This window comes from Chionomys nivalis, chromosome 24, assembly GCF_950005125.1.
Source record: "Chionomys nivalis chromosome 24, mChiNiv1.1, whole genome shotgun sequence".
In the NCBI taxonomy this organism is placed as follows: Eukaryota; Metazoa; Chordata; class Mammalia; order Rodentia; family Cricetidae; genus Chionomys; species Chionomys nivalis.
In genome coordinates, this window is record NC_080109.1 from 19,407,303 (window position 1) to 19,479,391 (window position 72,089).

The 72,089-nt window shown below is 44.4% G+C and overlaps 1 long non-coding RNA gene across 1 annotated transcript; it reads right to left on the reverse strand.

Moving 5' to 3' along the window:
* Positions 1 to 7,682: 7,682 nt before the first annotated feature.
* LOC130866054 (uncharacterized) lies at positions 7,683 to 44,955 on the reverse strand. Its single transcript, XR_009056295.1, has 3 exons — positions 44,765 to 44,955; positions 10,999 to 11,095; positions 7,683 to 7,943 (listed from the first exon to the last, which is right to left on the reverse strand). It is a non-coding gene; the product is annotated as an uncharacterized LOC130866054 (long non-coding RNA).
* Positions 44,956 to 72,089: the final 27,134 nt, after the last annotated feature.

A 72,089-nucleotide genomic window follows, 5' to 3' on the forward strand; every position in this document is an offset into this window, starting at 1 on the left:
TGATGAAGAAATCAAAATATTAATCAAACCTGGAAAGTGCTGGAGATGTACTGGGTCCTGTTGTACCAAATACATGTTCAGCTCAGATTAAATTCTTTGTGTAAAAATAAACAAGCATATTCATCTCATTAGTATGTAAATTTGCTTTCGTCTCTAATAAATGGCAAAGATATATATATATATATGAATTGTTTTAAAATAAAGCTATTGTTTATCATCATTGTGTGTTTGATTTGTATACCTATTTTAGATACGTGGTCTGTTCAGGGTCCCTTAAAATTTTTCCCAGGTAGGAAAGAGTTGTGAATGAAAGCTGTCTAAGAAGCCCCGATTTGAGGCTGTCTGCTCCCCTCCCCACCAAATGGAATGTGGGAATTAATAAAGTAAAGCATTCAGAGCTCTCTGAGTTCCCAAGGGACAAGAGCTGGGAATGGCAGATTCGGTGGTATAATTGGGGGCATTTAATAAAGCCACTAACTGCTAGGCCTTCCCCCGTAGCAGAATTTCACGGCACGAATCTCCCAAAGGTCTCCTCTAAAATAGAATTTTTTAAAAAGTCAACAGAAGCAGAAAACATGGAAGGCTTCGGTAATGACGGACCCCGGGCTAGGTTCCTCTGACCTTGGGGGAGGGGATGCTTTTCTTAGGAAAAGTGAAGGCTTCTTCCTCTCACAGAGAGGCTGGAGAGGTAATGAGAAACACGGAAGCAAGCTGGAATACTGAAATGTAGTAAGACCGGGCATCTCCCTGCCTGATCCTCATGTATATTCCATTATGATGATTTTTAAGCAGACCACCATGAGGCTGTCTAAAGCTCGCAGATGCTGCACAAGGCCAAGGCAGCAGGGGGATGACAATCACAGCACAGAGAATTCCAGCACAGCTTTCTGAAAACAGGCTTGATTTGTATTCCTCAAAACAAAAACCAACAAAACAATAAAACAAAACAAAAACCCTAAACTCTCTTTTTAAATTGTCTTCTGGTCTTCAGTGAAATCCCAAACTTCTTTATATACTTAAAACCTGAAATTCAATACAAAACTCAATATTTAAAAAAAAAAAAGAATTTATAAATTCTTTTTTTTTTTTTTTTTTTTTTGGTTTTTCGAGATAGGGTTTCTCTGTGGCTTTGGAGCCTGTCCTGGAACTAGCTCTTGTAGACCAGGCTGGTCTCGAACTCACAGAGATCCGCCTACCTCTGCCTCCCAAGTGCTGGGATTAAAGGCGTGCGCCACCACCGCCCGGCCAGAATTTATAAATTCTTAACATGACATCGAGGAAAGCTGGGAGGAAGAAGGCTTAGGAAGCCAGCTCTCTCTGTACTATTACAGGCAGCGTGAAAAAGACAAGGGAGGGAAGCAGAACTCAGCTACAGGGCTTCTCTCTGGACAGTCAGACATTCTTTAGTGGCCCTGGTGGTTAAAACAAAACAAAAGACACCCACAGAAACCGAACGACTGGGTGTGCCCACAAAGGCCTGTAATTCCAGCACTGGGGAGGCAGAGGCAGAAGGATGAGAAGTAGGTCATCCTTGGCTACTTATTGAGTGCAAGGCCAGCCTGGACTATCTATTTCAAAACAAAAACAAAACTTACAGTTTGCTTGGAAAAACCAAGCAGCTTCCATTGGCAGCTGCCAGAATTCAGAAGGCCAGACTCGGGCTCAGCCTGGCCCACTCAGTGGAAGATTACATGTCTTATATAAGGCTGCAATACCCTCCAACGGAGTGAGTAATTTTGTGCTATTTTGGGGATGGTGCAGTTCTTTAAAACAAAGTGATAAATTAAAGCGGCCTTGGTAATGCAGCAAAAATGTCGAGCCGTTTCAAGGCAAAGGAGCGGGGACTCGGCGTTGCAAGGCAGAGGCAGATGAGAAGCTTGGAGTCCTCGCTCAGCTCAGTGGAAAAAAAAAAAAACCATCCAAGTCTGGTACAGAATTCTAGAAACTGTGCTGTACTGAGTCTTCTGTCTGGGCTTGGGGAATCACTAACGAGAACCAGTGCTCGTAACTGAACCCCAGCTGGCAGGGGATTCCTGGAAGACTGGCACCTCTCCTGTTTCCTTACTGAGCCAGGTTAACGTTCCTCCTCTTGCGGTCCAGCGGCCTGCACGCTGGCGCCTGTCACTTCTCCCCAAGTCCAGCCCTCCTTCTCCACATGGCATTTTGCTGAGACCTGAATCCCACACATTGATTCAAACTCCGAAAAGGAGTTCTGTGTTTTCATGCGGTACCTTCTGGTCCTTATTCAAAGGGACCTTCTTTGCCTCAGGTTCTTCTGAAACCAGAGGTAATGATTACAGAGGGAGCAATCAATTGCTCCGCTGTTGCTTAACTGCATTAAATACCTCTTTTTTTTTAATTTTTGGAATTTTTAGTGTTTTCCATTTGCCCTACTTTATAATTTGCTTTCCTGAAGGCAAGCAAAATAAAGTAAAATGAATGCGTAAAAAAAAGTAAAAAATTTTTTAAAGTGAAATCTATTACTTATCAAAGAAAATATTTTATATCATGTTCTCCTTATATCGAGGAAGTAAAACACAACGCTGAATGTTCAAGCTGCAACCAGATATGGTGGCACACGCCTTGTAATCCCAACACCGAGGAGGCTGAGGGAGAAGCGTCGCTGTGAGTTCAAGGCCAGCATGGGTTATATAGCCGTCCTAGTCAGAGTTCTGCTGCTATGAAGCCGTGACCGCAGCAGCTGGAATAAAGGAAAACACTTGTTCGGGGCTGGCTTAGTTTGGTTTAAACTCAGAGGTCTAGTTCATTGTTAGCCTGGCTGGAAGCATGGCTCGTGCACGCAGGCACGGTGCTGGAGAAGGAGCTGGGAGTTCTACATCTGGATTGGCAGGCAGCAGGAAGAGAGAGACACTGGGCCAGGCTTGAGCATCTGAGACCTCAAAGCCCACCCCCAGTAACACACTTCCTCCAACAAAGCTACACCTATTCCAACAAGACCATAATAGTGGCCTAGCATGTCATTCTCTGATGATCAAGCATTCAATCTATGAATCTGGGAAGACCATTCTTATCCAAACTACCACAACAGCGACACCCTGACTCAACAACAAACAAACAAACAAACAAGACAAAAAGTTGAATTGGAGTGATATCAGTAGAGTCGGATTTTTTAAAAATAATTTTTTTCTGCCTTTAAACTGATTGCAGAGGGAAAATATCTAGTTCACTACATATTTTAGAAATTCTGTAAGCTTTACCTGCTCTTATTTGTTAATAACCCAAATTTGCCAATATCCTGAATTTTTTTCCAAAGCAATTTCAACAAGTGCATGTTCTTATTTTGCATTTAATTCATGAGTCATGGCCATAAGACGCTAAGCAAAATAACTGGGTGCCCAGGGAGGAAAAACTTGGTGTGCCACATTCTCTCTCCCTCCCTCCCTAGGGTGGCAGGAGTCATTCAGGGATCAGAATGCTCTTGTCCCCATCTCAACTTTAGCCCTCTGTGCCACCACCAGCAGAAGCCCATGGTCAATCTTGTTTTCCTTGATGGAATAGCCACCAGCTCCTTCTTGGTGTCTGACTTCTGGCCTCTTGAACCTTGCTCTTCTTTCTGGCTCTGCCTGTGGGAGGAAAATCTGAAGAAAAAAAAAAGCTACTCAAACTGAAAACTACTTTTACCCCCAAATGGTTTCTCCCAACATAAGAGCTGGGAAATTGCAATTATTAAGTTGGCATTTGCAAAAGCTTTTGGTGACGAGGCCAAGCCCACAACCGCTAGAGCTGGGATGGAACTTAAGACCTGTGTTTTTCCCTGATGCTTCTCGGACTCTGGGCTTTATCAGACAGGATGAAGACAATGTTCCTAGGGTTTGACACTTGTAAAAACACTCCTCCATCACCCTGGCCGTGTGTGGCAGCCTGCCAAGACAGGAATAAGGCCAAATTTAGCAGGGTCCTTCAGCACTATGACCATGGTTGAAATGATTGCCTGACATAGAACAAGAAAGGCTCAAGGGGGAAAAATGTGTTGTCCCACAAAGTCCAAAGCCTGGTAACTCATATTCTTGACCCTGATTGTGGTTGCCAGTCATTCGTTCCTGGCTGCCCAGCAGCTTTGCAGGAGATCTGACCTTGATTGCTTTCCTGGCCTTACTCTTCTGCCTGTTTTGGTTCAAATCTCAATGTAATTCCTAGTCTCATGGTTTAAGTTCTTGATTCCCTAGTTTTTGGAGTCCTTTCGAAGGTTGTACAGTCCTGAGGAGAGGCTGGCAAAAGGGGCCCACTAGAGGCCGACCTTGGAGATGCTGGCGTAAGTGGGCCACTAGGGGCAGACCTTTGAAGTTAGTACCTGCTCCTGGCTCCAGCCCTGAGTTCTGCTTCCTGGTTAATGGTCACGTGAAAAGCTGCCCGTACCTCCCCTGTTGCAATGGGTTGAAATCTCTTCAACTATTAATCAAAATAAACTTTTTTCTCTTGAGTCATATTTATCTATTTTTTTTTTTTTTACAAAACTGAGACCAAACACAACACCTACACACCTACTCTGTGATATGCTTTTCTGCTGAGTGGCAGGCATTCTGGGGCGTCGCTACATTGGCCACAAATCTTTCCTCTTAGCTGTTGAGAGGAGCCTGCGTGGACCCCCATATTTTGTTTACTTCTTTTTCTTAGCTCCTCCTCCACTGGTGGATGTTCACTTTGCTTCTAGTGTGTTACTTTTATAAAAATTGCTTGAAAAAACACAAATTTTAGCTGGCATATTTGATAATTTCTCCAAGACACATATCAGGAATCAAAACAATTGGGTTTATGGTAATGCTTGCTCTACATCTTGAGAAACTTTTCCGGATTATTAACGCGATAGTACCAGTGCCAGCATCCACGTTTCCAGGGACAGTCTGGTTTTTACTGGATGCCTTCTCGTGTTTTGGTGGCATGTACACTTTCTTTACTAATTGTTTCTTTTTCTTCTGTGTTTATTTTTCAGTTAGGTTTCCCGATTTCTTATCAGTTTGTAGATTTTTTTTAAATGAAGCTAAGAATGGTGGTACATGCCTATATGCTTCCAGTATTCAGAAGGTTGAGGTAGATTGGGCCACATGAGTTTCAAGTCAGCCTGGGTTATAAAGTGAAACTTTACCTAAAATAAAAAGAAAAGTTGTCTTAATGAACACATGTATTCACCCCTTAGCTTCAAGGTTAGTTAGTCCTGGACGATACATTCCCCATCCGCTTCTACCCGGTACAATTGTTATTTTGAAGAAAATTCCCATGGACCACTATTATTATCACACATAAACATAAAGAGAATTCTCATAATGTCAACAAATATCTAGCACTCATATTTCCCTTATCAGCTCTTATATTTTTAAAAAGTAATTAATATTAACACAAATACCCAGACAGTTAAATTTCATTTGTTTCAAATATTTTTAACATTTGTTGGTATCAGTGTTCAAATAAAGTCCTCAATTCTAATTGGATAGCAAGCCATTAACAGATAGATAGATACATAGATAGATAGATAGATAGATAGATAGATAGATAGATAGATGGATGGATGGATGGATGGATGGATGGATAGATGGATAGATAGATAGATAGATAGATAGATAGATAGATAGATAGATAGATAGATAGATTCTTTCCCTCTTTCACTAGAGAATTCCGGTGGGTTTTCTGTGGCGTTCCCTCAGGCCTTGATCTTGTGACTACATCTATTTAACATGTTCCCCTCCATGCATGGGTTTGGTTGGCCAGAAACAGGCTTGACCTTTTGTCATGAATACTTGTGTGTACTTCCAGCAAGGCCATATGATCGTCTGTCTCTCCATGAGGTTACCAGCCGCCCATACCTGTGTCACTGGGCCTACTTTGGGAAACAGAAGACATGCAGAAATTTAGTATACAGAATTATTAAAATAATAGCCGTGAAAAATGTAATGATGCCTCCACAGGGCACCTTATATCTGAGGGAGACTATCAAAGGAAAACAACCCTGGAATAGGGGCTCCTCTAAGGCTGGGGTTTTGCCATTGTTGAAGAAAGCTTGAGGAGTTGTTGGGGACACTGGGCTATCAGGCAGGAGTGTGTTTATAGGTGCCATGCAAGAAGGGAAGAGTCCAGCAGGTGCAGGCAGGCTGAGGCTAAGGCTTCTTACCTGCCGCGCACAGTAGGAGGTTTAAGACCACACTGAAAAGGCTGAGCGTCAGCACCCTGATGGTGGAAGTGGTCAGGAGGTAGAGCCCATCGGAGCTGTGAAACCTGCACATCACGAGGGTCAAGGCAAGGGGTCCCCAAAGCCAATCAGGGGCTCTGGGGTTGCAGATGACCTTGACGACACCGTGAAGATCTTGAGGGCACAGAGCGCTGCTGACGCGGTTATATGGCACTGCTGGAAGCCAGGCACCAGGAGAGAAACCCAGGGAAAGGTCCCCTGCTTCCTGCAGTGTCTCTTCAGTGCCCCCTACTGATGAAGCTTCAGATTGCACTCATTGTGAAGGAGAAAGGCTAGGGTTGAGAGGCAATATTTAATAACTAACACAATGGTCACCATTTACCTTCCTTGTTTCTTTGAAGGGGCAAGATGGGGCAAGATGGCTCTGTCTGCCTTCCTATATTTGCTGGATGCGTCTACAGGGAGGAAGTTCTCCCATCTCCTTGAGTACCCAAGGCACAAGGTATACAAGCACCTGGCTCCTTCCCCACAGCCAATTTCTCCTCTTCTTACTTAGCCTAGCTCCCTAGAATCCCAGTGTATTTTTCATCCTTTAGGTAAATGAGATACTATCTTCCCAGCCCTTATCTTCACGTCTAACAACCCAGCCTGTCTTCTTCACACAGGCCTGGTTTCTTGTGAAAGCTATTGTCTACTAACTACTGACTGAGTCCCGGCTCTCCCCACAAAGCCTGAACAGAAGGATGGAAATAGAGCTTTTCATTCCCACCTCATGTAACCCCACCAACAAAGCACCCCAAGACATGCTTGCTAACCCAGGGAAGACAAGCAAGCCACCTGGCTGGGGATGGGCAGAACCGGGGTTGAAACACTGGGCTGTTTAACTCTGGGAGCCTGCAGGCCTGGGAAGACCTCACATCGGTTAGAGTAGCCTCAAGTTGGACTCTCCTGGGCCTTCATCTCTCTATTTGATTTCATTTTCCAGGTTACACCTTTTAGCATCACTGTTGGAAACCTCCGAATTTCTGGCCCCACCGCAAGGGTGAATTAGCTGGGGCAATGCTGGAGCGCTCACCCTGGTGGTGAGGACAGGGGAGAACTGGCGGGTGGACCAGCCGGACAGGTGCCCAGGCCCAGAAGCAGTGTTAAGACTTGGTCCATCCCGACATCCACCCCATCTGTGATCTGCTCCCGCACACGAAGGGTCCTGACTCACAGACCCAAAACTGCAGCATCCCTGCAACACAGGGCAACAGCAGGGCATCCCAGAAGAGTCCCAGTGAGGGCCCAGCTTCGATGGTATAATAGAAACCAGAGGCCCCGAACTAGACCAATGACTCTTTGCCATGAACGCTGGCAAGTAAAGACACACAGACAAAGGCGTTTACTGTGTGACTCACTGTATCACACTGTAGTTTCCATGACAAGATTTTTAATTTTTCCATTTTTTTCTCTTTTCTTTTCTTTTTTTCCCTTAAATTTTGCTTTATTGGATGGGAGGAGGTGCAGGGGCAGAGGGTGGATTCGAAGGGAGGGGGAAATGAATGGGATTGAGATGCCCGATGTGGAAGACACATTGAATAGACGAAAAGAAAGGAAAGAAAAGGGGAAAAAAAGGAAAGAAAATTCCCAGTTTTTCTCTCAGGATCATGCACTCCAGTGGAGTTCTCGGGAGGACAGCAGATGCCATTTAATCGCAGCTTGAATTCTTCATCTCAGAGGGGTGAGCAGACTCGTGGGTCTCTTCCTCGCTCTCCTCCTTCCCCTCCACACGGGAAGAAAACCGGAGCTTCTCAGGGGACTGTGAGAGAAAAAAGTAACTGCTTGGACCTGGCAGTGACATTAAAACTGCGTCTCCTTCCTTCTCCATTTCAGAAGGCCATCTGCCAGCCGTGAAATCCCAGACATTCCGGCTTCGGGGACCACTGGAAATCCCGTTTCTCCTCTTCTCCTCCCCTTTCTTCTCCACTTCAGCCCCCTCCTCCAAAAATTCACCTAATTCCTCCGGAGCCATCTAGTCTACCCCAGGGCCACCAATTCTGCTTGCTAATCATCTGCACCCCTCTGCACCCCTCAGTTACTTTGCTTTCCTTCCTCCTAGCCAGGTTTTCCTGGCAAAAGCCAACGAAATAACAAAGAACTAACAAAGAACGGGGACTCAGTAAACAGCTGCCTCCCCTCACTTGGGAGGCCCTGGAAGCGCTTCCTTCATTTCCACTGATGAGTCTCTGGGTTTCAAAGTGCCTGGCGCTGCTTCAAGGCTAGCTGCAGTGGCCGTGGAGTCATTGTGTTGAGATGAAGGTGAATCCAGGCACTTTCTATTTTTAGGTTCGATTGTTTCTGGAAAAGGTTGCGCATCACATAATAGGAAATCCCAAGAGTGTGAAGACCGTTTCCTGCCGCTTGGAACATTGTTGTGGTTGGCTGTTCTGACCACAGAGACCCCGGGGTACATGGCCAGGGGTGAAAGGAAAGGTCCGGCTGTGTTGGGGACCCATGGGAAGGTGGAGAACGGAGTCAGGGGGATGGGGGCTGCAGGGAAGGTGGAGAACGGAGTCAGGGGGATGGGGGCTTCAAAGACGGAAATTTAGACCTGTAAGTGAAAGTCCAGCGGTCGCTAGAGGCTGAAACCACGAAGCCTTCTTCAAGTCTGGTTATCTTGCAAAGATAGTTGCCAAGGCGGGCTCAGCAAGCACAAGCCATTGTTGGCTCAAGATGGTGCTATTTGGGCCGGGCAGTGGTGGCCCACGCCTTTAATCCCAGCACTCGGGAGGCAGAGGCAGGCGGATCTCTGTGAGTTCGAGACCAGCCTGGTCTACAAGAGCTAGTTCCAGGACAGGCTCCAAAACCACAGAGAAACCCTGCCTCGAAAAACAAAACAAACAAACAAACAAAAAAAAAACAAACAAAAAAGATGGTGCTATTTGTCCTAAAAGATGCTAAGTGAATATGTAATGGATTCTGCCGGAAACTGATAACGACAACAACCCACAGCTGTCAAGATGTAGGTAATATCCTTTCCTCAGGACAAACTTCCTGGAGTGAGATTGGGAACATGGGCCTTGGTGTTGGCGTGGCATAGCACAAGTGAAGTCTTGGGTCCCGACTTCAGGAGTCACATAAGCCAGGTGTGTGGCCTCTTTGCGATCGTTGTTCGTTCAGAGGTAACCACAGGTGAAAAGCATTAGTTGCTTTCCTGCCTTGCTCTGTTTTGAAGTAATCACTCCCGGCTTGCCTTTGGTACAGAGCCACCTCTTAGTCTTCGGAATACAGGAAATCACCGTCCATTGACAACAAGCCAAATTCCAGTGTCCCATTCCCTGCCGTTAGTAATGCCTTAAAAACACGACCGGACCGGGGCTCGGTTTCCTGGAAAATCTCCGTCCTCCCCAGTACTGCTTCTGTACCCAAGCACTACTGAGATGCTAGGTTGTGAGATAATCATGAGACCTGGCTGTAATTACTGGCGGGCTGAGAACAATTCCCTGCATAGCCAACATTCCCTACGATGTAGGTATTTGTTTCAGGAGACATCTTTTCTAATCTAATCTAATAAAGAGAAAATGCTGCCCTCTAACAGGTAGGACAAGACATTTCTGCCACTAGAGGATCACGGGAATCTATAGGACAACATACCTTCAGCATGACCGTAGGTTCTTATCCTATGCACCTGGTCCCACTCTATCAGAGCCCTCTCCCCTTCCCTCAGCGGGACTATCAGGGTGTAAATTCAGCTTCCGTAATTATTCTATGGCCCTAGGCACCAGAATGCGGACTGAATCTTCTTCATAACCCTCCTCCAACTGTAGAGAATAGTGGCTAAATGCTGTCACAGAAACCTGCGTTTCCCATCACGCTCTTAGTCTCTGTGGTTTGGGAGTTTCTGCTCTAGTTAGCGCCAGTGAACCTGGTCTTGGTTTTCAATCTCAGAGTACCAGAGCTCTTGTGTAAGCCAGTGCATCTCCTTCTAGGGGATTCTGCCTCAATCCACGCTCCACTCCTGCCCAGTTAGGAAGGAATTCAATTCTGGGATCTTCTCTCTAGTTGTGTCTGTCTCCTTGAAACACTTCTAGTGCTAACGATCTTCGGCTGGGCTCTTCTGGGATTGGTGTCCTTCACATGAATTGAGGGCAAACAGGTTGCTTGTGAAGGGATCCTGGGAAGCAAAGGTAGAGACTGGAGGAAGCTAATGAAGAACACTGGGCGTCAAACATGAGGCCTTGAGGGACACTGGGGAGTGATCGTGCCAGGGAAGTGGGCAGTAATGGGCTATTCCCAGAGTTCCCGCTGTGTGGATGAGGAGACAGGAAACTACCACAGCTCTTCTCTGACTGCAGAAGGCTGGTCTGGGGACTTTCACTCAATGGCTGCCCATAAGAGGCCTCACAGAGAAAAGGGCGTTCACAACAGCCACTGACCCTGATGTACAGCTTAGGCATTGTCAGACTCTGTCACAGCCTTAGACAGTGACAACCATCATGCTGACAGAAACATCAAATCAACCCAACCACCAGACAAACCAGATCTGGCACATTCTCAGCCTAAATGGGGAAATTGGGGGGGTCTCTGGAGAGACATGGTGGAGGGCCAGTGCCCGCGGAACAGGAAGCATGGTTGAGCAGAGTTTAGGAACAATGGTTTTGACTGGAGCTAGCCATTCCCCTGCGGCTTCAGTGAGCCACCAGCTGGGTTTGGTTTGAAACTTAGCTCTATCCAGAAGCCAATGCCACAAACTGTCCCTTGCACCATAGTGGGTATGCAATGACCTTCTATAGCCACAAGAGGGAGCCAGTAATGCGAAGAGCTAGGTTGGTGACAAGAAGGACACCCCCCCCCCCACACACACACACACTCACCAAGAGCTTCAACTGAACCCAGACAGGGAATATGGAATATGGCAGAAGAGCTCAAGGTAGGAGGGAGGAAGTCTCCAGAGAGCTGGGCAGGGCGGCCCTAAGAAAATCGGAAACGTGAGTAAAACGAAGGTGTGATAACATTTTAATCATACCAAAAATTATACTATTAAAATTTTAAAGATAAGAATATATTATTTTCATAAGAATGAATCAGAGTCAGGCATGGTGGCACAAACCTGTATCTCCAGCATTCCGGAAGGTAGAGGCAGGAGGATTAGGAATTCAAGGTCGTTTTTGGCTGCATAGTTCAGGTCTGAGGCCATTCTGGGTTAAAAGAAAGGAAGAAAAAAAAGAAAAAAAAAGAGACAGAGAGAGGGTGAGAGAGAGAAATAAATAAAAAAAAAAAGAAAGGAAGGAAGAAAGGAGCTGGGGATACAGCTCAGTGGTTGAGTGTTTGGTTCGCATGTGTCAGGTCATGGCTGGATTCTGAGTTCCTCTGACAAGGAAGACTACGTGTAAGAAGTGCCTATGCAGTACATGGAAGCAGATGGAGTACACCAGACAGCAGTGAGCCAATGAGGAGCGAGCATGGCAGCTACTCTGGGTTTGGGAAGGACCACTGTGGGTCCTGGTCTCTGGCTGAGGAAGGTGCCATCCAAGTGCCCGCACATCTGCATGCACACCTGCTGGGCTCTTGCCTTGCTGAGCATGCCACCTCTACCCTGTAATTTCAGAGAAATTAATTAATAGCAGATACCGTCAGTGTTTTGCAATAATTCTTGATTGAAACCGTTAAAATATCATGTCTACTCCTGCGTGAAGATAAATCCCCTAAATGAGCTATAAATTTAATTGTTAGAACTTCATTACAGAGTAAGGCCATCTTCGTTGCCTCTCAGAGGTCTCCGAGGCAGCCAGACAGCAATGAGGATGATTTTAATTAAGCATCTTAAATTTCATATCTAATCGACGCTTTCCCTGCAAACCACAGGAACCAATGTGATTATTGCAGGCATACCCAAAGCATTTTGTTTAACAAATTGCCTGAGCCCACTTAGAAAAACACAAAACCTACGTCAATTGATGGCATGCCTCTTTGGGACTCTAAATGTTATTAGCCATGTTAAAATGTGTTCTACTCAGTTGGATTTAGCCATGGGCAATACAAAGCATTTCGGGAAATTCATCTTACATCCCTCCCAAACTAGATGCTGTGGTGTCTGAGGACTGAGGGCCAATCACCACGGAACCTTGTTACCAAGGGGTGGAGCTCCGTGTTTAAGGAGTGGAGGGGCGGGACGATCTAGCTGTCAGTCAGCTGCAGTTGTGAGGGAAACCTGGGCCACCTCTGCTCATCCCTGTACTTCTCCCGAGGCTGTTTTGAATGTATCTACATCCTATGGAAATGCTGCTTGCATGCCCAAGCTTTTGAATACCTCACAAGTACATAGAAAGGGTCAATGTCTGTGTGAAAAACTACAATACAAATTGGAACTGACGGAGATTTGGAAGCATCTATATGGGGGTTGATGAAAAATCTACTGTATGTGTCTTATTTCTTAGTAAGTTCTGGACTTGTATGAAACTTCCAGATCTTTTGACATTTTAAATAAGCAGATTGGCTTTGTCAGCAGGCCCATAATTCTTTTGTACTGTATTCAGGACATAAGCTAGCTCCTAGAAGTGATTCCTCAGGGGTATAGTAATGAGAGATTTAAAGTTTTTTATCATTACTGACATTGACTTTATGAATATGAAGACAATAAAAATTTTAAGACCAGTTTTGCAACCGTTCAAAACTTTGCAACCTTTGAAATTATAATAAAAGATAAGCCAGCTGTTCTTCCTTTAGTTCATCCACAGAGACCACACTGGCATTTCCTGTGGATGGAGGAGTGAATTCTCAGTCCAGGGAATGCTCTGAGATCAAACATATCAAAATAAAGGGCTGTAGATTTCTGATGACACATGAGTCAATATGTAGTTTACTTATTGGAAATGTCTCAGGAATATGAAGACAAAGAATAAGGAGCCACAGGAGCTAGGAATCCCACTAGGCCCTCCTGCCCTTCTACTCCCCAGTGGTCACTTGGGTCCCTGGGTCTGGACTCTCTTGGCGTTTGACTGGGTTCCTTGTTCAGACAGGCAATCCTGCCTTCCGCACTGATGAGATTGCTCAAATAAGGATGCCTTCCTTATTGCCATTAGTTCACTGATGCATAGTAGCTAAGACCTATGTAACCTGTGATGCTTCAAGTCCTTGGTCCATAAGGAGGCCTAGAACATCTATGTGGTGTAGGAACCCATTAGAGCGTGCCACTGGCTACAGTCCGTGAGAGTTGGGAAGCTGTCTTCTCGTCTGAGCTCGCGGAGTCTGCTTCATCCACATCTCTCAAGAAGCTCCTCCGGGAGAGAAAAGAAAGAACGTCTCAGACCAGAGGCCTGAGTGTATCACAAGCCCTCAGCGGGCCTTGGGCCTGGGTCCCAAGTTTTCTTGAAGGTCTTAGGGGTTCTTCACACTCACAGGAAGTAGATGTCATGGGGTTCTTGTTTTGGAGTGTAGGTTACTATTGAGAAGTGACCAGCGACTTGTGTATTGTTTTCTGTGAGGTAGCTAGGCACTATTTGGGCTTGCTGGAATAACGGTATTATGAACAAAGTGCTCACTCACCCTAGGTGACAGTTTTGAAAGGAATGCCGCTCATGAAGACACTGAAGTTCTCATGGCAGAATAACCCAGCTCTTCCTGCCATTTAAACATCCTCCTGTTTTACGTCAAATGTCAAATTATTCTGAACTTCAGACACTCATTTCAAGGGACAGGTGAAGGAGCTTTATGAATGGCCACCTGCTGAACTTTGGTCCTTGTAGCTTCATGTCTCTCTCTTGCGACCACCTCGCTGCCAACAGATTGTCCCAAGCTAGCAATAGGATATGTCGGAACACAGTCCCAGTGGGGGACTTACGCTCCTCTGTGTCAGGCGGTGATGGCTTTTGTTGCCCTCTGAGGATTCACTAGAGAGAATAGGTTCCTTGACTCACTCACACGGCTGTGGGTAGGAGACAGTACTTGTGGGCTGTTGGGCTGAGGGCCTCATTCCTGGTTGACTGTTGACTGGAGCCTTCTACCCTTAGAGCCTTGCCATGTAGGTCTCCACACAGGACAGGATCCCACATGACAGCTGACATCCCCCAGAATCAACAATCGAGAAGAAGTTCACAAGGGAGGCAAATGGCTTTGTAACCTGAGCTTAGGTGTTCTATCTTATTTCATCAGACATGGGTACCATTTTAGAAACACGTTTACATGAGTATGAAGACCATGGACCGAACTCAGTGCCATCTGTTCTGAATGACAGTTGCATTCTGAGCTAGTTTCTTGGTCCTCTAAGATAGAACTATTGCTTGGTCCTATTACCTTCACACACATTCATCCACTCCGCCTTTAAGCCAGACAGCCCTTCTTCCATGTTTTGAACAGCAGATGATATTTGAGAAGAAAATCCACCTGTAGTGAACATGTAGATAGTTCTTATCACTGTTCCCTAAACAGAATGACTGTTTATATAACATTTACACTAGTAATTATGCATTATGAGTAATTATTTATGAGTAGGGATGATTGAGAGTATATGAGAGGAAGTGACCAAGTTTCATGCAAACACCATGGCAATTTATATAAGAGACTGGATTTGGGGATCCTGGGGAAGGTTCTGGAACCAGTCCTCCATAGCCGCATGTAAGAACTGTATTTGTGGAGGGTCTCTGCATGCCAGGTTGCATGCTGGGCACTGGGAAGCCAACAGAAAGCAGGTCCAAACTGTAAGCATGGTTTCTTCCTTCTGGTCTAGCTCTGTGGCCCGAGTGGTCCCTTCAGAAGCTGGCCAGTGCCTGTGTGACCATGGGGATGAACCAGGTCAGAGATGTTTTACTACGTGTCTGCTGTTTCCCTACAGCTGCCCCCATCTGGTACAGGCTGTAACATCAGCCTGGTATCCCACCCCTGAACGCTTCGGTTTAGTCCATCCTGATGCCTTCTGAGTAATGGAACCCCTGAAGGTCAGTTCCCTCAGAGAGGAATGATGGGTGCAGTAACTCGAGATAATGCAAAACAAAAAGGTGATCGGTAAGATAGGTAAAATATGTCCTCCTCAATATTATTATTCTGTCTACTTATTCAGGCAACTACACATGAATCACTTTACTGCAGAGCCATCCCTCTATGGCTGGGTCGATAGGAATCTAGATGAAAGATTTTTCTTGCTTCCTCCACCTTAATGGTTATCGTAAATTCCTTTCTTAAAAGCACACCTCATTTCATGACAGAAACGAGCCCACCAACCCTGCTTCTTTGTCTCATAGGTTTGGCTCCTGTGCTGATGTCACTCCTCTCAGTGAAGAGGAAGAGAGACAGTGGTGACTCGGAAGGCCGATTCCAGCTCCGAGCCCTTTCAGCCCACAGGCTTGTAGCCTTTGTCTGCTACTGTGGCCAGTTTGGTCAAGGTTGCATTTTCCAGCTCATGAGCACAGCCTGTCTGCCTCCAACGCTATATGGTAAATTATACACCAGCAACCGCGCTGAAGTTGGGATTCTCCTCCCCCTATCAGGTAAGGTCCCAGTAGGATTCTGAGCACTGTCTACCGCCACCCCAGCTGACTCTCAGCAGGATTCCTTCAAGCAGCTAAATTTAGATTGGTGCCTTGCTTCTCCAGCCATTTTCTTTCCACAGAACGGACTTTGCCTGGATGTGTCTACCCCAGCCCTGCCTGTGTCACTGCTGTGTACAACAGTGATGAGATTTGGAGTCCCCTGGCATCCTGGCTTACTCCGTCTGGTTCCGATGAATGTTTGTATTCTCATTTTGGCCCCCTATCTGTGGCCAATAAAGAAATAATTAAGGAAGTCAGAAGACCTACTGTTAATTGCCAGCTAGGGAGGTGGGGGTTGAGGAGAAGCCTGGAGTGAAGGCAGGCGCTCTCTCCAGAGTTCCTCAGGGTCTCCAGCATGCAGGTTGTAGGCTGTAGGAACTCTCTTCTCCTGGTAGGCCCCCTGTCTGCCTCTTTCCGATATTCACCTTGATTTTTCATGATTTTCTTCTCTTTCTTTCATCCCTCAACATCCAAAGGCCTTCCTCCCCAGGTATTTCTCCTATAATCCCGTGACATCTGTGCCTATCTCCTTAAGGTAGTTTGGATGGAATTGGACCCCACAATCTTATGGGGAGTGGCACTATTAGGAGCTGCAGCTTTGTTGGAGTGGGGATGGCCCTGTTGCAGGAAGTGTGCCACTGTGGGGGCAAACTTTGAGGTGTCTCAGGATACCACCCAGCGTCTCAGTTGACTTACTGTTCCCTGCAAGATGTAGGATGCTCAGCTGCTTCTCCGGCACCATGTCTACCTACATGCCACCATGCTCTCCTTCATGATGATATTGCACTAAACCTCCGTGACTGTAATATTCCCTTATATTTATATATATAATATATATAGATCCAGTCGATAAGGTCTACGACACTAGAGAACCCTGACTAGTACTTGGTGTATGCCCATAATCCCAGAAAGCTGAGACAGGAAGATCTCTAGTTTAAGGCCAGCCTGGACTAAATAGTGAGGCCCTATCTCAAATAAATAATCAAATAACCAACCTCTTGCAAGAAGGCAAAGAACTCAATAAAAAATCGAGAGGACCTTAATAGATATTTCTCCAAAAAAGGCACGCAAATGGGCAACAAGTGCATGAAAATGCTGTTCGTTATTAGAAAATGCAACCACTGGAGGCCATGTTGATGCCCTGACTGTGCTGCCATGAGGACCATGATGGTGTTTGTGGTCCATGCTGAGACCCAGGGCCATGTTGATGTCTGTCGTCCATGCTCCTTGCAGTAGGCCATTTTGATGTCTATGGTCCATGTTATCATTGAAGACCATGTGGATGTCCTTGCTTATTGCTGCCACTTGAAACCATGTTGGTGTCTAGGTGGGTGCTGCTGCCAGGGGTCATGTTGACATTCATGGCCTGTACTGCCACTGGAGACCAAGTTGAATTCCATGTTCTGTGCTGACTACAGAAGCCATGTGGATGAAGTCCATGATCCATGCATCTGGTGACTGTAAAGGACAAGAAAGCATCTTCTGCCGTGGTTCCAATGGCAGCAGACTCACAGTTGAGAATGAGAGACCTAAAAGCCGTTTGTGACAAGCTGTCCTCAACCCATCACTGACTAAAAACAGAAAACAGTCTAGAGAGGAAGCCACCAAAGAGGACTCTTAAAAATTGTTCTAGGGTTGCTGAGGCGTATCTCTTCACAGTTGATGGCTTCTGGTGGGGTGATGGGTAGGAAAGAACTCAGTTGTCTTTAAGGGGTTGGTGTTGGGCTCCAACCCCATAAAGTATCTCTCTGGACAGGCGTGGAGGCACGGGAATAAAGACACAACTCACATGGCTTTATCAGGAGGGAGATTCTCAGTGGTCCCTCATGAAATCCTGAGTTCTCATCCTGAAAATTCCTCCTCGTTTATTCTCCAAGCAGCCTTTATACCAAAAACGTAAACTGAGAGGGAAATACCTTAGCATTCTGTTTCCTAGGTAACCAGGTGACTGGCTTTAGTCACGTCCACATCTACCTATGCCTGTTCTGTCACGTAGGCTGAATTAGCACCTCTATTCAGGCATCCTCCAAATTACAAAGAAGGAACAGAACAACATTTGTGACAGCCTGTCTGGAAGGCTATGTGGGCACCTCAGCGGTGAACTATGGTTTGAGAGCCTGGCTGACATTCTATGTAGAAATATGGGCCTACAGGTTGGCCACTGGGAGTTTTACCATGCTCCAGTGAGTATGTGGGCAATACAAAGTGGATTTGGTTTTCTTTTATTCCTTCCTTCCTTCCTTCCTTTCTTTTTTCTATTCTTCCTTCCTTTCTTTTTTCCTTTTATTCTTCCTTCCTTCCTTCTTCTTTTTTTCTGGGAGGAAGTTACAAGGGAGGGCAGGGTGGACTTGGGAGGACTGGGAAGTGAGTGTGGTCTGAGTGCATTATGTGAAATTCTCAAATAATTAATAAAATATTATGTTGAAAGAAATAAATCTTTAAAAAGAAAAACAAAAAAGAAAATACAACTGTCTTAGGGTTTCTACTGCTGTGAAGAAATACCATAACTACCACAACTCTTATAAAGGAAACTAGGGGATTAACTTACAGTTTCAGAGGTTTAGTCCATTATCATCATGACAGGAGGCATGGCAGTGTGCAGGCATACGTGATGCTGGAGAAGGAACTGAGAGTTCTACATCTTGATCTGCAGGCAGCAGAAGAAGACTGTGTACCACACTGGGCATAGCTTGAGCATATGAGACCTCAAAGCCTGCACAGAGACACACTTCCTCCGACAAGGCCACACCTCCTATAATACCACGCCCTATGGGACAAGCTTTCAAACACAGGAGTCTATGGGGGCATTCCTATTCAAACTCCCACAGCAACAAAAACTACAATGAGATGCCATCTCCTGTCAACCTCAACAATTATGACAAAACCAGACAAAGAATGAGAAAAGCATCAGTGAGCATTAGGGGAATCAGAAGCCCTTAATGTGGTTGGGAGGAATATGAAGTAGTTTGGCATTTCTTCAGACCTAAGGAAAATTACTCCATGACTTGTTGGTTCCATGCTTCTCAAAAACAGAGAACGGGAACTTGGGCAGGTGATCCTCTGCCTGTTGCAGGATTATTTCTAGTAGGCCTGTGGAAGCACCCCACAGCAAAGAGCTAACTCCAAAGGGCCACTTTGTGAGTGCAGGCTCAGCAGAGAGGGAGTGGGAAGTTGAGCTCTGTGGGGCCTTTCCTAAGAGGGTAGCCATGGGCAAGTCCTGATGCCTTAAACAAGTTGCCCAAGAGGCAGTACAGTGGAGTATTGAAGAGTGCTGGCTCTGAGCTGCTTGGGTGGGCCCAACACCTGTTTGACCCTGTCTGTTTGACTTTGGGTGAGCACTCGGGTCCCTTGCTCTCAACAACCCAATGCAAACAGTGCTGCTCCTCTTGTTGGATTTTTGTTATGATTGGTTGAATTATTGTGTGTGATGTTCTTCTCAAGTAGTTCCTTCTGTTACAGAGCACATGGTAAGTGCTCAGAAAACATTTTTTTTTTAATGAAAAGAAGGGTGGGGCACTGGGAATCACTTCAGAGTACATAAGCAACAAATGGGTTTCTTTTTAAATTAAAGTGAAAAACATTGGAATATTAAAACAACAATTTTCATACTACCTTAGTATTTCTATTGCTGTGATAAAGCACTGTGACCGAAAGTAACCTGGGGAGGAAAGGGTTTATTTTATTTGAGAATTTCAGGCAATGGTCCATCACTAAGGGAAGGAAGTCAGGGCAAGAAGTCAAGGAGAGGCCCTGGAGGGGTGCTGCTTATTGGCTAACTCCTCAAGGGTTGCTCAGCCTGCTTCTTTGTATGATCCAGGGCCAGCTGCCCAGAGATGGCACCACCCACAGTGAACTGGATCCTCCCACGTTAATCATCAGTCAAGAAAATGCCCTACAGACTTTCCTACAAGCCAATTTGATGGAGACATTTTCTAGATTAAAATTCCATCTCTCCGGGTGATCCTGGCTGGTGTCAAGTTGACAAAGAGCTAACCAGTACACACACCACACACATGCTGTTATAATGACGTTATTCCCCTATCCTTTTTATTTTAATTTTAATTTTATGTGTACGAGTGTTTTGCTTGTGTGTAATTGTTTTGCATGAGGGCAATGCTAGGAGAGGCCAGGAAACAGCATCAGATCTGGCCCCTCCAAATTGGACTTACAGGTGGTTGTTAGCTTCCATATGGGTTCTGGGAACTGAATTTGGGTCCTCTGCAAGGACACCCTGTTGTATGATGTTAAGCTCTTTGGACTCTTTGGGGGACACACCACCCAGCTCCCACATAAATCACACACAGAGGCTTGCTTATTCTTAGCTTGGCTTGTTTCTTGCCAGCTTCCCTTAACATAAATTATCCCGACTGCCTTTTTACTCTGGGCTTTTCTCTTTCTCCATTTCTCTATACCTTTCCTTACTTCTTTCTCCATGGTTTGCTGTATAGCGGGGTGGCTGGTCCCTGATGACCTCCTCTCCTTGTTCTGTTGTTGCTTTTTCTCCTTCTCGCTTCTCCTTGTATTTATACTGTCTGCCAGCCCTGCTGTGGGCCCGAATTTCTACATAGTGTGACAACCGGGCTCTCAGGCCACAGTTAGTACCTGAGGTGGTCACGTACCCTTTCGGACAGGCTGTTGCTACCCTATCAAAAGATCAGGATGTTGTTTTGCTCCATTCATTGTAATTTGGAGGATGCCTGAATAGAGATGCTAGTTCAGCCTTCATGACAGAGCTAGCATACACACCAGGAAGAAGTGACAGAGGAGACACAGGTAGATGTGGACGTGACTAAAAGCCATTCACCTGGTTACCTAGGAAACAGAATGCTAATGTATTTCTCCCTCAGTTTATGTTTTGCTATAAAGGCTGTTTGGAGAATAAATGAGAGGAATTTTTTTCAGGATGTGAACTCAGGATTTCATGAGGGATCATGGAGATTTCCCTCCCAATAAAGCCATGTGTGTTGTGTCTTTATTACCATGCCTCCACGCCGGTCCAGAGAAATAATTTAGGGTCCGGGCTGCCACTAAATCATGACACCCCACCTATCCTGACTCCTGCCTCACTATTGGCTGCTCATCTCTTTGTTAGGACCATCAGGCGTTTTAGACAGTCACAGGAACACAGCTTCACAGAGTTAAGCAAACACAGCGTAAACAAAAGTCACACACCTGAAAATAATATTTCCCAACAGCACTAAACCACTGAGCCAGTTCTCTGGCCCTCAAATCGGTAGATTTTGCAAATTTCCGGTGCATTTACTGAGGTTTATAGGTTTCATCTTCCTTTCTGTGCATGTGTGCCTGTTCACATGCTGTGTGCATGTGGAGGCCAGAGGTCAACTGTGCGTGTCACTTCTCAGATGCAGTCTACCTCATCGTTTGAACAGAATCTTTTGCTGCCCCTCTAGCTTGCTAGCTGGGCTAGACTGACTGGCTATGGAGCCCCAGGGAGCCAAGTTAGTGTGGTAAGGTAGCAGTCCTGTGATTTGGATCACTACTCAGCTAGGACACAGCTGAGTAGACTATCCTGCGTGAACTTGACCTCTGGAAGATAATAATGCATTAGGAGACTTTTCTGGCTGAACAAGGCAAGTTGCTTGGTTGTGAGAGGTTCTATGGGAATAGCAACATGGCAAATCCCGGGCCTTCTGTGCCACTACAGCAGTAGGGAACCGAATCCGGCCAATAGCCTGAGTATCATTGGAAGTTGGCCTTTTCGTGATCAACCCTGATCCTAGTTTCCTGAGGTCCTGAGCAGGGGACCCTGATGAATCTCTGCTGGAATCCTGCCCGAGGAAACTGAAAGTAACCAGCATGGCTTTAGATCTCTAGGTTCTTGGTAATTCTTATGCACCAACTAATAGAAAATTAATGCCCTCTTTTTCATTTTGAAAGAAAATTCACAAGCAATCTACTTACATACTTAATTAAACTATCATAAGTATACAATAAGGAAAAGAAAGGAAATTCTAAAAAGAGAAATACCTATGCACTTAAACGTAGTCAGGCTTTCTTTGGATCTCCAGTTCTCAAATAATGGCGCGGAAACTTCTTATTAGTTACGAATGCTTGGCCTTAGGTCAAGCTTGTTCCCATCTAGCTCTTGTAATTTAAAGTAACATGTTTCTAATAATCTATTTTCTACCATGTGGCTCTTTGCCTCTCCTCCATTCTGTACGTCCGACTCCCCCTGAGCCTCACTGACTTACTCCCGCACGCCTCAGAGTCTTCCTGGAAGTCCTCTCTCTGGAAGTCCTGCCTAGTCTCTTCTTCTTAGCTACTGGCCACTCAGATTTTCATTAAACCAATCAGAAGTTGTCTTGGCAGAGACACATCTTCACCGTGTACAAAGAGATTGTCCCCCAACACTTATATTTCCATAATAAAGTACCAAGGCACACCCACACTTGAAGACCTATCAAAGAGCCAGATGTATGTACCTGGTCATGGAAGCACCCCAACATTGCTTTTGGGAACCCTGCCTCCCAGCAACCTGTGGGTGTTTGCAGAGGAAGGAGAGTATAAAAGCTCCTCTCAGCTAGAGCAGCGGTTGTCAACCTGTGGGTCACGACCATTGGAATACACACATTTCCAGCAGTCTTTGGAGACCCCAAACATAATTGATGGGGAACCTTGTTAGCCAATCATCTTTAAGAGGTGGGTCTTAGTTAAGGCGTGGCTTCGCTGGGACATAGGGAAAAAACGTGTGCACCTCTGTGTGCATGCTCTCTCTGTGCCTTTTCCCGCGGGACATTGCTCTGCTTGGATTTCTCGTTTCCTGTTTCGTGAGTTTTCCCCTTATAATAAATAAAATATAATTGTTTCATCCTTAACTAGCCTGATTATTTCTACACATAATGTTTTCTTTTTTTGCTACTGAGCTGTGTCTCAGTTCCTAAGACCATTGGAAATCTGTGTTTTCCTATGGTTGCTACCCACAGGTCAAGAAAAGCTAGAGGCTCCCTCCGAGCAGCGGGCCTTGTCTATGAATTAATTTTAATTATCTCTTAGAGGAAAATGGATCAGGAAGCCTCTCTATCTCCTCCGTAACAGCAGAATAAATTCATTCTCAAAATGCTCCCCAGAGAAAGCCTCTCATCTCCTCTTATTGCCTCAGAGAATCAGGGGATAGGCCGCTTCCAGACCAGCTGCTAACGTGGGCCTGTGTTGGAGTCCACAGTGTGCTGTCTCCATTCATTGTGCGTTTCCTGGTCTCCACTGTGAAGCTTGTTCTTTTGGAGGCCCACCCAAAAGAGGACATTCCTCCTTCAAGCCAGAAATGCAAAGGTCACGTCATTAAATTCACTGGTCACACACAGGCAAGTCTCACATCATCTTTTTGCCCTGAAAACAAAAAGAGTATCTTGTTGGTGCTTCATTGGGCAACGGCTTCACCGCTGGGCAGCTTTCTCCCCAGCACGCATGCGCATGAGTGTTTCCTCTGTCCCCATTATCACGGAAAGAAGGAGCAACGCTTTGGATGCGCGTCTTCTGAAAAAAAGTTTATAGACTGAACAGGAGCGGCCACACAAACTAGGTTCCAGAAGGCTCTCTGATCTTAAATGCATTGATTTTATTAGAATCTGGACACATTAATTAGTGCAAAGCAGGGTACTGACATTCTTGAAATTTGCCAGATAATTCTCAGCCGTGGAGGATGCCCTGTGCCTTGTGGGATATTTAGCAGCATCCTTGACCTCCACCTTCTAGAGTAGTTTATCCATCCCCTGCCATCATGGTAATAATAATAATAATAATAATAGTCTCCAAAAATCCTCAGAGAAACAAAGCCACACACCTCCAGCTGAGTGTAACATTTATGAAATCGCATATTAAGAGGGTGACAACCAGGCTAGAAAAATATTCCCATAGAGGGCAGTGATTGCTTTAAGCCATGTATTGAACACATGGAACATATAAAGCAAATGTTGATGAGGAGTGTTTAAAAGCAAGAACTCTGGGGCCTGGAGTGCGCATTAAATACTCTTCACTCACCATGGGGTAATAACCAGCCTCAATTACGTGAAGAGCTCTTGATTGAAGCCGGGCTGCAGCAAAGAGTGGAGGCCGTGGGGAGGCAGATTTCCCGATACAGTGAAAGCTTTTAGATATTCTTTAAAAGACAAAGACGCAAAAAGGTCACGGGGAGAGGGATGAGGGGGTGGGTAAGAAGGAGCTGGGGGCAAGACAGCGGGTGGATTTGTCGAAATCTGTGTGATGAAGTCTGGGGAGGCAGGGGGGAGACCGAGCTCACTGAAGCAGGGGTTGAATGCTTGCCTAGCAGGTGTGAGGCCCTAGATACCATTCCCGTTACCACAAAACAACCCGGCAAGCTAGCAAACAGACAAAACAAACCACTGAAAAATCCAGGAAGGAGAGGTAAGGGAACATTGGAAAGATAGGCTGGCCGGACCTCATAAATTCCGGACTCAGTGAGACACCCTGCTATAATAAATCAAAACAGAAAGCAGTGAAGGAAGACACCTATGTCAACTTTGGACCTACGTACACACGTACACACACACACCATTGTGAACACACACATACATATTCATACACACTACTTACACATATACAAATAAAAATTACATAAAAATGAAGTAAACATAATCAAAAAGAAAAATTGAGCTTTACATTGTATTTAGCCATACTTCGAGTCCTTCAGGAGACTTAAAGATTAAATTTTAAAAGCCTATTTTTTTTAATTATTTCATGTTTGAGTACCAAAACTCTGGCTCAGTCTGAAGTGTTCTAAGGAATGTTGAGTGTGTTTGTTTTGAGAAGATGAAAGCCCTAAATTTTTTTTTTTTTTTTTAAGGAAATTGAAATGTCTTGTTTGTGATCATTGCTTTGGAGGGCACTGCTGGCTAGTTTTATGTCAACTTGACAGAAGTTACAGCCATCTGAGAGGAGAGAGCCTCAGTTGAGAAAAGTCCTCTATGAGATCAGACTGAAGGCAAGCCTGCAGTGCATTTTCTTAATTAGTGGTTGATGGGGGATGACCCAGCCCTTTCTGGGCGGTGCCACCCCTGAGGTGGTGGTCCTGGGTTCTAGAAGACAGCAAGTTGAGCAAGCCGTAAGGAGCAAGACCATAAGCAGCACCCCTCCATGGCCTCTGCATCTGCTCCTGCCTCCAGGATCCTGCCCTGCTTGAGTTCCTGTCCTGATTTCGCTCAGAACTACGATTCAGAATATCAACTAATAAACTCTTTCCTTCTCACATTTCTTTTGGTCATGATGTTTCATCGAAGCAATAAATTACCCTAAGACAGAGCTGAACCAGGTTTGTGGCTTTCAATCCCTCAGCACCTTATAGTGTGGAGTGGGTGGATACCCATCAAACAGTGAATGTGAATGTCTTAAGGCATTTTGCTGTTGAAATCACCATTCCTACTAGTTTTGCATCCCTTCTGGGGGGGGCACATCTTTGTGCATTTTCCTCTTTGAGGGTATCACCTCTCAGGCCATATCCATGTTCCAGCAAGAGCCCATAGGTCTACATGTAAATATGCATAGAGGTGTAAGCTTTAGTTGGAAGTCAAAGACAGGGAGAAACTTGCTGCTGGTGGATGTGGTGTGCCAGCAGAGAGATTAGGTGCTAGAACTCTGATGGGCTGAGTTTCCAGTTCCGTCATTATCGTTATGAGTTCTGGGGCTTTGGGACAATTACTTACCATCTCCAGGTTTTCGGTTTGTTCTTGGGCAAAAGTAATAGCTCTTCCATTGTCAGCAAGGTGGGAGTTGGGTAGAGGTCAGGAGAAGAGTGTAACCATTTATAGGAGATAATACAGAGGGACAGCAGTGTAGGTAGCTTGTGGCTACTTGGGACCCTGTCGCTGACTCTTTGTTCTCCAATACTGGAGGCATTGATGGGGGACATTCAATCACACTGTAAACCCTGAGTTTGTATTTGCGTTAATTAAATAAAATTAACCTTGGGTCAGGAGGCTGTATCAGCTCTAGTTGACAGAAGGTAATCATAAAGCATCAGAGGACATCTGGGAGAGATAGAAAGACAAGAAGTGGTAGGAAAGGGTTTGGAGTGGCACAGTTTTTTTGTTTTGTTTTGCTTTTTGTTTTTTTCCTGATTTCGGCCAAGCAGGAGCACCGATCTTCCAGAGATCACAGCAAGGAGGGTAGGTTAGCTAATAGCCACCAAGCGTTTCTGAGCCAGCAGGTTTTTACCTCAACCTCTGAATACTGATCTTATTTATAAATAAAACGACACAGGTTTCGTTAAAGCTACCTTTAGAGGCAGAGCCCGTGGGCGCCGGAACAGAATTTCCGCCAGGCTGCAGCTCGGAGCTCGCGAAGAAGGCCTGTAACTGCAGAGTGGTAATTGCTGGCTGAACAGCAGTAGTTTAAGGCGCAGCCACTGTACTGAGACAAAACAAGAAGGCACGAAGAAGCCTGCGTCTGACGAAGACGATTGCATAGTGCTGGAAGAGCAGACTTGAAATTGATCCCCCTTGGGGCTAGTTTGTGGACAGTCGGCACCTATTGACATGCGACAGTAGTGTCTAATGGGTCGTTCTAGGAGGCAGATTCAGGATAGCTCGTTCTTTGGTAAGGCCTGCCTCACTGCAGGGTTAACACGGTAAAAACACATCCAGAAGCTCCAGTGCACTTGGGGTGATGGACCACAGGGGTAGGACTTGTCTGGGCCTAACCTTCACCAACTCACCCACTCACGGAGAACCCTGAGGAACCGCTCATACCCACCACAGGACTTAACTTCCCGAAGTTGCCTGTGTGAACTGCGCCCCCTTGTGGGTGACACAGTCTGAGGAAATGTGTGCCAGCCAGACAAGGATAATGAAACCCTAATCCAAAAACTTTACTAAAAGTCAAATGTAATTGAAACCATATATTCTCAGTACTTAACTCTTGAAACAACAACAACAACAACAACAAGTTTCTACGAATAAGCAGGATAATTTACCTAGTACTATTTGGAAAAAAACACAAAACAATAGTCTGGGGCTCTAAAATTAATAACAGAATCATTTGGTTTGCACTTACAGATCAGAATTAACCACAACTTCTTATTTTCCCAATGCTTTCACACACATTGCACGACAGATTCCTCTCCATCAAGTTTTAAAGAATTGTTAATAGTTGTTTTAAACGATTGTTAATAGTTCTGATCGCTCTTCTCCCTGCATCTTTATCTGTCTTTACAGGGCTATAACTGAGTCTTTTCTTTCTATGTATGCATGAAAATGTCCATCTGTCTGTCTGTCTGTCTGTCTGTCTGTCTGTCTGTCTGTCTGTCTATGTATCCCTGATTTAAGAATAAGAGGCCAAAATGATACTTAACCCCTTAATACTTCAGCAAACGTTTCCCAAGACAAATAATCTTCCAAATGCTATCACTGGTCTCAAGAAAATTAACAATTAAAAAATTACTTAATATTAATTCTTCTTCCTGTACTCTGTGATGATTAGTACTAATTATATTAGCAAGTACTAATTCTTAGGTACCCAGTCACACTTTTGAGGGATTTTCTATATTATGCCTGGTTTTTGAGGATGTCTTTCAGGCACTATCTTGATTAAGGTAGTGATGTGGGAAGATCTGTATTAACTGTGGGCCAGACGACTTCCTGATCAGGAGACCCTGGGCTGAATGAAAAGTGTGTAGAACCTGAGCCGTGGCACGCGTGCCACTTGGTACAAAGCTCAAGGCACCTTCTGCTCCTCTGTTGCACCACGCTTAGCACTAGATTGTAACCTTGGTGTTGTGGTGTGACCACGGGTGGTTGCTGGAATTGCAGAAATCCTACCTGCTTTCTATGCAACAAAAGGAGAGTGGGAATCTGCCCTCTTGAAGAGACTTCTAAGTCTCGCCAAATCGCTTACCATCAACTTCAACTGCAAGAAAGGTTTGGGGGGTCATGGCCTTTCTCTTAAGTTTTCCTTAGAGAATAGAACTGGATATCAGTCAGCGAGGAAAAGAGAATACAGACCGAGAGGGAACTGCCACAAACTTTGTCAAACCATCCTGTTTGACTGGGAACTTCATCCCAGCTCCTGGAATAAGGAAGCCTGCCAAGCAGTAATCCCTACCCAGGGAAGGTCAAAACCACTCCCACAGGCTATTTAAACTGCTCCCCAGAGAATGAACATATTGTCTCTGTGTTTCACGTGGTCTCCCCTTTCTTCTCTTCTCCTCTCCAACTCTGGGAGCATCTCATTAAACATGGACATCTTTTATTTGGTTTAATTCGGTCTGATTGGAATTATTTGCATCGATGGAGAGGCTCATCTAAGAGAAATACCCAACATATCCAGGCTAGGTTATGTAGACAGGTTAGCACACAGGGAACTATGAGACAACATACTGGAGGGTGGTCTGGCCTTATGGAAGAAGCAAGAAAAAGGAAGTAAGGCTACTGGGAATCCCCGTGGCCATGCTGGGTACGTCTGTCAGGGGTTGTGTGGTTTATACTATTTTCTTCACTTAGCACATGTTCCTCCTGGTTGTTGAGTACTTGTTCCTTTGTGTGTTTGAGATGGAATCTCTGGATATGGCCCATCCTGGCCTTGAACTCACACACTACGCAGCTCACGCAGCTCACGCTGGCCCAGGACTCTGTTCCTGCCCCTTTTTCCCTTGCTGCTGAGATTGTCACTGTGACCAGCCCGCCACCATCTCTAGATCGCATCTCAAGGAAACTTGGGAGGACATGAGGCTTCTCCACATTCGAGCACCCAGCTTCCCAGTCAAAAGAATCTGGCGGCTTCATCTTAGCTCTGCATTACTGCTGGGATCAGGGGCCACAGGGCATTGTCGGCAAAGCCCTTCCCTCCCTGTGCCCCCCGCCCCGTGTATGTGTGCGTGTGTGCGTGTATGTGCGTGCTTTAGGGGTGTACCTATCTAGTTCAGAAGAATCATTCTTAAAGTAACTTCCATTTCTTCTTAGGACCAGAAAGTTCACATGTAAAAAGAAGATTCTCCAACTATGAAATCTTAAGGCCTAGGCCTGGAGAGATGGCGCATCAGTTCAGAGTGCCAGCTGCTCACCTAGGACCTGGGTTCAATTCCCAGAACCTCCATGAAGGCTCACAAATGTCTGTAACTCTAGTCTCAGGAGATTCAACACCCTCTTCTGGCCTCTGAGGGCACCAGGCACTCATTGGTACATGGACATACATGCAAACACACACCCATGCACAGAAAAATAAAAGCAATTTTTTTTTAAAAAAGGAAACTCTAAGTCCTATAGATGGCATTTGAATCACCACATCCAGAAAGTGTTGAGTGAATCCTGAATCTGTCATTAGTGCTATTTTGATCATTCTGAACCTTTTAAAACCCTGCCATTTGCTCCCGAGCTGGCGGGGATGCTAGCTAACCAGAATATTCCATTCTTTGCCTGCCAAGTAAACATGGGTTTACTGTCTTCCTAGGAGTGGGGGTGGGGTGGGGTGGGGTGGGGTGGGGTGGGGGGATGGGTTCCTAGGAGTCGGGGTGGGGGTAGGGAGTGGGGTAGGGAGGTGGGGGTGAGGGGGTGGGAAGGTGGGGGGTGGGGCGGGCTCCTGTCAAATAGGCACCGCATATCCATGAGCTTTAAGAAGCTATCAGCCAGCCCCAGCCCACTGACTGTAATTGTTGACAGCTGCGTCTTGAAAAGCATCCTTTTGTTGCCCATCCTGCTGAGTGAGTCGAATTGCTTCATTAACATTTAGGCCATGTTACCCGTTCAAGTGATCACAAGGTATCTAGACTTCAGAGCAGGGTTCTTTGTTGTTGTTGGATTTTTTTTTCCGTGTGTGTGTGTGTGTGTGTGTATGTGTGTGTATGTGCGCACGGAAGCCAAACATGACAAGCCCCCATTTTTGTAATGAGTTTCTGTGTACGCGGCTGCTTTTGAAAGTGGATTTACATCTTCCTCCTTTGTCATGCAAAGATGTGTGGCAGTGATGGTTACAGGTTGACCCAGTTATTACAGCCTTTTATATTTGTGAAGAGCAAATTTCAAGTTGTTTCTTAGAGTCATGATGACTAGCCTGCTGCTTCATCGCCCGAGAAGAAAGTGGCGTCCCTAATGGCCCAATAGATGTTTGACAGGTTGAGGGGACACACTCCCCTACAAAGAAGTCTTTATAGATCTCACTAAGTCATCTGAAATAAACACATGATGTGAGTCAAACACAGTGAACTTCCTAGGACAGCTGGACATTTATGATATATATATATTTATGTAAAGCACTTTCCCATAAGAACTCAAGAGCTATAGCCTTTACTCATTACTCAGTTGAGCCTCCAGGATAAGGAGGAATTGTTCCAGACCCTAGCTACTTATTATGTAGTATCAGTCCCCCTTCCTAGCAGAATCCAATTACTGTGGAGGTGAGGACGCACTGTGGTAACAATGCTTGCCTTCTCAAACTCCTTTGCAGCTAGATGCGGTCTGTGTGTAACCCCGTCTCGCCAATGAAAAACAAGAGAAAGTCTTGAAATACAGTGTTCAAAAGAAGCAAGTTTACCCGGCAGTCCAAGGGGCGACTGTTCCCTTATTGTTCTCTCTCTCTCTCTCTCTCTCTCTCTCTCTCTCTCTCTCAACACTGATAAACTAGCTGGAGGACACACAAGCCTGTGCACATGAGGGGCAGGAGGTTGGAAGGAGCCTGAATCTCTGACGCAGCCTAGAAAAGCTATACTGATTTTGCCTGCCTAGTTCTGTACTTCTATGGTCCGTTAAAACCACCAAATTGGGTTTTCAATTATTTTCAGTTCAATATTCTTTCCCTTTTTTACTTTCTTTTGTAGTGAGAAACATTCCAGGAAGTGGACATAAAATCACTGAGAGTTGGGGTTGTTTTTGATATTTTGGTTGGAGTCTATTCTAGGTGTCTATTACTAATTACTCTACATACTTAAGACTTAAAGCAACAGCCATTCTGTTTCCTGACTTTGTGGTCAGGGTCTCAGGTAGTGACAACTGGACAAATTTTCTTCTCTCTAAATCTGCTTAAGTCACTGAGTGGTACTCAACTGGTACATAGGTAGATCCAAGACAACTTCACCTACATATCTGGTGCCTTAGCAGCAAAGTTCATAGAGCAGGGATCAGCAGGGTCTCTTACAGACATTTGCCTGTGGCTTCTCCATTGTTAACAATTCACCATGGCTGATCGGATATTTTATGGTAGCTCAGAGTATTCAGAAAGAAAGAGTTCCGTAAAGAGAAGTCTCTAGCTCCTTGAGCCAGCGCCTGGGAAAAGACGTGTAACAGTGTCTTCTCTATTGGGTTGATCACAGTCACAGCCTGTATAGATTCTTGCGTGAGGGAGCTTGGATCTGCCTCCAGTTAGGCCTCTCACCAAAGGCTCTGGGGTTCCCAGAATAATAGTCAACAGCTACTTTAACTAAGTTTGTTTTGTGGACCTACCATAGGCAGGTAAAGACGACAGAGAGCAGGCGTAATGTCAACTCTGGTTTATCTTTCAGATAGATAGAAAGGTGGCAGGAACCAATTCGGGTGGGATTTACTAGACAGTAGTGTAGGGACCCATATCCCTCTGGGACTTTGCAGTGGTGTGGTGTGTGTGTGTGTGTGAGAGAGAGAGAGAGAGAGAGAGAGAGAGAGAGAGAGAGAGAGAGAGTTAGTTGTCCAGCAGGGTAGGATGAGACTTTCAGTGCTTACTTAAGTAACTTTAATAAAGTCACGGGTTCCCTAAACTGAACATGGAGAGAATTGTCTCCTTGATTTATCAGTGTCCCATCTGGGATAAATGGGTATTTCTACGTGTCTCCGTAGGAAAAGTAACACAGCAAATTGATAATGTGACCATGAACATAATCCATATTATGTTCATTTCTGTTAGGTTTGAGGTTGTAGGAATGAATAAATGTTTTCCATCCTCGCTGTGGGGGTTCTTTAGCTGAACTACAAATTAAATTGACACAAAACAGATTAGAGGAGAAAAAAATGTATTTAATTATATACACACAGCACACATGATTCCCACAAAATCTAAGGCTAAAGGGGGCCGGGTAATTCAGCCTTCCGCAGTATCCTGAGCTATGTGAAGAAACATGGGCTTAGGACTCCCAGAGCCAGTGAAGACACCACACTGAGCAATGAAGGAAGGAATGTACGGGGACTGCAGGTGGTCCAATCTGTCGTTTTTTAGCAACTCTTCCTGTCAACAGATACTTCATTTAGATGTCTTTGTAAATGTACTTCTTTTACAAAGGGTACACTTTTGGACCTGCCTTTATGTCTGCAGTTTCTCAGACACCACAGAAGTATATTTTAGGGTAACATATCTTAATCTCTTGCAGGCATACAGTGATACGTTCTGATCCTTAAGGTTCTCATTGGCTGTCCAGGAAGGTTAACTCTTAAAAGGCGTTACTTGAAAATGCATGGTTGATGTGGGATTCCCCGCTGTATACTATGAATATGGTTTATTACCATTGGTTAATAAAGAAGCTGCTTTGGCCTATGGCAGGGCAGAATAGAGATAGGTGGAAAAACTAAACTGAATGCAGGGAGAAAGAAGGTGGAGTCAGGTAGATACCATGTAGCTGCCCAAGAAGCAAGATGTGAGATAACTAACCATGAGCTTCGTGGTAAAATATGAAAAATAAAATTATAGAAATGGGTTGATGTAAGATGTAAGAGCTATCTAGGAATATGCCTAAGCCATTGGCCAAATAGTGTTGTAATTAATATGGTTTTTGTGTGTAATTAATATGACTTTGGGGTCTGGGTGAGTGGGAAACAAAAGTACAGTCTTCATTTACACATGGTAGCCTGAGGTAGCTATCATGATGGGACAGAGAGACTGGTCCTCAGATATTGAGTTCTTGGTTTCTTTCTCCACAAGGGTATGTGTGTGAGCATGAGCCAACCCAGCAATGTCTTTGGGCTGCTATTTCACCATCAATGACTGGGGTTAGTAATTTCTGACATCTCTTCCATTGCAAAGTTGTACGGGTCTAAGCAATCACTACTTATGAAAAGGCTGGAGTTGTGATTTCTTTCTGTTACTCTTAAAAATAACAAACTTCTTCTGGGGTTGAATTCCACTGAACTTCTCTTTCACAGACTTAATTTGTTTGGAGAGCAGACCCTAGAGAGAACTTGAACAAAGGCAATATTTTTGTGAGAACTGAATCTTCCTAGTTAATTTAATTCCCTTAACTTTTCCTGAGAATACCCTCTTTCTAAATGTTCCCTGCTGTTTTCTTCTTAAAATTATAGTATAAAATGTTTCCATTAACATTGGGACAGGACAAACAGATTGAACAAATGTTCCAGGCTGCATTGGTTCCCTCACCACTTGGGAATCTGAGTGGTCTTAATAACAGAATGAACCAACAAGAGCCTCAGAAGAAATAACTTAGGGTTCAGCGAAGAGAAGGAGACCCTACATGACCAACTGATGAATGCCTGAAAGAATAACTTTGAACTTAGTGAAAGAAAAAACCTTATTTCTTTCAAGGAATGTACTCATTTCTTTCCATACCAAGGATTTGTAGAAATAACATGTAATTTAGTTTCACAAACATTTGGAAATGTTGAGTGACTTTGTCAACAACGGAGTGATTGGGGCACAGGGAGGGAAAGGAAAAACATCAGCTCAGGACCCAAGGCCAAGTTCTCAGCACAAAGGAGATTTACTTGCCCCAGAGAGACAGAGAACAGGGACATAAGCGACAAACACAGGAGATAGAGGATGAGGGAGAAGGGGGAGGGAACAAGAGAAGGGGACAGGACTATTTGTCCTGGGGGGGACAAAGGGCTGCCTCTGGATAGCGGGGACAGATGTGGCACATAGGGAAATGGTGGCTTCTAAAGGTGAAATGGGAAACCTACGTTAGAATCAGGTGTTTAATTTTAATTGGGCATGTTAATTAGGGCAGCCAAAGGGGGCTTTTAACTGCTGGACTTCAACACTTTGAAAGCTAGACCTTGGTAATCAGCCTTAGGAGTAGAAAGTGGCCAAATAAAGGAATAGACCTTAGCAGCTAGCTTTAGGAATGTAATTTTGCTGTTGTTGTTGTTATCATTATTATTTGCAAGGAAGAGGGAATGGGGGACAAGGGCAAGGCCTGCCAGAGTCACAAGCTCGAGTGACCTAGTGTTCTTCAGTGAGTTTTGAGGATTGACAGATAGAAAAGCTTGGCTTCCTGAGGGCTAAAACAATGCATGGCTTCTGTTGTAACTTCCTGCGGTATCTGTCAAATCGATCAATTATCTTACAATTACAGACAAATAATATCTGAGTTCTTCTAGAGAAGTAGTTCTCAACTTGTAGGCTGCAGACTCTCTGACCTTTTCACAGGGTCGCCCAAAACCATCAGAAAACAGATAATTACGTGATGGTTCATAGCAGTAGCAAAATTACAGTATTAGGTAGCAACAAAAATAATTTTATGGTTGGAGGGGTCTCCACAACATGAGGAACTATATTAAATAAGAGTCAAAGCATTAGGAAGGTTGAGAAGCACTGCTGTAGAGGGAATGTCCCTGTAGGAGATTTTCTCATAATCTTAGCAGGATTTTCCACTAGTGAGCGCTTTAGTTTGTCTTAGCAAATGCACATTCCAGGATCTCCTTAGGCTGCGCTTCAAACGGCCTCAACAAATGAGACTGCTCATATCCGCAGCTACTCTCCTTTGAATATTTTGTTCCCAAAAGGATAAGGAGTTCAATTGTACAAAATGTTGCTTTGTAAGTGAATAACATACCAAAATGTCACCAAATAGTAGTGCAATAATCAGAATATTCACCAGGACCAGTAACGTTGCAAACTGTTGCTTCAAATTTCCCACACACAGTTTACGGCTGGGCTGGGTGTTCTTCCTTCTCCATCAGAAAGACTGCAGTCCAGGGAGATAGTCTCTACCCTGTTGAGTGCTGAGGCACGCCTTCTAAGTCAGTCCTGGGCTTTACCAAAGCCCGAGACTTTTCCACTTTTGTCTTTATCCAATTATCTCTTTGGGGGTATTGCAAATACTGCTAGAACACCAAAGAACATTGGAAAACAAACAATTTGTATTTTGTTGACTTGGTAACAAAAGACAAGGCAGTCAGGAAGCAATTACTCCCTTCAAGGCTTGTGTGGTAAACACCCATTGTCACGGATTTCTGGGTTTCTTGGAGTGTCTTTCCCTCCAGCAAATGTTTTGTTGAGAAATTCATGTAAGGGAGACTAGTTGGCATGGCAGTGGATACAGAGTTATACTGCTCTATTGGCTGTCTTATCAGATACTTGGGTCCTGAGTTTGCAATTAGGGGCACCTCCTACCACCCCATCCTTTCTTCTTTTTTTTCTCTTAATAAGTTTTTTTTTTCCATTGTTGCTCTTTCTTCTTTGTAGCCCATGGGATTCTCTATTTTTGCAAAAACCCTTTCGGTAAGTCTGTCTGTCTGCCTCAGCGACTCCTGTTGACTCAATACCTGTTGACACAAACAACTTGAGTGTCAGGGTCCAGGGACCCCCACTTCCCACACAGTGCTTCCTACCTTCCTATCCCAAATCAAAACCTTGATCCCCACCCCTTCTTCTTTTACGTAGCTTGGTGGGCACTTCATTTCGGTTCAGAGCCCCTGTCATCAAGTTGTGAAAAACAGACATAATTATAACAGGTACTTAGAAAATGCTATTGCTAAAATAGCAACCTCTTTTTTTACAGACTCCTCCTGGGGGTCTGTAAGAAAAGAGCCTGGTGTCTCTGAGTTCATTTGGGGTCTGTCCCCTTTATTTAAAGCGGACTGTGGCTCAACTCTGGAAGTAGGCGGTGAGTTAGATGTTACCTGGTGTCCAAGACCAGCTTCCTCGAATTTGTGCATTCTAGGGTAGGTGCCCGCAGATTAAGAGTTAAGAGTGTGAGTGTTAGAATTAATGATTTGAGCAAAAGAGAAATACAAGACAGAAACACAGAACAGCATCAGAAGGACACATTCAGGGAATGCTGAACCCTAAATCTGTCCACGTTTATCTTCCACTGCTTATATAACTTCATTCCAAAAGGGGAGGGGGAGACAACAGACTTCATTGATGTGATATAACGAATTCAATGAATTCTTTGACCTCTTCGACCTTTGGTCCAGATGGAATGGATCCCCCTCTATACCAAAAACACTAGCTAACCTACACCCTAGAGAACCTCTTTGAAAGAGCAAAAGTAAGCTCAAACTCCCTGACCTCCAGTCGAGGTGGAACAGGCTCACATCTGTGGGCCCTCACATTCTACGTTATAAAGCATTTGGGTTGGAGCCCTCCCCCATCAACAACTGGGACAGCCAAGGACTGGAACTGAGGACGGTAATTGTTGGTCGGAGGAACCTGAACACATCTCCCGGAACTCAAAACCTCGCGATATCATTGTCTCTAGCAGAAAACTTTCTGACAGCCGAGAAAGGATGTGCCTGTCCCCTCCCGCTGGTCATCCAAATGGGCTTGCCAAATACTTCGTTTAGAATGGGAAACACCCTCAGCAATGAGTTCTGTTCCAGAGAATTTAAAATAGTATGGAACCTGACAAAAATGTAGATGGAATCTTTGGATCGATGGCCTGTGCTCACTATTTAGAGTGCTTTATGTTTCTCTAGTGAAGAACCTTGGTTTGGAGTTCAGCTGGCCTTGAACTCCAGAGGTCTGCCTGCCTCTGCCTCCCAAGTGCTGGGATTAAAGGGGTGCGCCATTACTGCCTGGCCAGAACCATTTTGTGTGTGTGTGTGTGTGTGTGTGTGTGTGTGTGTGTATGTGTCTTCTCAAGTATGTGCAGAGGCCAGACATGTTTGATCTTGAGGAGCTGGAGTTACCAAGGGCTATGAGCCACCTGACATAGATGCTTGGGCCCTCTGCAAAAGCAGCACACACTTTTAACCACTAAGTCATTTCTCCAGCCTGCCTTTAAATTCTTTTAATGGAAATCACCAGGAGCTGAGTGTTAGGGTGGAGCTCTGCCTCAGGCCCCCTCTTGATCTCAACTCTGCCCAGTCTCACAAAGCCCACAAAATGGTGGCTCTTCCCACAGAGATGCTCAAGACCACACCTAAAGAATATTTAAAAGGCTTCTCACAGAAAGGCCATATGGCTTTCTGCTTGTTTCTCTCTGGGGGCCAGGAGACCATCCGGGACCATTTTACTCATAAAAACCTGTACTTTTAATTCTTAATTTGGCTTGGTTTGATTGGCTGCATCGGCAGAAAGACTTAATACTGGGGTACAGAAACCTTTCATTGAGGAGAATCTAAAAGAAGATATTGGTGAAAGACACGTTAACTACTCTCTAAAACCTAGTGGTACCCAGCCATCTCACTCCCCACCCCCCTAAGGTCAAAGGTACAAAGTTAAGGTATTTTACTGTCAACTTTTGCAGTATCCTGTTATAGACCTTTGAAAATGTCTCTAAAAGTATCCAGTTATTGCCCTAAAGCTATAGTTAGTTTAGTCTGGAACACTAAGGTTTCAGAGACAAGTCACCCATGATGGAAACTGGAGATGACTCTGCCCACAGTAGGAACAATCATCTCAGGAAAGCTGACGTGTCTCTTTAAGCAAAGCAGATTTCTGAAATCATCTTGCACAACCAGGATTAACTAGATCACATGGCTAACCGGGTTACTGTTTAGCCAAGACCACTTCGGTATGCACACCCCTCACCCTCTGCCATAGTTCCTTGATTGTTTAAACTAGAAACTCATATTGATTGTATCAGTCAGGGCTCTCCAGAGGAACAGGACTTACACGCTGTTTGCTTGGATAGCCTACCAGCAGCTGTACACTGCAGAGGCTGAAAATCTGGCCTCACTCAGAGTGCTCACTCACAGTACTCACAGTACTCACTCAGAGTGCTCACTCACAGTACTCAGAGTGCTCACTCACAGTACTCACTCAGAGTGCTCACTCACAATACTCACTCAGGGTGCTCACTCAGAGTGCTCACTCACAGTACTCACTCAGAGTGCTCACTCACAATACTCACTCAGGGTGCTCACTCAGAGTGTTCATTCACAGTACTCACTCAGAACACTCACTCATAGACTTCAGAGAGGCCTTGCTGGAAGCAGAGATAGAAAGTTCACATAGACGCAAAGAGAGAGAAGAGATAAAGTATTCACCAACTCAGAGAGCTTCTTGTAGTGCAAGCACTAGGCTCAAAGCTTAGGGATGGAAGTCATAGGACCTTGGAGGCAAAACATAGGACCTGGTACAGACAGATAGGCAGATGGATGGATGGATGGATGGATGGATGGATGGATGGATGGATGGATAGATGGATGGGCAAAAATGATTCCAGTGGGCCTTGTCAAGCAGGAGTAACCATGCTAAGTTGAAGCCCCAGAGACTGTAGAGTCTGTCCCTTGATGGTCAGAAGACAGGCAGGTGGAACTGTGGCCATTTCAGTAAGGACTGTCCTTCCTTTTAAGGAGTTCAGACTAGGGTCTTGTTCCCTTTGTTGGTGTATTCAATATGTTTTCAGACCAGTTTTTGTAAGATGGTATATCCAATGCTCGTTACCCCATCCAAGGCATCTTCAGAGGTTAGGGGGAAACACTTTTTAGCAACCTTTGGGATTAATTTGAGAGCTGCTGAAATTGTTTCCGGGGCTACTGCTGAGGTTTACGTGTGGCTGTCTTATCGTTTCTGTGGCTACTGCTGAGGTTTTTACGTGTGGCTGTCTTTGAGAAGTCCACACCCGTGCCTGGGCGTGTGCTAGCCTTTCCCTGAGTGCTCACATTTCTGTCAGCCACAGTGCTTAAACCTGTATTAAAATCTCCTCATAATAATTCCAACACTGCTGCTGTAGTCAGACACAGACTGAGAAAGAGGAGATGATAAAGCTCTTGGCTTTAGGTCACAGAATGGTTGGTGGAGACAATCTGAGAGAATTGACAAAAAGCTCTTGGAGCTAACCGTAGCCAGGTTGTAGGTTACAAAGTGAACACACAAAGCGAATCATTTTCTTGTGTGCCAGCAATGAACCAGCGGCATTTGGAGTTAAAAACACAACACTATTCATATTAGCTTTGATAAAATAAAATACTTAGCTGGGACTCTCATCACACACATGTAGTGTGAATTTGAAGCCAGCTGGACTCTATGAGGCCCTGTCTCAAAAAAGAAAGAGAAATCTTGAAAGCAATGGAGGTATTTTTCATCACGTAATTGAAAAACCTGTTTTCCTGGCTGGTGTTATGTCAACTTGAAACGAGCTAGAGTCATCAGAGAGGAGGGAACCCCAACTAAGAAAAACACAGGCAGGCTATATGCAAGCCTGTAGGGCATTTTCTTAACTAGTGATCAATGGGGGAGCCCACCTGATTGCCAGTGGGCCATCCTTGGATTGGTGGTCCTGGGTTCTATAAGGAAGCAGGCTGAGCAACACGGGAAGCAAGCCAGTGAGCAGCACCCCCTTCCCTGCCTCCATGGCCTCTGCATCAGCTCCTGCCTCCAGGTTCCTGCCCTGGGTGAGTTCCTGCCCTCTCTGCTTTGGATGATGAGCTGTTATATGGAACCGTGAGAGAAATAGGCTCTTTCCTTCCCAAGCTGTTTCTGAGTTATACCACGGCAATAGTAGCCCTAACTAAGACAGCCGTGGTCCATCCAGTGGATGGGACATTATCCGGCACTAGAAAGGAAGGCGTGATCAAGCCAAGAAATATGTAGAGGAGATGTAGATACACGCTACTGTGTGAAAGAGACCATGGTGAGTCCCACTGTGTGACATTCTGGAAAAGGCACAGGTATTGAGGCAATAAAAGGAGGGGAGGCGGTCTGAACAGATGGAGCACAAAAGATTTTAGCACCGAGAAAATACTCTATATTTTAAGTATATTTATTGAAAATACTCAACCGTGGAGAATGTCTGCCATTACATTTCCCAAAGTTTACCAAACACTCCACACCGTGAGTGAATGAATGTAAATGACAGATTTGGGATGACAATGATGTGTCAACACAGGGTGTTGACTCTAACAGGGGTGTGATGGTGGTGTGGGCAGTTGTGTGGTGTGATAGTGTGGGCAGTTGTGTATGGCCTGGAAGCAGGAATGTGCGAGAAACCTGTGTTCCTTCTCTCAATTTCCCTGTAAGCCTAAAACTGCTCTAAAATCTCTTACCTTTAAAAAAGAACACTTACAGAAGCATAACATGTCAAATACTGAGAGAAGAATCCACAAAGATTCCCTTAACATGAACATTAACATCCCGAGACAGCACTGAGAGACCGAAATAGCCAGCAGAGGGGGAGCCCACAAACACAGTGCTAAAGGCCTCATGGCCAGACTGTGTGAGGAGCCAGGACAACCAGTAAGGAAAACAAGCAGCAAAGGAGGATGCAGGCAAGAAACACATGAAAACATGCTGACAGTCAGACACGAGGGACGGTCACACACGCCACAGAGGGGTGGGGTCAGTACCAGGAGAATGAGAACAACGGAAGCAAAGGTGACAATATCAAGTATCAGAAGAGGAGGAGGGGAGCTTTTGTATGTGTTGGTGAGAGTACCCTTCACTCAACCACACACACACACACACACCTGATGGAGGTGGTTTTTGTATTTTATCTGTTGTTTTTATTGGTTAACTAATAAAGAAACTGCCTTGGCCCATTTATAGGCCAGCCCTTAGGTGGGTGGAGTAAACAGACAGAATGCTGGGAGAAAGAAGCCGAGTCGGGAGTCGCCATAATTCTCCCACTCCAGACAGACGCAGGTTAAGATCTTTTCTGGTAAGCCAGCTCGTGGTACTACACAGAATATTAGAAATGGGTTAGATCAATATGTAAGAGCTAGCCAATAAGAAGCCGGAACTAATGGGCCAGGCAGTGATTAAAAGAATACAGTTTCCGTGTAATTATTTTGGTGCATAAGCTAGCCATGTGGGCGGCCGGGTGCCGGGGACGCAGCCCTGCCGCTCTTATTACAACACACACCATGCACCAAATAACATACTGCACACACACACATATATTACACACCACACACACACACCAAATACCACATACCACACACACAAAATACCAAATACCACACACACACTACACACAGTACACAACCACATACACCATATACCACACACCACACACACATACTATACCATACATACACACTCCACACACCAAATACCATACCATACTCACACACATTACACGCACCACAGACACAAAATACCAAATACCATACCACACACACTACACACACCACACAACCATATACCACATACACATACCACAATACTCTACACCTCATGCACGTACCTCACACCACATATCCTACCCCACCATATGCATGCACATCTCCCCCACACACTCAATTGGACCTTGGCCTTATGTACGGTGGCCTATTGGGCCACAATGAGACACAGCTCTGTCCCTTCTTTCCACTTTTTATTTTGACCAGTGTCTCACTAGGTTCCCCAGAATGGCTTTGAACTTGTGGTACCACCCAGGCAAATCTCAGCTTGTGGGTTCTATCTTCATTCAGCCTCTGAGTAGAATTACAAGGTGGATTCTGCGTCTCCCTTTGCCCATAGTTTGCTATTATATACTAACGTTCAACGTATAGACATCTTATGTGACTGATTAATGCCCAGAAGCTCTATAGGAACAGGACTCAGCGTATGTGCCTCGACCGGTTCTTGTCCGTGCTCAGTTCTCAGCGTCATTGACTAGGCAAGGTCTTAAGACAGCCTGGTCCTCCTTGGTTCCTGCTTCCATTTAGTCACATCGCGCCATTTTCACACATCGCGTTGGCTTTAGATATTTTTGCTTTGGGGGTGGATGGGTAGGTAGTCATTTTTGTTTCGAGAAGGCAAAGGTATGTTTGTTCAAAACGGCCCTTCCTCTGAAGAGGGTTAATAAGCCTGGGTGCCATTGGTCGTGCTTAGAAACGACACCAGGTGGCGCTCCTCCTTTTCAGTCCCCGCCGCCTGCTGGCAGCTGGGCAGCGGGTTTCCCTGTGCCCGGGAGCCAGAGTCCTTGTGCAGCCTGAAAAGACAAGGACGTGTCCTGTCGCCAGCTAGCCCGGAGAATGGCCTGGAGAAGCCTGTCCTTTGGAGGACGGTGCAGAACATCTTTTCTCACGACAGCTAGAGGGCTTGGCTGGCTTGCAGGCAACTCTATTCTTCCACCCTTAAGCAAGTCTGAGGAAATGGTCCCAAATTGCAGTTCACTCTGCTTTCCGTAGGGAACCGACAGGAGCAGATCCATAAATTCGCTCTCTCTGTGCAGCTTTGGCTTAATCCTCCTCAGGGGCAGGCACTTACTGGAAGCACACAAACGGCTCAAGCGGTGTGTGTTGTCCACTGAAGGGTAACATTAAATCATCGTGGGGGCCAGGGAAGGGAGAGAGAAGGACTGGTCTTCAAACCACACGTTCCCGTCCCTGGTGCTGAGCGACCCAGGAACAAATCTGACCGAGATGGAGCTTGGCATCAAACCGCCTCCAAGAATTTCCCACCTCAGGTTACTGTAAACTTCTGAAAGAAATTTCTCTGCTTCAGCACGGCCGGGGCCATCCATCATCCGTCTGTCTGCAGTGGCGCCTCCACACATGGCCATACCGCCTGTATGTCTTCTCATCTACTCGTTGATTCCCCGTTACCTGTTACTCCATGAGATCGCGTGTGCCCGGCCACTTGTCTGCTGTGGCCAAAGTGCTTCCTTAACCACGCAGATGCTTTACGGATGGTCATGGGTGCCCCAGAGTCCCAGATGAATCAGTCGTTTGGTACAAACCACCCTGTTCCCAGTTCCTCTAGTCTCTCTGCAACACAGGTCTTTCCTTGAAAAAAGTCGCACAGAAAGTACTTTTGATGTGAAAACCCCCAGAAAGGCCAGGGGAGAGAGAGATTTTAAAAGTCACTTTACCATAGCTTTTACTCATTTATAATTAGTACCTACAATTTACTGACATTTCCATACACGGTGCTAAGTACGACATACATGCCTCCATTGAGTTTCTTTTTTGCAAATATATGGGGTTTATTTAGTATTTGTCTTGCTCAACTTTGAAATATCTCAACCAGGGATTTTTCCAAGAAAATCTGCCAGGCTCTTTTCCTTGTTCCTTCCTTACATGTTTTTAAACTTCTACTTAATTTCTCTAGAAATCATCTCTCTATCTAGATGATCTAGAATTTATCTCTCTATCCCAATGAGCTATAATCTGGTATCTGAAAACTTACGTATCTGTCTGCCATTTAGTCACCCACATATCTAATCCTCCATCGCTGTTCAACAACATTTGAGATATCCTGTATGTATTTTCCAGAGGAAAGGAGCCAATAGAACGTAGATGTGATGGTTCTGAGTTTGTAATGTCTTCTGTTGTTGGTCTTTCTTTGGACTGCCAGTACCCAAATAATGACACAGAGACTTATTATTCATTATGAAAGTTTAACCCTAGCCCAGGCTTGTTCCCAACCCATTTTTACAAATTTACTTTCTTCCACATGACTTGTCACCTCTCCATCCTGTATGTCCTACGCCCTCCATGTCTGGCTGGCTTCATCCTTCCTGCAAGCCACAGATTCTTCCCCCAGCTCCTCTCTCTCCCCAGAAGTCCTGCCAGTTCTCTCCTGCCTAGCTATTGGCTATTCAGTTCCTTATTAAGTCAATTGGAAGGTGCTTAGGCAAGTGAGGTACAACAGATCACATGTCTTTACCACATGATCAAATAGTCCTCCACCTCCACAGGCTCATGTCTACCACTTGGTCTCCAGCTGGCGGTGGCCTTTCCAAAGGCTGTGGATCCTCTAGACGATGGGGCTTACCCAGAGAAAATAGGTCCTTGGTGATGGGTCCTTGGGAGTGTATTATCCTTGGCTCCTTCTAGTTCTTTCTTGTTATAGCCATTATATAAAGATTTCCACCGCAAGCTGCTTTGCCACGATGACACTGAACCCTTGAAGCCAAGCACCTTCTTCGATGTCGCTTTTGCCAGATATTTGTCAATTTATGAGAAAAGAAAATACGCCCCCATACACACACACCTGGGTGCACTCATGTATGTGTGCGTGTGTGTGTAATGGGATTTATTAATTGACTTAACTGATCAGGCGCTGAATAGTCCCATGAACTATCTGCAGAGCCCGTGTAAACCACTAGCTGCTCAGTCTGAGAATCTGGAAACCTTGGAACCAGGGAACCGATGCTAGAGCCCCATTCTGAAGCCGAAGGCTTGGAAACTCTAAAAACCTGCTGGTGCAGTCCACATTCAAAAGCTGAAAATCCTGGTACCTGCTGAAAATCACAGACCACAGCAACAGCAAAAATGCACCTGCTCAGAGCGTCTTGTGTGCACATGCCTCAAGTTTCTCTCTCCTGCTTTTTCTTTCCTTTGACCAGGCTTCAGGTTTATTGGGTGGTGTCAGACCCATCCAGGGAAGGTCTTTCCCGCTCAGTTTTCTGACCCACGTAGTGACTGTCTCCAGAAACATCCTCTCGGGCACTCCCTAAAGTATACTTTAATCATTTTTCTAGATGTCTCTCAATCCAGTCAAGCTGGGAACCAATATTAACCATTACAGCATGTCTTCTACATGCTTGTTATTCCCAAAGAGCTAAGTCAGGCAACTGTCATGCAACTGACATTAATAACCATCTATTTAGATAGTGGATGCATACCGGTCTTCTAAATCTTGCTTATTAACTACTCCTTTCATCCCTAAACCTAACTATCAGAATTGAGCATAATTTGATATTAAAGTTTCTGGAGACAGGCTTTAGAAATGTCTATTTTTAACAAGCTCCCAGAGCCATTTGGAAGCAGCCAGCTTGTTGCCAGCCTGCAGACTGACATTTGAAAAGCAAGGACCACGGTATCTTTCTTCACCCCAGAATTCTACATTTTCTTTCTTCCACCTGTGTGCTAACCTAACTATTTTTTCCTAGCAACCGAAAACCAGTAAACCAGCTGGGCCATCTTGAGGTGCTCACTATGCGATAAAGATACGCTTTCCAAGTCTTTAGCAAACACGCATCTCCATGAGACAGCAAAACGCTGTCCTACCAATCAGCTTCTACCTCCAATGGGTAACCACTTACACAACTCAGATAAACATAGAATCATGGTCCAGCTATGTTTCAGCGCATGGCATCCGTACCCAGGGACAGACTATCTAAAATCCCGACACTGACCTTTGGCTTCTCATTTGTCTTTTCTTTCTACTTAGTACTTGGGAGTCTCATCTTCTTGGAAACCCGATTCTGCCGGTTCCTCCTGCTGAGCCAAGCGCGAGCATCCTCTTCAGGGCAGCTTCGGTAAAGAGGCTGTTAAAGGAAACCGAAGCAGATTCAAGAGAGCTGCCATCTGGGTTCCGTGTTGCAGGTGCCCACATGAGCCTTGAAAAAAATCCAGCAGGGGAGGAGATGGAAGATCCGTGGGCTGGCTGGTGAAGGCTGAAATGCAGAGAGGACTTTTCCCCCTCAGAATTCCTGCAGTTGAACCTAGTCGTCATCATTGGAGCCAGAAAGAGACGGCTGGTGGACGTTTTTATAACATCTGAATTCTTAAGTAAACAACCGTATTTTTATGTTTATCTCCCAGAGACGAGGGTTGTGTGACCACCTTCCTCACCGCTCAGAGATGGGCAGGAAGAGAGTGTTTACCTAAGTCCCCATTGCTCCTTTTGCTTGTGTTTTCTAGCCTAGCTTCAGCCAGATAAAAGGGGCAGATGACTTTCCCCTCCATATATGCATGTACATGTCATTACGATTTGTTTATGTTCTACATCATATGTACATCCATATATATATTATATAAATATAGGGTTATCTCCTAATTCGCTGTAAACATAGTAAAAGTCAGGGTAATAAAGTACAATTGTATTTAAAATTTTTAGAATTTCTTTTTTCCTTTTCTTCCTTCCTTCCTTCCTTTCTTTCTTTCTATTTTTTTCTTTTTCTTTCTTTCTTTTCTTTTTTTTTTTTTTTTGGTTTTTTTTGAGACAGGGTTTCTCTGTAGCTTTGGATCTTGTCCTGGAACTAGCTCTTGTAAATCAGACTGGCCTCAGACTCACAGAGATCCACCTGCCTCTGCCTCCCAGGTGCTTGGATTAAAGACGTGCACCACCACCACCCGGTTTAGGATTTCAAAGCTAGAGATGGTCTAATCCAACCTGCCTCATTTTAGAGGATAAATCTGAAATTGAGAGGTGAATTGCTTTGCCTGTGTGCATGCAAGCTAGTCAGGACCAGACGTGTGGGAATCTGAGCGATGTGTGCCGTAGGTATCTCTTGAATTTGTTGTTTCTGCTGCCATGAGAGCCCCATGGCAGCTAGTCTTCAACTGTCTGCCTCTTTAAGATTTACTACAAGCCGGGCGGTGGTGGCACACGCCTTTAATCCCAGCACTTGGGAGGCAGAGGCAGGCAGATCTCTGTGAGTTCGAGACCAGCCTGGTCTACAAGAGCTAGTTCCAGGACAGGCTCCAAAACCACAGAGAAACCTTATCTCGAAAAACAAAAACAAAAACAAAAAAAACCAAAAAACAAACAAACAAAAAAACAAAAAAAGATTTACTACAGATGCCTAGGAATGAGCCTTTCCTGGGGTAGTCCATATCCAAGGACCTCCTGAAGTACAGAGGACCAGCCTTTTGACCTTGTGTGGGCATACTTTACAGATACTTTATTTTCAGACATTCTCATGGAGCTGAACGAGGCTACCAGGTGGTCAGTGACTTTACTATGGGGCGTGGCTTCTCCCTCTGTGTTCTTCCCAATCCTTCTACAAATGTTGATCCCAAGGTCACTAAATAATAAATAGGTAAACATACTGCATACGCTTCCTGTATACCAACCTTCACCTTTGACCTCCATCTTTAAAAAAACGGATCTGGAACAGGCATGAAATAATAGTCATTGCTTTGTTGAGGAGAAAACATCTATTCTAAAATTGTGTGTCTGGGTGTGCATGTGTGTGTTTGCCTATCATCTGTGATAGAGACTTATGTACATATATATGAATACATGTCTACATGCATTCCTGCTCTCCACACTTCTAAGAGTTTTTCTTTGGGGGGATGGAAAAGAGTTCCTTAAGAAAGAAAGAGGGAGGGAAGGAGGGAGGGAGGAAGGGAGGGAGGGAGAGAGGGAGGGAGGAAGGGAAGGAAGGAAGGAAGGAAGGAAGGAAGGAAGGAAGGAAGGAAGGAAGGAAGAAGCCATGCACTACTGGACCATGAAAGAAATGCTGAGAAACCTTCAGACAGAGCAATTTGCAGGCATACAAGGGGAAGCCACATAACTTTCCCTTCTGGCTCAGCGAAAGGCTGGGGTTCTTAGAGGGCAGACCACCCTGAGCACTCTCTGGATGCAAGAACACAATTCAAGGACCATGGTCAGCAAGCAGGTAAGGTGGCTGTCCAGGGGCAGAGACATTGAGGCATTTAGCCAACCACAATAGGAACAAGGAGAGTGGATCAGGCAGAAGCAGCAGCATCTTAGATCATCAAATTAGAACAGTGAGACTCTATCAATTATTCTTCATGGTTCTCCCCATCCATGAATACATTGTAGTTAACCTGATCTTAGACCAAGGCCAAGGTAAACAAGGGAGTTACAAGATTGGTTCCTTTGGAATCAGTGGGCTGAGACTGAAAAGCAGGTTCAATGTATGAGTCTGTACATGTGTACATGTATGTAGGCTAGAGGACAACCTTGGGTGTTGTTCCACAAAAGCTCTCTGACCTGTTTTTTTGAGAGAGGGTGCCTTGGTTGGTTAGAACCATCTGACAAGAGGGTACTTCTACTGAAAGAATGCCCCCTCCAGACTGGCCCGTGGGCAAGGCTGTGGGGAATTTTTCTGATCAATGATCGATGAGGGAGGCCCAGCCTTGGAAAGGTGGTCCTAGGTTCTATTAGAAAACAGGCTGAGCAAATCATGAGGAGCAAGTCAGTAAGCAGCGCCCCTCTGTGGCCTCTGCTTTTGTTCCTGTGTTGAATTTGTGGCTGGACTCTTTCATGATGGAGTGTGGCCAGAGTGTGAGAGCTGAAACAAACCCTTGCCTCCCCAAGTTTCTCTGGCCATGGTGTTTTGTCGTAGCCATAGAAACCCTGACTAAGACGGATGGTCTTTCGGTGTTTTCCCTCTGTCCCTGCTTCCCCAGCACTGGGATTACAAGCTGCCACAGGGAGTGGGATCTGGAGATCAAGCTCTGGCCCCCTTGCTAAGGTAGTAAGTGTTGAAGTCGCTGATCGTCCCCTATACCTAGCAGGGTAGCTTGAAGACACTCTGATGATCAAAAACCTCTTATTTTATTAAACATTAGACCAACAGCAAGTGGGGATGTTTTATTTGGCTCTTTCTCCACTATTGTTTTTTTTTCCAGCCACCACAAATGCTCCTCTAGATTGCTGCCTGCTGTAGACACGTGAAATTACAACTCTCACCTTAGAGGGGATGAGAGGTAATTTAATCTAAGGGACTTTGGCCTGAGAGCTCAGATTCCCAGTACCCCAAATTCCACAGTCCATGAAGGTAGCAGTTCTTATGTATTTGAGTGCTCTATCTGCACGCATACCTTCATACCAGTAGAGGGCATCAGATCTCACTGGAGATGGTTGTGAATCACCATGTGGTTGCTGGGGATTGGACTCAGGACCTACGTGCTCTTAACCACGGAGCCATTGCTCCAGCCCTAAAGTAACAGTTTTAAGAAAAATTTCTAGTAGCAGAACAAAAATAATTTATAAATCAAGGTGCTTTTCAAATACATTGATGGAACATCAGGCAGGCAGGTGACAGCAAAGAGGGACATAGGCCTCACGTACTTATTTAATGGCGTCTTAGCTCTTGGCTTCATAGAGACTGGTGGTCTGTTAGTTAACATACTCAAAAGGTTTTGTCTATGAGTCACAGAATGTTAGGCCAAGCAAAGAGGTGCACAAGGAAAGTCTATTAACAGGGCTATATAGATAGCCAAAGATAAACTGTAATTTGACTCTGGACCTGTAACATTTCAACCTCTCCATAAACAAGGAAGAACTACTTTGTTAACCAGCCTGGTGGAGGAGTCAGCGGAAGGTATGGGTCTTCCTAGGACCCTCCATTCACCTTGCTCTTACTTGGTTTTGTCGCTTCGACTCGCTCCTCTTTCTGAGCACCAAGAACTACGACCTTCCCACAAGAGGCCCCTACCCTACTCTGCCTGTTCCTCTCCTTGTGTTGAATAGCAGTACTGCCTGGCTTTCTGTCTAGCCTCCTCCTTCCCACTTCTCACCCCTCACATGGGCCAGTCTTTCTGCTTATGATTTGCCCTAATCCAATGCAGCCTTGTTTTCAGACGGTAGGTCCAATGGCATCTTGGGTGGGAAGGCTTCTCTTCCTTCTGTCTGGGTTGGATGTCTCTTTGCAGTGTACCTGGCTATGTACAAGCCTGTTACCCTCCCTGGAGGGCACTGGACTCATGGCATCTAGTGGTACCCAGACCGCATCCCATTCTTGAGTCCAGGAAGTCTGATCTAGGTCTAACTGTCATACTTAGAGAACGATTGAAAGTTTTCACTAACCCTGACAAATATAGAGGAAGGAGCTGCCTGCCATGAGTAACTGGATCTTTCTGCTTCCATTTTCCTTTACTTACTGAGACCAACAGAGTGCCCAAACTCCCCGCTGTCCCCTAGCAGACAGGAGAAGGAGGAGGAGGAGGAGGAGGAGGAGGGGAGGACCTTTGTTCGTCTCCAGATGGCTGAAGCTGGGATAGAGCCCAACAGCTGTGCTTGGGTGGCAGGCGAGAGGGCAGATGGCTTGACGTCTGTTTGCAGACAGCCCAAGAAGCCACAGTCCTGGTGGAAGGCCTTCTCTTAGGCTAACTCAACAGGACAGTGACAGAGTAGGGCAAATGCCAGGGTGGCCACTGTGTGAGCATTCACGGCTCACACAACAGCCAGCATGATTTCCAGGCAGCAAAGACTGATGACTCTATGCAGAAGGCTTTTAACATTGCAGTCCCCACAAAGCCCTTTCTGTGTTAAAAACTCCCTTAATTACTATCATTTAACAATTGGTTTACCACAAGCAACTCTCATTAGATTTCGACCTCATTTTCTGCAAATTTCGGCAGCCAAGAAATATTTACCCATCCAGTGCTGGTGGGGGTGGAAATCTAAAGAGGGAGGCTTCTTAGTTGTTCAAAATATCGAGAGCCAGAACATGACAGAAAGCCATGTAATGTGTACAATGAACACACACACACATGCATGTGTGTGTATGTGTGTGTGTGTGTGTAGACTCAACTCTGCTTGCTGAGTTCTTCGTATTAAAAGTGAAAGAAAGCGGGAAGGCAAATCCACGCAGAAGCTGGAGGTGGCCCTGGTGCCGCTTTACTGATTGCCCTTCCTCTCTTGATGCAGGACCAGTTAGTCCAAAATGCAAGGCACAGTGTCGTGTGAACTAAAGATGTGCAGAGGAGTTATGTTAGTCACCAATTTGTATACTCTATGAGAAAGCCCTTTCAAATATGTGATCTTTTCTTCATCTGAATCAATTGTTCTTTTCTAATTGAACATTCAAGCCATGACTTAAAAGCACCTCTTAGTTTCTGGTCATACTAAAATTGAGATTTGGAAAGATGCAAGGCCATTGTTTATAAGTAAGAATCCATTCTCTAAACTAGTTTTATGTTTTTGAGACAAGGGCCTTGCTCTGCAACAAAGCTTGCCTCAAATCTGTGTGCCTTAGTCTCCCTAGTGCTAGAATTATAGGTGTGTCCGACTGAGTCTGGCCCTCCAATGAGTTTTTTAAATAATACTGAGGTATCAAAATCAATTGAAGACACACTAAGGAGGAAAGTAGAACAGAGTTCTTTCCTCCTCGCCCAGTACACAATCCAACTTACCAGGTGCAAGAAACTTAGAAAGCCTTGAATTAGTTCTTTGGTTTTAGTGTTAAGACAGGGTCGGGCTACATAACCCAGGCTGGTGTGGAACTTGTGAGCCTCCCCTGGTTCAGCTTCCCAGGTACTGGAATTACAAGTGTGTGTCATTGTGTCCTAGTCAGCCTCCATTTGTAAAAACATACCCGCCACCAACAGAGCTGTGACCCACAGTGCCTTCCCATCAAGAGTTTGCAGTTGCCAGACAGAAGAGCCGCTGCATGTGGCCACTAAATTTTTTTTATAATTGTGTAAAAATTTAAGAGATAAATGTTCCCTCAGCCATGGGATAGTTTAGTTCCATGGCCCATGGAGCAAATGACTACTGTACGGGATGGTGCAGAGACGTGGGGTTCCTACCAATGCAAAAGCTGGATAGCGTTGAAGACCAGCTACGCAATTCACCCCAGCGCCACCAGTTCAGGCCTGCTGGCTTTTATGGCTGAATTGACCTGTTGTCTGAATTTATTAATCAGTTCAGTTGGAATAACTGTGCACTCAGGCAGCTGTGTGAGAGAGGATAGAAGGGGTTTGTTCCATGAAATGGTAATAGGAAAAGTGTTGAACAACTGTGATATTTACTGCATTGTGCTGAACACCTAACGTATGCGACCTCACGCTCTGCACACAGTCTGATGATTATCTCGGTTCGTCAGGAACACAAATTAATAGCAGAACTGGAAAGGGTGTCTGTCTATTCAACTTTTAATTTACCAAGCGCAGACTTTAGAGTTCAATTGCATTCAGTTGTGTGACCTTGGGTGAGTACCTCTCAGTGCCTCGGTGTCCTTACATGAAAAATGGAGAATTTTACGTTTTCGTGATGTTTCAACAGGGATAATTCATATTCAGTACTCAGAGTCTACTTAAGTGCTTGCTGTTGGTTATTAATTACCGGCAGGGAGATTCCAGGGGTCACAGAGTTAATACTAGGTTAGTACTGCTTCCGTCACAGCAAATGGTCCCCTTTATATATAAGGCGCTCTGTGTCCTATTCCAGACGCTCGAAGCTTTGTTAGCCTGGCCTTTTTTATCTTCATGGCTTGGCGGCTCATTGCCAGTGTCCAGGGAGACATGGCGTTTCTGCTTTGGCAAAGTCAGCAATGATTGCAGGGCTCTCTAGCCAGCTGACATGAGGAGGCTAGCATAGATTGATTATCCCCAGCTTTCCTGTCATTTAAAATATGATTGGATGATTTGAGCTAAGAAATCAGAAGCAAGGCTCTGGGCTAGATCCGAGAGGCAAGCTCTGCTGATGTAGTTGTGTGCATGTTAAGATTGGAATCTAAGTATCTGGTCTGCCAGAGCGGAATGCTTGTTGGCAGAGGCTGAGGTGAGCAAAAGGAGGAAAGACGAGGAGAGGGAGGCCGGTGAATTCGCAGTCACTGTTAGAAGTTCTCGTCTGTGACTACAGAGAACAATAATGTTCTCTCTGAGTGTTTTCTCTAGTTAGAAAAATATTAAGATACTAGACATGGTGGCTCATGCTGCAAACCTGGAAGCTGAGGAAAGAGACCTGCGGGTTTGAGGCCAGCCTGGGCTGCACAGTAAGCCTCTCTGCAGGTGTGTTTAAACCTTCTTAGACTTTGTGCATGTGTACAATGGACACCTGTGTGGTAGTATTACACATTACCCCATTATTATGAAAAATTTTGTGTTTTTATATGTCAGTTAAGAATACATTTAATTTCAAAAGATTTTCTGCTGTAGGGTAATAGCCAAAAAAAGAGAGATTGGAGAAAGAGAAGATACTCAGAGTCCATCATTTACAGCACACCTCGTATTTATGGGCCAGAACCTTTAACCCTTCGGTGGCCTGCATCCGTGTTGCCTGGAGTCAGGACCCGAGATAGCTCTCTTTGGTTCACTCTTCTGTTGCTGCCTCAAGGCATAGACTGTAAAATACCTGAGTTTCTTTAGAAGATGCTAGCTAACTCATGGGCTTGGATCCGTCTGTGTGCTCTGAAGACTGAAGATGAAATTCTTTGTGACCCCCTGCCCCATGGATGGTTGGGCAACTTCCAAGCAGAGGGGTTCCCGTTTTATTGTAACCCGGTTTTTTCTTTTTCTTGTTGACTTCTAGGAAGCTCTGAACTAAAATTTCAATCCATCCCAGCAAAGTATAATATTTTAATGTGACATCCATTAGACACACAAACCTCATGTCTAGTGGCCTTTTCTGAATTTTTCCTACTCTTGTTTCCTATTATTCGGTTTTCTTCATTACTATGCAGGCTATTTGACATAAATAATAGATACAATCTTTATTTTCCAGGACCTGGAAAAAGTTCCAAACATTCCAAAACATTCAAATTTCTTTTAAAATGGTTTGGGCTTCTTATTTTTCACATTACAAAAACATTAATTGTGAGGCCAATTAATTTTTATTTATTGTGGTACAATGGCAACTGGGTTATTATACAAAAAAAAAGCAAACTGTAGGAGAGGGATCAAACAAAGAGAAGGACTGGTTATCAAAAATAGAGTGTAGAAACAAGAAGATTCAAAATAGAAAAAGAAAGAATTAGAATTGAGTGGGTTGGCTTGGAGACCCTGGAGACAGATACGCCTGCATGTGGTTTTTCCCTGAGCCAGCCTTGAACGCCTGTCAATCCCATCTGGCACAGGTACTCAGATACGATTTTAAAACTATTTGAAGTGCTGTACAGCAGTGAGCAGCAAAGTTGTACACATAAAAAAATCACTGAAATAGCCTTTCATCAGTAGATGTGGGGTGGAACATGAGGTTTACATTTTAAGAGGCTCCCAAGCACATGCCGGGACCTCCATGGTCCACTCTTTGACTATCAAGATTCTGCAGGAATGACTTAGCACCAGCTGGCAACTCAGGGTTGCTGGGCTCAGAATCTTCTGAGCTCAGGCCATCTGTTCTAGTCCTTCGAGCACAGATCTTTGCGTCTTTGACTCAGTTTCTTTGGGGGGCATTGCTTGGATTTCCACACATTGCAGCTGATCACATAAAATGGAGCTGCCACTTTGGAAAGCGGTTTGGCAGTCATCAGAATTTTGAATTCAGAGTTACCATACGACCCAGAAATTCTATTTCTAGGTCTATACTCAATGAACAAGAGAGCACATGCCCACAGATCACCTCTTCACACAACCACATTAATTCATCAGAATGCCACAGTGGGAAAAACCTGGTACCCCAATTGATGAGTGGATAAAAATGTGGATATCCACAAAAGGGATGGATTTCTGGCAAATTCCGCAGCATGGATGAGCCTTGAAAGTAGAAGTAAAAGACGTTGGTTCCAACATGTCATCTACTGCCCGATCCCATTTCTAAAAAAGTCTAGTGTCCACATGCTTGTAATTATGCATGCCTGCAAACCCAGCAATTTGGAAGGAGAAATTGGAGAACCAAGAGATCAAGAGCTTCCTCAACTCAATAGAAAGCTCAAGACCATCATGGCCTATATGAGATCTTGCCTCAAAACCAAACATAAAGCCTAGAGTTGGCAACTGCAACTGATAAAAGTAGACCAGGGGCTGTAAAGACCGAGGGAAGGTGACATGGGACGTGACTGCTGATAGCTACAGGGTTTCTTCTGGGGTTATGACAACGCTCAGAAATTATATTGTGCTGGTTTTTGCCTAACTTTGAATGTTCAAAAACATAATGGTTTATATAATTAAGTATTTAAACACAATAATTTCAAAGGACATGAATTATCTTCAGAGTTTAGCCAGGTTTAAGGGTGAATGTTCATAATCTTCACATTGTGGAGGAAGATACAGAACTGCCACAACTTTGAGGGCTATCTTGGTCTCCATAGGTAGTTACAGGTTAGCCAAGGGTACATCTGATAGAGTATTAATTGGTAGTGAAAAGGGGAACAAATTTGATTAGGCTGTGCTCAGCTCTAAGTTCCTTTCTATTGTGCAAAACTGGTTTTCAGACTGTGCCTTGCTCTGGGTGACTAGGCTGGCAAGTAGTATTTGGTCGCATTTGAGTGTAAATGCAGAGTCAGGTACCTCTTTATGCATGGAGATAACATTTACCTATAGAGTAATGCATAGGAGGGACAGAGGGATAAATAAGAGGCACCTTTTATAAACTTACCCCAGTAGACTGGGACTACATGAATACATGGACGTTTTAAAGCCAGAATCTGAGAAACCCAGGCTCAATAATTTATTGAGCACAGTAGACTAAGAAAGGATACAACATTCTCACCTGGACCCACAGAAAAGACCCCTAGTAGCTAGGCAGTGGTGGTGCATACTTTTAAACCCAGCACTGGGGAGGCAAAGGCAGGTAAATCTCTGAGTTTGAGGCCAGTCTGGTCTACAAAGTGAGTTCCAAGACAGCTAAGGCTACACAGAGAAACCCTATCTAAAAAAATAAACAAGCATGCAAGCAAGCAAGCAAAAATAAAGACACCTAACCCAATACAGCAATGATAATGGCCCCATCAACCTGTTATCTGACTATCAAGTGTGTTCATAAAAGGGATCAATAGGCAAATAACCACTCTTGGGGCCCCCACCACTCATACAATGTGTTATATCCTTTGTATTTTCCAGAACGTTCTATAGCGGGAACCGTACAGTATTTAGCGAAAGACTGACTGACTTCACTTGGTAGTAATTAAGATTCCTCTGCACGTTTTCACCATGTGAGAGCTTACATCCTTCTCGTGTTAAATAATGTCCCATCATCTAGATGTACCACAGTTTGTCTCCTTACGCGCTAAAGGGGCATTGTCGCCATTTCAAAGTCTTGGTGGTGATGAACAATGCTGCAATGAGAGGACCCCCACCCCCACCCCCACCCCACCTCCATGCAGGTGTCAGACAGGGAAGAGGACTGCGAGATAAGAATGAAAACCCCGAGCAGATTTACTTTGTCAACCTGGATCAGACTCCGTGGAGACTAATGCCAGGCTATTCACTGCCAGCTTATTGAAAACACAGTACAGTTTGGGAAAAGGTTTCCAGGCAACAACCCATCCAATTCCAGGTGTGACTTAAGCTTAAGATGTGGCTACATAGAAACTCCTTTACAAAGTACATGTAACCATGAGGGTGGGTTCTATAGCTAAAAGACCAGAATCTATTGTGGTCTCTGACTTGTAACACGGAGGTCAGCAGGCCATAAAGTGCATGTGACACCCTCCCCCCTAAGGATGGGTAATGTTGCAGAGAGAGAAGAGTCTAAGATCATCATTCTGAGGAATTTGGGTGAAGTCTGCCTCTATAGCAAAAGGTGAGTGAGGCCTGCCTCCATGGATATCAAAAAGGTCTTCAGGTCCTTAGCCAAAATCCACTCCCAGCCTTCTGGCAGGGAAAACAGATATTTTTATCTCCTCCATTGAGAAGAAGCCCCTGTGTTTAACATTCCTGGTTTTCTTAGTGATCTGTGGAACCTTTGTGCCCCCAACATGATTAAGTGCCCACGTGCAAATTTTGTGTGGATATGGATCTTCAATTCCTTTGAGTACATAACAAGAATTATGATGCCTAGATCATATGTTAAGAATATGTTTATACTGTAAGAATGTCCCAAACTGTCCTCCAAAGTGGTTCTGTCATCTTGCATTCTGAATGAATGGGCCTGCCTGATGTTTCATACCTTGCCAACACTTGGTATTGTTTCTCTTTTGGATTTGAGCCATTCTAATAGTTATACGTAATAGACTATATCTCATTGTTATCTCAGTTTGCTCTTCCTGAAGTGTGGAATATCTATTCATATGGTCCAGATAATTAGAATATACATGAATCTCTATTTCTTCTTTGGCATCTGTTACAATCCTTACACATGATTTAACTGGTGTGGCTTGACTTCTAAGGTTTTAGAGTCTTCATACTCTTAGATGATGGTGTTCTTTTCTTTTGAGACAGAGTCTTCCTTTGTAGCCCACATGAACCTTCTTAACTCAGTTTTTAGCCTTGAGCAGCTTTAACACCTTCCAGGGGCTGGGTTTACAAGTGTGTCCACCACACCAACCTAGATACCATCTTGCGCTTGTTATGCCTTTTGCAAGTATTTCCTCCAGTCTGTGGCTGTATATAATCTTACCATGATGAGGCTTTTACATATCTGAAATTCTATTGTGATTGCTGTTTTATTTGTTTGTTTTGGGACAGGGTCTCACTATATAGCATTGGGTGGTCCTGGAATTCATTATGCAGACCAGGCTGGCCTTGAACTCAAAAAGATATGTGTGACTCTGCCTCCCAAGTGCTGGGATTAAAAGTGTCTATCATCACATCTGGCCATAGCTGAATTTTTTTATTATTTACTCTTACCAGATTTATCCATACTGAGGATTGGGATATGGACATCTCCGAGAGATCATCTTATAAACAGGGATGGGAGAAACAGGTGCTTCTATTTAAACTTTCAATTAAAATGATTTTTGAGTGAATACGTAAAACAAAAAACTGCATGAATTTATGGAGTAGTTTTGCGGTCTGAATGTGACATGGCCCCCACAAGTTCTTGTATTGGTTATTGGTTCCAGCTGGCCATGCTATTCTGGAAGGTGGTGAAATTCCTAGAGGTGTCTGTAACTTTGCTGAAGGTAGTGGGTCGCTGGGGACAGGCCTTGGGTGTGAGGGCCCACAGATGTGAGCCTGTTCCACCTTGGCTGGAGGTCAGAGAGTTTGAGATTATTTTTGCTCTTTCAGAGTTGTTGACAGCAGATGTGACTACAAACAAGGGATTCTGACCCAGGGTGTGGTTAATTAGTATTGGGGGTAGAGAGGTGGATCCGCTCCAGCTGGACCAAAGGTCGGAGAATTCAAGTCTATTCCTCATAGCATGTTAACAAAGCCTGTTTTCTCCCTACTCTCCCTTTTGAGATGTGGTATATAAGCGTGTAGAGAATAAATGCTGGTGATTCAGCATTCACTGAATTTCCCTCCCGATGTTGTTCTATGTTTCTCTTATTTTTCTAATATCTCTGTTCTTTTTGCTCAATAATTCTAATCCACATACTGCTACCTTAGGATGCATGAATTTTGTTGAGGCCTGTCTTCGACACTTGGGGTTTTATGGCACAGCCTCACTTTCTGTCTGCTCTCTGCTTCACGACGGCAAACACGCTGTGTTCAGTGGCCTCATGCTCCTGCCACGCTGCCCTCGCCGCCACGGTGAACCTGTATACCCTTCTCTCCTTATGTTGCTCCTTGTCAAGTGTTTGGTCAGAACAGTGAGAAAAGCGACTAACGCATACACATAAGCTACTTAAATACATATGTAATATTTAAATCATGCTGAACACACCTATATTTCCCAAATTTAGACATTTTAAATTTTGGTAAAATAAAGTTTATCAATTTTTTTCATGGACATTACCTCCGTGATATAAACAAACAAACAAAAAAATCTTCACAAAAACCAAATGGCCATATTTCTACTTGTTGTCAGGATTGAAAAAATGACTTCTAGATTATTCATGCTTGACTGGAACTCTGGAAGTTTATTAATTCCTTCCAAACATGGGCACAGATGGATACCTTTTCTGTGTAGCTCTCTCTGAACACCTAGGTTCCTGTATTAAGTCACAAGCTGGAGACTTTTGCTATCAGCTGTGGAGACAGAGAAGAAAGAGAGCAAAAGGACTCTGAGATATAATATGTCAGGGCAGACAGGGCTGTGCAATGCACACCCAAGAAAGGTCGGGAAATAATGGATTTGGCAGAAGATTTGTTTCCACCATCGCATGGGGTTGTTATGAAAACTAAATGGGCTACATTTGGAAGCCACCGAGAAATGTGTTCATTCAGCTTTATTTAGAATTCTTACTTTTGTTTCTGTGTTGTCAAGTGTGTGTGTGGGCTTCCAGATGACAGAATATACATAATTTGTTTATCACAAGGAAAACATGTCCATAAACTGTCTGCTCATTTTCCTCCTGTGCAGATTGACTTTGAACTGCGGACTGCTGACAGGCTGGGCTACTCTTCCCATGCTGGTTTCTGTTGTTCTAACAGCCAAGTAGACATCAAAATTCTACTCTTGAATCGTCTCTGCCCTTGTTGTCAATGTCCCTGGGTATTTGTTAGTCACAGGTAATTTTGGTGTAACAATCTAATCACTAATGTAGAAACTCTTGGATCCATTTTTATTGACCTTACGTACCACAGGGGCTCCGAGGGGCCATGACACCCAGTGGAAGATGGCTTATTTCTTTCTAGGCAGTGTTCAGTAAGAGAATGGGAGATGACAGTAGGGGCTGGAGAGATGGCTTTGAGCTTAAGAGCACTTGTTGCTCTGGCAGAGGAACTGGGTTCAGTTCCCAGCTCTCATGTGGCAGCTCACAATGATCTTGTGCCCCTTTTGGTCTCTGTAGGTATTGCACACATGTAGTACACTTACATACATGCTGGGAATACATAATAAATCGTAGACCAGGCATGGTGGCTCATACCTTTAAGCACAGCACTTAAGAGACGGGTGGACTTCTGGAAGTTTGAAGCTAGCCTAATCTACACAGTGAGTTGTCTAACATCTTATATAGATTTATGTCTAATGCCTGGGGGTGTGAGCCCTTGAACTATATCAGTCTCTAGTATTTGGTTATAGTTTCTCGATGAGTGTTTAAGGCCATGTAGAAACCAAAATAAACTTTTCATTTTATATTGTCAAGGCCAGTTGAGAATCAGGTCCTCAGGAGTTACATGGACTTGAGAAGAATCTCTGACTCCTTAAAACGTTCTTCCTAGTTGTCTATGTGAGAATAACCCACATTTGCTTAACCTGACTCTGGCTTCCTTTGGAAGCACTGAGGGAATTGCTCCCCGGTGTTGATCCTCTTCCTTATAGACTGGACTGTGTTAGAATTCAGTGGATGGGGTCTCTCTAATCTTCCTGAACAAGAGACCAGATTACTTCCCACAGTTCCAGAGTGTTCCTAGAAATGACGCACAGTTTCCTGGGACCTCATTGACCGTGGAGGGTGAGGGAGAAGTAGATTCCCCTTTCGGTCCTCTGACCACATTAGACTAGCCCTTAAGGGTGGCTAGTAAACACCCAGAAGACCCATCACAACAGTCTGGTACCTTTAACTACTTTATGCCATTTCAATAACCAGACATTTCCAAATAAACTTTGATTAGACATACATTTTAGCCAATTCTTGTAATCGTTAATCTTTGGGCTTGGAAACTTTACATCTTATCCTTTATATACCTTAAATAACTTACTCAGACATTCATAACTTGCAAAAGTTTTCTAGTCTTTTCCACTTTGGAAACTTCCAACCACCACCTGCCCAGCTTTTGCTTCTCCATTAACCTGTTTTTTCCACTTCTTTTCACTCTTTTTGAGCTGTTCACTCCTAGCAGAGAACACTTGACTGGCCATATAGGTTCCACTGTGAATTAAGACTATGCAATAAGCTATGTTTACTGCCACAGAATAACCAACATACCTTTTACTCTCGATTATGCTGGTTCCAAGAAGGTTTGCCCAGCTCAGACCTGTTAGAGGATCCACAACGAGAGAACCAGCTGAGGCATTGTCTCCCATTCTTCAGAGAACATGATTTCATGCTAGCCAGAATGGAAAGAAGTCCATGAAAGCCCGGGCTTCCTATTTATAAAGCATGTTTACACACCCCTTTGGCAAGAGAAGAGCGATTCTAAGAAGAGACACTTGTGCCCCTCCCTCTGGCTCTCAGACTATTGAAACAATCCCCAAAGGATTAAAATTTCACCAGGATCCCATGTTGGGGGAGGGAGAGACTAAAGCCCTCTGGCTGGCCAAAAGAGGGATTTGTTCCCGGGCAGAGACACATTAACACAGTTTGGACAAATTAACATATGTGTATTTTCTAGTTTTTGTTCAAACGTCTCTATGTTTGTGGCATTGCAACAGAGAAAGCAGAGAGAAACTAGGGAATCTTTTTTCCCCTCTGTTTGACCAAACTATAAATAAATTCATTCTCTTTTATCCATTTGTTTCCTAATCTCTTTCAAAATATATCAGGTTTGTGAACTTAAGGTTTCCTGCTCACCCCTCTTTACCCTCTTCTATCCCTTCTATCTTCAGAGTCTAGGTTACTAGACTCAGGCAAAAACTTAGAAAGTAGCAGCTTCCTGAAATATATGTATGTCAAAGGGGATTAAATGGAGTTATAATCTACACTGCTATCAGTACCACTGTCTTCCATGCTCCTTCTATGGCCCATTAAGGTCTGTTTGAAGTATTCAACTGCATTCCTAATCCAAACTCTCAAAGTCCACCTTCCTCCAACAAGAAGCATGGCCAGTCCTGTCACAGCAATACCCCATTCCTAGGACCATTTTCTGTCTTAGTCGGTGCTCCATTGCTGTGAAGAGACACCATGGCAACTCTCATAAAAGAAAGCATTCAATCGGTGCTTGCTTACAGTTTTAGAGGTTTAGTACATTATCATGGCTGGGAACATGGTGATACACAGGCAGACATGGTGTTCAAGAAGTAGCTGAAAGTTCTACATCTGGATCCACAGGCAGTAGAAGAAGAGAGAGAGGAGAGAGAGAGAGAGAGAGAGAGAGAGAGAGAGAGAGAGAGAGAGAGAGAGAGAGAGAGAGAGAGAGAGAGAGAGAGAGAGAGAGAGAGAGAGAGAGAGAGAGAGAGAGAGAGAGAGGCATTGGGCCTGGCTCATTGCCAGTGACACACCAAGGTCACATCTCCTATTCCTTCTCAAGCAATGCAACTTCCTGATGACTGATGACTAAGCATTAAAATATATGAGCTTACAGGGGTCATTCTGATTCAAACCACGACAGTAGGAAAGACTGGCCTATATGTGTAGATACTCTTGCAGGGTTTTAGAACTTTGTTCCATATGAGATATACATGCATCCTATCAATGTTGAGATGGCTACTTTTACAATGTGGATAAGTGACAACTCAAAGTTAATTGATTACTAACAGATTATGTGTTTTCTTAATAAAAATGTCACAAAATTAGATATTTTAATATCTATGACAGTTTCTTTGCATATTACAAAATTATTAAGACTAAACCAATGCCATTCACAAAAAGCAATGCTGGATTTAGTGTCTTTCTGTTCATTGGCTCACTGGTTCAATATTTATGATTGTAACAGAGAATGTGATGGTGTATTTCAGCATAAGTACTGGTGGAGACACAGCTCTGTGGTGCACCTGCTTGCACCTGGGAATTATTGTTAAAGCCTTCTACCCAGGAAAAGCTAGATTATTGACTTCCTCCCAGGAACATATTTAAGAGTGAGCCACTTGAAACAGAAAAATCTTCTTTTCCAGTTTGACAGAAGCATCCCCAGTAAAAATACCCTTTAGTAACCCTGGCCACCTACATCAGGAAAGAATGGAATTGGAGAACCAACAACCCACAGGGGGAAAACTGCTTAGTTTTATATAATTTTAAAGTACATGAACTGGGTATCTAGCTAAGGATGAGGCCTTACTATGAGGTGAAAGTGTCTTGGATTGCTAAATGCATAGTGAAGGCACTAGAGAGAATACAGGCTTGCTTTGGGCATGCGCATCAGGAAGCTGATCTTGTTGTGTGGCCTTACCTGGGGGAGTATGTATTCTCATAGTCTCAGTGGGGAGCCTGTCTCCTGTACCTACGATGGTAGAGAAGTTGCAGAGAGGTGTGGCAGATCCTTTCATAGCAATGATATCTGGAATCATCTTACAGTTTTTTTTTTGTTTACATAAAAAGAAACCACTACATGGAACAGAAGTTAAAGAAAATCAGGGCCCAAGGGATATAAGAGCATTGGCCTCAGCTCTGGTTACTTCCTGTATTCTGAATTGGGGAATTGTAGGGTCTAAGGTCATTTTCTCTTCTCTCCTATGCCAGGTTGTCAGTGGGTAAGGTGATGCTTGGGTGGGGTACTGGTATCTGTAGTCAAACACGAGTCCGTGTGGCATGCTGGGTAGTGGTCTGGTTGAGCTGAGCTAACAGATGAATTAGAGAGGGGCCTATGGCTATAAGAATTGAAATGGTTTTTACTAGGTTACCAATTGGTATGAACCAGGAGGTTCCTAAGGAATTTTGGAATCATGTGTGCTGACTCTGATGTACGTGTCTGGGGCTATCAGAATGGTCAGTCAGTCTCTCTGCCGAAGTTCTGACCAGAATCAGTGTTTCTCCTCCCCAAAGGGGTAAAGACACCCACCTCCCTTTACTATTATCAGTTATGGAGTAGGACTTCTGTCAGAGACTCTAGCTGATTTTCTATTGTTTTATTGGCTTTAGGGGAGTTCACTGAGGCTTTCCTGTATGTTTTGTATCAAGAATGATCATAGGTTGCAAAGGTGAATAAATTTGGTGATTCACTATTTCTAAGGTCACAAGGAGGGGGAATAACAATATGCATTTAAAACTTTATAATTTAATTTTAATTTTGCATATGTTCCCAGATAAGTTGACAGGAAACCTTTGATTGTTAGGAGCCACGTATGCCTTTGGAGGTGCATACCTTAGGCTGCAAGAAATGTAACAGCTGGGCAAGGGGATATAGAGAGTGAGTGAGCAGAAGTTAGTATCTAAAAACGCAAGAAAGTGGCAGAATTCTCAATGGTTGGGCATAATGCTATCAACCTTCACAATACAGATGGAAAGTGGGATCAGCGGTCTTACATATTCAATTAAAACTAAATTCACAGCTGTTGAGTCCAAAAAGAGAAGCTGGGGGGAGCCTTGAGCTGAAGGTGGTGGTGGGTGCTTCTGAACTAGGGCACCACCCATTGCCAGTGGTCAGACTGAAGAGATTGGGAGTGAGACTCTAACTTGCTGTGGAATAGAATATTTGTTTAGCTATGCAAAGATGTGTTGCTTTTGTGTCTGCTTCATTTGTTTAACTGTGTTAAGATGTGTTGCTATTTTACCTTGCCTGCCTAAGGCACCTGATTGGTCTAATAAAAAGCTGAATGACCAATAGGTAGGTAGAAGAGGGATAGACAGGGCACAAAGGCAGAGAGATAGGGGAGCCAGCCAGCCAACCAGACATGAAGGAAGCAGGAAAGCAGGATGGGCAGAGCACAGATGAGATAAACGAGCTCCAAGGCAGCACATAGATGAATGGAAATGGGTTAATTTATGCTAAAATAAAAAAGCTAGCTAGAAACAAGCCTAAGCTAAGGCCGAGCATTCACAATTAGTAATAAGTCTCCATGTCATGATTTGGGGGCTGGCAGTCCAAGAAAGCCTGGTATTAGTACTGAGAAACTGGGTTTTGCTTAGAGACATGGGGAATATTTGATCTTCAAGGTCCCTTTATACACACTGCATATGGTAACCATGGAGCTTGTGAATTAGGGAAAGTTCTAGTCCAGTGTCCCTCTTTGCCAGACTTGGAGCAGAGTTGTGGTTTCAGGGATAGTTTGTTAGGAAGAAGCCAGCTCTTTGTTCTGAGTGGCAGTTACTATTAACTGGTGTGAGTCGTGGATGGGATGGGAGAGGAAGGAGCCAGATATTAAACCCTGGCTCACATGCTCTGCTCCCTCTCATTCCAAGTGTGTGTGTGATGGGACAGTGGAGGGGGGCTCACTCCAAGTGTGTGTGTGTGTGTGTGTGTGTGTGTGTGCATGGGGTAGAGGAGAGGGCTCACACTCTAAGTATGTGTGTGTGTGTAGGGGATGGGGGTGGGGTGGGGGAGAGGGCTTACACTCTAAGTGTGTGTGTGTGTGTATGTGTGTGCGTGCGCAGGGGGCTCTCACTCCGTGTGTGTGTATGTGTGTGTGTGTGTGCAGGGGATGGGGGTAGGGTGGGGGAGAGGGCTCACACTCTAAGTGTGTGTGTGTGTGTGTGTGTGTGCAGGGAATGGGGTGAGGTGGGGGAGAGGGCTCACACTCTAAGTGTGTGTGTGTGCAAGGGATGGGGTGGAGTGGGGGAGAGGGCTTACACTCTAAGTGTGTGTGTGTGTGTAGGGGATGGAGGTGGGGTGGGGGAGAGGACTCACACTTTAAGTGTGTGTGTGTGTGTGTGTGTGTGTGCAGGGGGCTCTCACTCCAAGTGTGTGTGTGTGTGTGTGTGTGTGTGTGCAGGAGATGCGTGCGGGGAGAATTACAAGTCTGTTCAGAACAGGAGAGGAGTGGCGGGTGTATACTTAGGCCACAAAACCTCTGAGTCTTCTGCTCCAGGGGGATGCAGCTGTATAAATGCCGGAGAATAGAAGGAAGAGTGGAAGAAGAGGCGGGAGAGCTGCCGCAGTGTGTGCAAACATTTCTGCAGAGAAGAAGAGGAGCTGCGGTTAGTACCAGGGTGAGAAGTGGCTATGGGGCACGAGGTGAAGGCTGTGCCTGGGTGAGCTGTCAAGATGCTGAATAAAAGAGCAGAGAGACATCCAGGGACAGTTAAATGAGACAGTTAAAAGAGTTTACAAAGGGCAAGACAACGGATTGACGGAAGCAGAGGGTCAGGAAAATCCTCAGAGGATGGCGGTGCTGTGCAGAGGGCATGGGCGTTCTTCCACAGAAGCCAAAGGGAAATTACTTGCAGCTGCCCCATGAGACTCCCACACTGGCTCATGTATCTGAGGATACGAGCATGTCTCTCACTATCTTATTGAGTCAGGGATTTTATAGCATAGATTATTTTTCTTTTCCTTTTTCCATTCATTATTATTTCTTTCCTCTTCTTTTTTTCTTGAAACTGGCCAAATTTGAGTAAACTCGTATTTGGGTTCCAGATGTCTTTGTTCAAACATCATAGGTCAGACTGGAAATGGTCACAGCCTGGCAGTCAAAGTGTAGGGAATTTGCTTTTATTTTATCTTTGACATTTTGTTTTCAGTAATAATAAGTCTTGATAGCATTATATTTCAAATAAGAATAAAACCTCTAAATACATGACATTGTTAAAGGAAGTTGTGCCTCATTATTAGACATGATCTAAAGGCTTTAAATGCCAGTTTATTGGCTATAAGGACCTTACCTCCCCTTCACCCCATTTCTTAAAATGCTTAATTAAAATACTGAGGCCTCAAAATGTGCCTATTAATTATAATTTTAGTGTACTACTTAGTTTTTGCCAAGCTAGTTAGTTTTTGACACCGACCTAGACACATACGGGGAAAGAGAACCTCCACTGAGAAAATGCCTTCGTCAGATTGACCTGCAGGCAAGAATCGGAAATATTCTCTTGACTATTGATTTAGAGAGAGTGTCCACACTACGGTGCATGGCGTCATGCTCAGGCAGGTAGTCCTGGAAGGTATAAGAAAGATAGCTGACCAAGAACCTGGGAAGCAAGCCAGTAAGCCACAGTCCTGCCTGACTCCGGCTTCAGTAACTGCCTGCAGGTTCTTGCCTTGAGTCCCTGCCCTGACTTCCCTTTATGATGTAAGCTGAAACAAACCCCCTCCTCCCCAAGTTGCTTTCAACAATGATATTTTATCACAGCCATAAAAAGCAAATTGGGACACCTAGTCGTTTTCAGATATCATTCAGTGCTTTGGACAGTTTTTTAGAGCACTGTTCCCCTCACTCCATGGAAATATCTTGTCTGTTCAAGTGTCCGCTGTTGAAAAGTGTGGATGATTGAGTCTTCATGAAGAGTGAATTAGTTCGGGCCTCAGAGAATCTGGGATTGGTGCCCAAGAGTACAATAATTCAGTTCCGTGGGAGATTCTTGTCTTAGCTTGTTTTCTACTGTAATAAATACCAGGACCAAAATCAATGTGGGGATGAAAGGGTTTATCTCACTTTGCGGCTTATATTGCATCATGAAGAGAGGTCAGGACAGAATCCTGGAGATGGGAACTGAAGCAGAAGTCATGGGATGATGCTTACTGTCTTGCCGCTCATGGGCTGGTCCAGATGTTTTCATATACACCCCAGGCTCGCCTGCTCACCACCTACAGTGTGCTGGATCCTCCCACATCAATCATTAATCAAGGCAATTCCCCAAAGTCGTGCCTACCGGCAATCTGATGAAAGCATTTTTCTCAAATGAGGTTCTCCTTCCTAGATGATCCCTTGCTTGTGTAAAGATGACATCAAACTAACCAGGTCACTTTTAATGCGCAGCCAAGGACTTAGAGCCAGGGGCTAATGTATCAATAACGACATCATGACCATGGCTCATTGACTATCAAGGCTGACTAAGTTTGAGAACGGTCTCTGGTGTAGAAGGTAGAGGTTACATAGTAACAAAAAGCCTAAAGTTGTTTAAAAAAAAAAAGTGAAAGCAGAACTTTTAGTCCAGAAAGAAAAAACATAAATAAATAAATAACTGCTAGAAAAAAAATGGCATTTCAAAAGCTAAATAAATATCAACTCTCTGATCACACTGTGAATGTTTATGTGTAGTTTACAGAACAGCTACAATGAGTTAAAAGGGCCACAGCAGAGTTCAAGATACTTTGGAGGCCCTGGGGCAAGAAGCCCATACAGATGCAGAAGGAGTCTTTCCAGGAATAAGATGAGGCCCCACTGGAGTCTACTGGAGACTCTGATGCTCAGCATAGCTAGGCTACAGAGTCAGCGTTGAGTGGCAGGAGCCTGGCCTGGTACAAACCACACCACAGCCTTCCCTCAGTGTTTTGTGTCCAATAGAAGTTCTTGAGCCTGGATTTTCTAATCTGGTTTGCTTTTCATCCCTTCCTCTCATGATTGCCCCCAACACACAAAATGTGTGTGCAGTAAGAGTATAACTTTGGGGAGTCAGTTCTCTCCTTCCACTGTGGGTCCCCAGGACTGAACACAACTCATCAGATTTTCTAGGCTGGCCTTTTTTTTTTTTTTTTTTAAACTGGCTGACCCTTCTGATATGATTTTAGTATGTCCATGCACTCCTTTAGTCCCAGTTCACCTATATAAGTATATGGGGTGACCCTTCTAACTTTAGTAATTTGTCCCTAATTATGGAAACACTATCATCTCACTGAAAAGGCTTCAAAACAACAGGAAAAGAAGAAGCCTTTTGGAGAAGGGTGTGAAGGGGACCTGGAGACGTTCCAGACTTGGGATGAAAGCACACTGATCTTGTGCTGTCTGTTGTCAAAATAAATACAAAACCTCCTAGGTGCCCCACTAACAAGAGAAAAACAACAGATGAACCGAGTTTTGATAACGTAAGTCACCTTATTGAAACCATCATTCCAATCATCAAAAACAAAAACAAACCACTGTTCTTTATCAGGCTAAGTTTTTGGACAGCACGTGTGTTGTGTCTTCCGCACCTGCCGTCAGGGTCTAGGCACATTCACAGTGTTTGCTGTGGTCAGAGGCTGCTGCATTGGACAGCCCTACGCTATACATACACATCCCCAAAGAGAAGAAAAAGTCGTAGCCACAGTTTGAAAAGTTGGGGTCAAATGGTTGGCTTATCTGAAGCATCGGAATGCAGAGCAGCTTTCTCTGATGATTCGTTTGCCATCAAGAATTGCACCATTCAGCTGAAAAGGTTTTGTGGTCCACTGGACCTCAGCCTTGGGAACCCCTGAATGGAAACAGATTTCTGGCTTGAAGAACCCTTCCCATTTGCTAACAAGTTTGGGGGAATTTTTCTTTCCCAAGACATCTAGTACTTTTCTTCAATCAAATATGATTTCTTTTTCCTGATTTCCAGCAGGGCCTACGTAGCAACTAAGGTATATATTATGAGCCTCTTGGGCCTCCGTGGAGTTCACGTGGAATACCACCCATGGTGAGATAAAGAGCACAGCAGTAAGGACTCCCATCTACCGTGTGGGGGCAGAAAGACAGCTCATTTCTGCATTCCCTGAGCAAGATTCAAATAATGTGTCTCCTTGTTTCGCAATAACGTAGGCTTCTCAGAATCACAGATGCCCTGCCAGGATGACCTAATTTATTGTTTGTAGGTTGGCTGTTTGGGTAAATGTCTGCTTCACTCAGTGACTAGAGCTTGTTACCCTTAAGAAAGACAGGGCGGGGAGTGGGCAGGTGGTGTGACTCTCACCTCAGGCTGGTGTCTCTGCCCTGAGACCTGCAGCTCATCCTGATCACTGTGGTGTCTCTCACACTGTTCCCAAGTAGGACTGAGAGGTGTCAGGAACTGAGCAACACACGCAGAAACTCCATGTCCGGCTTTCGGAGGTCCAGCAAGGTCATTCGGTTGTTAAGGTGAAAGTGACGACCTCAGAGTTTTCCTGTGTGGCCGAGCTCTGCAGACAAAGATCTGTGTGTTGGCAAATTGCCAGCGCTTACTGATCACACCTGGTCCACCTGACTCCCAGCCGAGTCCTCCCTCTCCCACAAGCCAACCACACTTCTAAAAAGGTGACATTTTAGCAGTCTGTTTATAAACTGCAAAAAGAAAGAACATTTATTATGAGGTGTGAGCAAAAGAGGAGACAGGAACGAAATGCGTTCCCCAGGATTTCCAGAATTCTGAATCACGTCTTCCAGATGCTGGAGGCTCGATGAGCCTTGGTGAGGCTTAGCGGAGCGCATCTGAGCAGAACCGCAGCCTTGAGCTCCCGCAGACAGGCTGAGAGGGTCAGTGAGAACGGAATACGGGGTCCTCCCGGCTGATTCCAAGGGTCTAGGAGGCAAATATGATGGGGGCTAGGGACGAGGGAGGTGATTCTGATTACTGTAGCTAAAAGCCTGAAAAATCAAGAGATTTCTGAGTTAAAATACTCCTGAATTGCCAGATTTAATCCTAGCGAATTTCGCCGGCCACCCGTGATGGGAAAACAGGTACTTCCGTCAAACAGACTGAGATGAAACAGGCACCCCGACGGGACAGTAGATATGAAGCCGATTCTGCGCAGTCCTTCTAGTGACTTCAGCAGCTTGGGGTTTCTCCCCTTGTTTCCCCCCTTACTCTGGGAAATACCTGAATTAGAAGTCAATGTACAGAGGAAGCCAGCGTTAGCACGTTTATTGATAACAGATAAAAGTTTGACATAATCTGAGAAGCGGCTGCCGCCACTGATGTCAGACAAATATAGAACCTGTTGCCTCACTCTCTCAGAGGTCACAGGTAGGGCTGCAAGAAACAGGATCTGACTGAGCTTTAATGTGAAAGGAGTTTGTTTTGTTTTTTTAAGTTGCTTTCCTTTTTATTATCACACACTAATTATACAGAATTTATACCATCATATACTAAATATACAGAATTTATTTCATTATGATATTTTATACATATAATATATTTTGATCATATTTACCAACCCCCTTTACCATCTTTTGTCCCCCTCCTTCCTCTTCCCCAATACTCTTCCCACTTTCATGTCTTTTTTTTGTAACCCAGTGAGTTTCATTACTGTTGTTTACAGGATCATTGGCACCTGACTAGTGACCTAGTGACTATATCAGTGAAGAAAATTTCTCTTCTTTACCCTGAAACTGTTAACTTCATACAGATCCTTAGGGAGGGACGGAGCCTTGTGGGACCATCCACACTATGACAGGATGCTGATGGACCCAGTTTTTGTGCAGCTGCTCCGAGTTCATGAGTTCAACTGTGTATTCTTATGCCTTTGATTAATTACGAGTCTCTGCAGTAACCACTGCTTACTGCAAAAAGAAAAGAAGCTTTTCTGATCGAATCCAAGAGGAACACTAGTCTATGGACAGAAACATAATCATTACAGAGCATTTTTCCAGGAATGTCCATTTGGAGAAAAACAAGCAAACAAGCAAACAAACAAAACAGCAGTAATTTCTACACTAGGACCTACAACTCCTCAAGCCATGAGCTTTTGACCAGGTTTACAGCACCAGATATGAATTCCTCCATACGGAGTCAGTGATCTTGAAGCCCAAGCACAAAGTGATGAGTTACCCTAGTAACTGATTTGCTTCTGTTGCACCGGTGTGCAAATCTTGCTGACCTATCAGAAATTCAGCATGCAGGGACCACAGACGACTAAGACTGCTCGTGACACTTGTCCCTCAGTAACTGCGTAGCACCCTCTAGCAGTAGAAGGCTAGCCAACAGGAAGAGTACTTCAATTCAGCTCAGTGTAGTAATCACTCTATATCCAGAGACAAGAGAGGATATGGTATCTTCGGTGATAAAAATCTTACTATCTAGTTCTGGATGACAGCCAACAGCAGGGGCAATTGCCTGTATTATTTGGTGGTCTTGGGGACCTCATTGATCAGTAACTCACAAGAAGGTAGCCCAAGCGAGCTGCCTTCTTTTATGGGTAAACAGTATTAATTCCCTACTGACACTTATGAAAGATAATGCTGTTCTTTATTTCTCATGTTTGAGGTTTAAAATGAAAGTTAATTTGGAGAAAAATTTTAATTGAATAATGGGATATATGATGCATAACTATGGCAAAAATTATGAAGGTCATGGAAAATTTTGAACTTTATAAGTCTCCCTAAGCTATTTCTTCACAACATATATTTTTTTAAAAAATAAAAGAGATTAATAGTTTGAGAGGCAGCATCTTCTGCTCAGTTCCCAAGGTTATAGTTGGATAGATTCTAGTCCAAACTGGATCAGAATCATAAAGATTCTAACAGTGAAGCATAGTGCTGGCCTCCATCCTTATCGCCACAAATGGCCTTCCATGAAGTCTGTGTCTCAGCACTTTAAGCAGTTTCCAAGGCTTTTCCAAAGTAAGCCAATGTCAGAGGTATTTTTAGGAACTTTAGAAATTCTTCTGAAGTTAAAAATTTAAGAGCATTGTGGATTAAGGTTGGGATCAAAGAAAGGCTGCCTCCATTTCAGAAATTATACCTTCTCTTGTGTTTTTATCTCCTCTCAGTCCAGTCAAGAAGAATGCAAAGATTTGCACTACTGTCCAAATACCAATGATGACAAGAGCATTACTGAGGTGGAAATGATGCATTTTGAAAACCTTGCTTCTCTCATAGCAGGCTAACATTGAAAGTGTAAGGATACTGGTAGGTCAACCATACCCAAGTGATGGCCACGTATCCAGGGTTATATGGGCAGGGCAAGAGACCTTTTAGAAAAACAAGAGGATGCAAAGTTGGGGTGATAGATCTGGGAGGGGTTAGAGGAGGGACTAGGGAATGAAATATGATCAAAATACATTGCACAAAAGTATCAAAAATTAATATTTTTAAAAGTGTAGTATAATTATAAATTCAAGAAAATATAATTGTGACATTAAAAGGTTGTCAATGTGCAATTTGAAATAAAGTATAAAGTTTAATTTTTAAATCTTTCAAAACTATTTTTAAAAATAAATGTCCATTTTATAATTATTTTATTGTTGACGGCAAAGTGTCAAAGGTCATGGAAAACTTCTGATGGCCACCTGCTCCAAGTTAGCTGTGTTTGAAGTCACTGCGGTAACAGAGCACTTAAGCTCCTTCATGCAGTACCATCTTACTCGGTCGAGGGCTCCTTTATGTGTTTATATATAGGCTCAGCATGTATTTCTTTACATGGGCAGCTCTCTGCTTCTTACAGCATTTATCAAATGAGATTCTTCATTCTTCAACAGTTAATATCAAGATCAAAGAGGCGGTAATGCAGTTCTCAGGAGGCCACTCCCTGACTTTTCTATTTCCTCCCCATGAAGTTTACCTTGTGGCTTGAGTCTTCCTTTTGTGTCCTACGATGCTGAGCGTAGGTAAATGTTGACAAAGAGAACTCTGAGTTCTTTGTAATGGTGAATGTGAGACACCAACGAAAGCTTGCAGCATGAGAGAAACCCAGGGTGAAATGGAAG